Consider the following 72,089-nt stretch of genomic DNA (forward strand, 5'->3'; position numbering starts at 1 on the left):
GATGTAAATTCCAAAAGTAAAGTTTCATTATATGGTTCAAATCTTGTTGAAAAACAAAGGAGACCAAAAGCGTCCCCCTTTCCTTAACATCGGAAAGGGATTCCTCCGAAATTGCAGTCAAATCTTTTTGCACTACCAAATTTCCTTCTTCATCAGCTTTAGTCATACTAGTTGGTATATAATATATTTTATTAAAGGGAGAAATAGCTTGTTGAGGAATTTTGAGAATCTCCATTAGGTACTTTTTAAAATAGTCATGAGGATTTAAAGCTGGTGATTTTGGAAAGTTTAGTATCCGTAAATTTAGCCTCCTATTATGGTTCTCAAATTGTTCCAATTTAGAGTGAACATATATTTTATCTCTAACCAGAGTTGTTGTTATTTCCTTCAAATCTTTTACTTTGGTTTTAACACAAGTCATTTGTTCAATAGAGTCATTTTTAGTCTGTTCTATAATTCTTGACAAATTGTCCACTTTCCCCGAGAGACTAAGTACCTCTTGTGTGGAGTCAGTCATCTTGCTATCGAGCCTCTGCAGGGCCTACCAAATGGTTTCCAAAGTCACCGCCGGAGGAGACAAAAGCAATGATGAACTCGCTGAAGCTCCCAGAGTTGGCTGCTCGGCTGTCTTCCCCACGGGCGCTCCTCCCTCCAAGCTCAGGTCCAGATCTGCAACTTCCGCCCCTGGAATCCCTGCAGGGGCAACCTGTGCTGACGTCAGATGTGGCGGTGCGCTGGATATCGGAGGAGACAGCGATACTTCATGCCCTAAGAGGCTTGCCACTCCATCGTCCAAACCTGAAGCAGGGCCCTCTTCTCCTGATAACGGGGTTGCTAGTTGGCTCAGAAACCTTTCGAGGGTTTGCTGCTGTATCGGCATAGAGATTCTGAGTTGAGAGGGAGTCGTTCTCAGAACTCCCTTTCTTTTAGTATAAGGAATTATGAGGAAAAAACAATTCTGGTGTTAAAAACTGCAAAGGAATTGGCCAGCTCCATGGGAGAGGTAAGAGAAGCCAGCGTTAGTGTGCAGCCATCTTGGATTCATCGCCTTTTTCCTCTTCTAAAATATTATTACATACTGACTTGGACATCCCTATTTTGTTATCTTTTTTTTTATAAGAACATTCTACTGTTTAATTAGGACAATACTTTCCAGCTTTTCTTTAAATTTTACTACAAATGTCTGCTCAACAGACATTTCTCAGGCAATTAAAGGGCAATTGTATAACTAGACATCAACAGTTATATGTATGTCCCTTGCATGCGTAAATGTCCAAAATCCTAGCACTTAAGTGTACACTTATCCAAGAAAGTACCAGCTGTATGCTTAAGTGCTCTTTTATAATGAGGCATCTGAGGCTTACTGGCCTATAGTGTTCACATGCAAAGGGGTATGTACATGGATGGATCATAGATAGGAAATGGGTGAGACCACACTTATGCACATAACTTACAAAATAAACTGAGGTCTGTATTCTGTAAATCGCAGAGATTTGTTAGGCGCCAGTGAACACCCTACCTTCACCTGAGCTAAGTGAAAAATGCAGTTTGACATTTTAAACTGATTTTCAAGGCACTGGAATTGCACCTCCACAGGCACTATATGGCACCTAATGCCACTGTAGGCATGGTTAACATCAGAAGTGGCACTAGGCACTGGTAGGTGCCTCCAGAAGCGCAATTCACATCAAAGGTAGGCACCAGAAATGTAGGCCTCGAAAACCCCGGCCTACATTTCCAGTGCCTACATTTGCCAGAGGCATGATTCTCTAAACGGCACTGTCGAGTGATTAACATGTGATTGGCGGCCACTTTTAAGGCAGCTGCCAACTACAGCGCCCTAGCTGCTATAGCCTTTCCTCACAGGAGAGTCATCTCATCCATTTTATCATTTTTGTTGCTTTTCTCTGTACTTTTTCTAAATCCACTATTACTAATAGCAGTAGCAGCCACCTAGAATCCTATACAAATGCATTACAAGGAGCTCATTAGAATTACAACAAGCACTCCATGGAATGCACAGAAAAAAGCACCCACCTTTTAGCATGCAAACTTCTCCGGCAGGTCTGGAACTGTTGATAGCATGAGGGTGCCTTCTAGTAGGATCAGTTTGCTTGAATTTAGGAGGCGTTTGAATCTGAAAGTCTGCAAGAGTGACCATGTACATGTTTTGCGTGCATGTGTGTCCTGCGCCTAACAGTTGTGTCCAAAATGATCATTTTTCTTTGATTTCCAAACTATCCAGAGCAAAAAGGTTCAACTACAACTGGAAGGCTTTTTGTTTTTTGCCTTTGGTGCTGCTTGCCTCTTTGGAGCTCCAGTGATCACTTCAGCCCTGCACTCTACTGGGTCTGTGCACGAGAGCTGTGTGCAGACACCAAGCAAGTTCCTTCCCCTTTTACCTCTGATACTGAACACAGTGTTCATAGAATTTGCATGCTGTTTGTGTTAAGCATCGCCTGGTAAGTTCAAATTGCTTCCAGAATTCTGTGCATCTGCCACTGAGTTCCAGAGGCAGAGGGGCAGCGGGTTGGAGTAGGGGAAAGAGTAGGCACACCCAGAAACAGTACAGGCAGCAGAAGAAACATTATGTCTGCTATCATTTTCCCTCATCTTTATGTTCCAATTTTCAATGGGTACCACCACAGAACAATCTTTGTTGACAAAAGCAAAGACCTGTATCAGTCTACTATAAGTAAGATCCCTGAGCATAAGAATATAAGAAAAGTGAGATCGAGTTAGGTCAAAATCTATCAGGCCCAACATCCTTACATTACATTACAGTACATTTATAGACCGCAAAACCTTCCAGAACGATGTGGTTTACATAAGCAAGAGACTGAACAAATCAGCGAATTACTAAATTTGTGACTTAATCATTAATTTTCCAAAAATCATACAAACAAATATGTTTTCAATAGTTTTCGGAAGTGCAGATAGGAGCCTGAGGTAGCAAACAAGATACATAACTCGGAATCCTGACTGGCTGATTGGAATGCAATCGTTCAATGTAAACATTTCTTATATAGGCAGCCACACACTGAAGGAAATACAAACTTTGAAGTAATCCACAGTGGACGTTCTACTTTAAAGAGCCCAAATTGATCCAGCAAATAACTGGGAACTTGACCGTGTAAGGCTTTATAATATAAAGTCCCAAATTTAAATAATACCCTGGCCTCAAAAGGCAATCAATGCAGCTCTCTATAATAAGGAGTCATGTGATCCAACTTTTTTGAATCTCATGAAATCTTATCTCTATCAGTAGCTAGTCTGTGTATTAAGTATTCTAAGCCCATTTCTTACACTCATTTCTAGGACTGAGCAGTATCTTATGATTCTGCTCCTACTTCCAAGTAGTGTGCTATCACTACTGCTCTGGTTTCTGTGGAGTGACGATGTTCCTCAAATGACTTTATTAAGAATGTCAAAGTTCCAAAGACAAAATAAAATCATCCACAAAAAATAGGATCATCCACATAAAAATAAGGTAAACCACATAAACCTCGAGGACCTAGTCCGCTAAGGACACAGAACCCAACACGGTCTGCATTTCGACAAAAAGTCTTCTTCAGGGGCCCCTGAGGGTCCTATAATGGTGAATACGTGGAAAATGTGGAGCATGTCTCATCTACGGCTCTCCACGTTTTAGCTTTTCCACGTATTCACCATTATAGGACCCTCAGGGGCCCCTGAAGAAGACTTTTTGTTGAAATACAGACCGTGTTGGGTCCTGTGTCTTTAGCGGACTAGGTCCTCGAGGTTTATGTGGTTTACCTTATTTTTATGTGGATGATCCTATTTTTTGTGGATGATTTTGTTTTGCCTTTGGAACTTTGACATTCTTAATAAAGTCATTTGAGGAACATCGTTACTCCACAGTGTCTCTTTTTCTCCTGGATTTTCTTCTCTGTGGATACTTTGGGGTCAATTCTCTTTGGTTTTGGCTCTGGTTTCTGTGCCATATTGCAATCAAATGCAATCCTAGAGCACTCCAGAGCAGAGACTTCACTTTGGATTCCCCCACCTGCCTCCAGTAAAAGCTCTTCAGGCAGCACAACAAAGTCATGGGAACTAGCACTGTCTGTCCCTGCAGCCCAAGCCCCTCCCACCCAGTAGTGCAGGTCTTCCAGTGCCATCAATGTAAATGATATTTTTAACTTATACACATTAAATTTGAGGAGTGAGGAGTGACCTAGTGGTAGAGCTGCTGCCTCAGCACCCTGAGGTTGTGGGATCAAATCCCAGTGCTGTTCCATGTGACCTTGGGCAAATCACTTCAGTTACAAAGTAAGTACCTGTATATATGCAAACCACCTTGAATGTGTAACCACAAAAAAGCAGAGTACATGTCCCATTCCCTCAATTGGAAAAACAACAAAATATTATTATAAGATTAATTGGGTAGAAATAATTTGCACTGTATCTTCAAATAAACTTTCTTCTACAGTATATAGATACATATCATGAATAAGGCTGGAGTCTACATTAATCAAAGAAAACTGTAGAGTCATTAAGATCCCAAGGCCTACATTCAACTAAATGCAAATATTTGGGTTACATTCTTTTATGGATTTAGATTCTCAAAACATGATTTTAAATCAAAATATTAAATAGGGACTATCTAGTGCTTTAATATAACTTAAAGAAACATGTTGCACAGTAATAATTATCAAAATTAGTCTATGGAATAGTCTGAGGTGAAGACATAAATGCTAATCACTTTTTTTTAATGCCTATGAGCAACTGTTTGGAGGGGTCTTTAGATACACCAATCACATCAATACCAGAGAAACATTTCACTACCAGCAGTTTTAACTGCTTCTCATTGTACAGTATATAAAAACAGAAACATTACAAATCCCACTCCACAATGCCTTTCAGTGTTCCAGACTCTAAATTACAGGCTTCTATTGTTTGGGAGGATTATTTCTTTACCTTTTCTGGCTTCAAAGTAGTAAGGTTTTTGCTCACTTTTCTATTGAATCACCCTTGATCAGATTAACTTTGTTTAGGATTCCAATAGAAACAAAAGACTAAAGGATATATTTTTAAACACTTGCATGAATACTTTTGTTCATTTTTAAATTCCTGCTTTGAGTTGTTGAGCTATTATACAGATAACTACTTTGTAGTTGAAAGATGAATAAAGGAATTAATATAAACTCCTTTTGTAAAAACTGCCAACATGTTTGAGCTAATTATTAAAATAATTTGGAACACTACCATTCAATACAGACTTCAATGTATCACACTATGTACAATTCTGAATGGACTATTTCCTTGTACATACACATAAACTGAAGTCTCTTTTGTCAAATGGTTATGTGGAAAGGATTTGGTGAACTTACTATATTTTAAATTCTGCAGTCACACCAATATCAGAGGACTTAGGGTTGCCATATGACTCCAGGAAAAGAAGGATAAATTGAAACATCCGAGTTTTACTTCCATTGTTTTCAATGGAAGTAAAACCCAGATGTCTCAATCTGGGCTCCTTTTTCTTGAGCCAAATGGTAACCCTACTCAAAGGAACCTTTCACCATTTCTTCTATTTGTAAACTATAAATTATTTAACTTCCTCACCACTATCACCACCCTTGTTCTTGAAGGGATCTCAATGACTAGGAGCAAATAGCAAAATCAGGACTTGTCATGAATCTTTAGATGAGAGAGAGAAGTATACCCCCTCAGGGCTCAAGATGGTACTACTCTGTTAGAATAAATCCTCTGGATCTGTGACTGGTTTCCAAAAAATTAAAGAAAGAAAAGAATAAAAAAGTTGTACTGGAATTGATTTTGGCAGTGATGCATTTTATCTTTTTATCTAATACACAGTGTATCAGCATTTAAAAAATTTCTGCTCACTGCTCTGAGTTCTAAATCCTTCCTTCTTCTTGTCCTCTGAGAAGGTCTCCTCTTCTTCGATTCCTGGGCACCTATTACTTTCAGAGGTCCTTGACTTTCTTTGGATCCCTGTTCATCTTCTGTCATAGCAACAAGCTCCTTCTCTGTGTACAGAGTAATCTGTATTGTATTTGGCACCCCCCCCCAATCATTTTGAAATGTTGGTGCCTATGTGTTCCATTTATCTTTAATAAACTCTTGGATCTTTTTGTAGGCAAGTAGACATCTTACGTTATAGGTATAATTTTACATAATATATAGAACTCTATATAGGAAGTATGATTCTATATATAATTCTATACAGTAATTTGCAGTTTATAAACTGCCTAGGACTCTAATTTGCAAGGATTCAGCAGGATATAAGATTGCACATAACATCTTTGGAAGTCAATCACAAGAAAGGCTCAAAAATTGAGGCAGCAAACTATAGACCGGTGAGTCTCACATCAGTATTGAGCAAACTAATGGAAACCTTAATCAAACACCAATTAGACACAATCCTTGATGAGGAGAACCTACGGGATCCCCGTCAACATGGATTTACTAAGGGGAGATCTTGCCAATCCAACCTGATCAGCTTCTTTGACTGGGTGACGAGGAAGCTAGATGTTGGGGAGTCCCTGGACATCGTATACCTGGACTTTAGCAAAGCATTCGATAGTGTACCACACCGCAGGTTGCTAAGCAAAATGAGTTCTATAGGATTGGGCGAGACATTGACAAAATGGGTTGGGAACTGGCTTGGAGGTAGGCTTCAAAGGGTAATGGTAAACGGCACCCCCTCTGAAATGACGGAGGTGATCAGTGGAGTGCCCCAAGGCTCGGTCTTGGGCCCGATCCTGTTCAATATCTTCATAAGTGACTTGACAGAAGGGCTCCAAGGTAAAATAACATTATTCGCCGATGACGCCAAGCTAAGCAATGTAGTGGACAAAAGCACAACGGACAAAAACTCAATGCCCGACAACATGATGCACGATCTACTCCTACTGGAGCGCTGGTCTAGGACCTGGCAACTCAGTTTCAATGCCAAAAAATGCAAAGTTATGCACTTGGGTAGCCAAAATCCATGCAGGACTTATACCCTTAATGGTGAGATCCTAACAAGAACAGTAGCAAAGCGAGATTTAGGGGTGATCGTCAGTGAGGACATGAAGGCTGCCAATCAAGTGGTGAAAGCTTCATCTAAGGCAAGACAAATCATGGGTTGCTTACGCAGGGGTTTCGTCAGCCGTAAGCCGGAGGTCATTATGCCATTGTATAGATCCATGGTGAGGCCCCACCTGGAATACTGTGTGCAATTTTGGAGGCCGCATTATCGCAAGGACGTGCTGAGGATGGAGTCGGTCCAGAGAATGGCCACTCGGATGATCTCGGGACTCAAGGATCTCCCGTACGAGGAACGGTTAGAAAAATTACAGCTATACTCACTCGAGGAGCGCAGAGAGAGGGCAGACATGATCGAGACGTTCAAATATCTCACGGGCCGCGTCGAGACAGAGGAAGATGTCTTCTTTTTCAAGGGTCCCTCGGCAACAAGAGGGCATCCGTGGAAAATCAGAGGCGGGAAACTGCGAGGTGACACCAGGAAGTTCTTTTTTACTGAAAGGGTAGTTGATCGCTGGAATAGTCTTCCACTTCAGGTGATTGAGGCCAGCTGCGTGCCTGATTTTAAGGCCAAATGGGATCGACACGTGGGATCTATTCACAAGGTAAAGGTAGGGGAGGGTCATTAGGGTGGGCAGACTGGATGGGTCGTGGCCCTTATCTGCCGTCTATTTCTATGTTTCTATGTTTCTATGATTTTTAGTGCCCTCTTATTATTGGTCACCTTTCTGCTTCTCTTCTCCAACACAATTTCTCTTACACATCATTCCCTTTACATCTGTCCTCTAGGGATGTGCCACCCACCAAGGCATTCCTTGGCAGAAGGGATGCCCACTCCCTCCTGCCGCTGGCCCCATCATTCTCTGAACCCCACCAAACACTCCCCAACTCCACCCCTAATACTCCTGAATACCCCAACATCCCCTTGCCACTCTCTGACTCTACCCAGACAACTCCCTGCCACCCCTAAGATCCCCTGCCACGCCCTGAACCCCTCCTGAACACCCCCTTACCTTTATCTGATGACAAAGGAAAACAAAAGGAATTCCCACACCCTCCTGCCGGTAGGCCTGCCGCTGCAAAATGGTGGGCCTTTCCCTTCCTGGTGTATTCTGGGATGTACCTGGGAGGGGCCTAAGGCCCTGATTGGCTCAGATACCTAAGGTCCCTCCCATAGACAGTGGTAAGACGCCTACCTCCACCTGCAATTGGGATGCCATTTATAGAATTTGGCCTTTATGGTCTGTGTCCCACAAATGACAAGATAATTTGGATATGCCAGATTGGGCTTTGGCATCAAAGAAGTAGTTGAAACCTAAGGAAAGTGCTGGATGAACTTCTACGGTCTATGTCTCAGAAATGCCAAAGAAAGACAATGTAATCATGAATTAATAATGAGTGTGACTGTTGGGCAGACTGGATGGATCATTCAGGTCTTTATCTACCATCATTTACTATGTTACTGTTTTATTAGTAACTAGATCTCATTGCCTAACCATGAAAGACCAGGTGGACTCCTTGGTTAGAAAGGGTTTTTTCACTCTCTGGAAGCTTCGGTCCATTAGAGCATATTTTGATGTTTCATCATTTAGAATTCTGGTACAGTCCCTTATACTGAGTCAACTTGATTACTGTAATATTGCCTATTTGGCAATTTCCCAGAAGAATATGCGGCAGTCAGGCTAATTTGGGGGTTGAAGAAGTTCAATCATGTAACGCCTTCCTACCGACTTCTGCATTGGCTGCTGATGGAGGCACGTCTGAGGTTCAAGTTTGGATGTTTTTGCTTTAAGGTACTATTTGGATTAGCCCCTAAATATATAAACTGACCTTTTCTTTCACAACCAACAGACATAAGAGAAGCTCACACTTGAATTTTGTTTCCCCTCCGGTTAGAGGATGTAAATCTAAAAAACATCATCAACATCTTCTCGCACATCAGGCAGCATTAATTTTGGGGGAACAGATCTGGAACAATTTCTTATGCTTACTACTTATGGGGAATTTAGGAAACACCTAAAAACATATCTGTTCCTGAAGTACTTAGGTAGCTGATTTGTACAATCTTTTTCCACAATATCTGATCTCTAGAGCTGTTTATCACTAGCCCTTAACTTTGTTAATTCTACTCAATCTGTAGCATCTTTTAATCATTGTAAACTGCATAGAACTTCACGGTCCTGCGGTATATAAACTGTTATTATTATTATTGCATAAAATTATAGTCTATGGACGCATTAGCATTTAGTGCATGCTAATATTTAGCACCTTAGTAAAAGACCCCTTATGTTTTTTATGAATATGGTTTGATTTGAATTCTGTTCTTTTACAGTCATTTTACCTCTGACGCAGCCTTTGGTGAAACATGGCCACATGAGACATATTATTTAATTAAAGCTCTTCAGATTTTATGTTCATCTGCTCTGCTATTTGTTCTGCCATGTCCTGCATCGCAGATCACTCTTTTCTCTTATGTTCCCCTGTAAATTCCCCTGTTTAAGATATTCATAGCCTATTGCATCCTACATAATTTTACCCAGTGACAAATGCAGCCCCTGCCAGTGCCCAAACAGCAGCCATCAATATATACAGATGGCCCCCTGCACCCCAGGAGAGCTGATACTGGACCACACCAGCTGGGCCTTTGCACCCCACAAGATTTGAAACACACCTTTCCCCCTCCCCACCTATCCAATCTACACAAACCCCTCCTCCCCACTACAACCACACTAGAGACTGACATGGGAACAAATTTTTCCCCGTCCCCACGGGAACCCATTTTCCCATCCCAAGTTCTTTTCCTATCCCTGCCCCATTCCTATAAGCTCTGTCCTCATCTGCACAAGCCTCAAACACTTTAAAATCTTAAATGTTTGAGGCTTGTGCAGTTAAGGCAGAGCTTACAGGAATGGGACAAGCACAGCGACAAAATTCACAGGGATGGAGAAATTGAGTTTTTGTAGGGACGGGGACAAATTTGTTCCAGTGTCATTTTCTAAACCATACCATTACAAACATGTGGCTCAAAGCATACCCTTTCAGCATGACACAATTATCCACCCTTTCCCCTCCCATGTCCTCTCCTGTGTGCACCTTTCCCACCCCTTCTTCTGGCCCTAGCTGATGGCCCTGGCCTCTCAAGAGTGGATGCAGTGTCTTTACTCTCCCCTGTAGAGCCCTCGCTTTGGTCAGCCTTCTTCAGGCACCAGATGTTTGTGCAGCCCCTGAAAAGTCAAGGAATGACATCAGTCCTGGGGGTCCACAGCAGGTGCTCACCCAATTTAGCATAATATTCTGCCATTCTGACACTTGATGTGGTGGATGTCTTGCCACTCTGGCTGTTGCCATGAGCTGAGAAAGCTGTAGGCAACATTAGCTGACTTTTGCAATCCCCAGTGCCATGAGCTAAGGAAGTATAGGCTGTGTTGTCAGGGTAGAACTCAAAATAGTAATGATCATTCTTGTGCTTGATTATTGCAATGTTTTGTATCTGGGTTTACCACAATGTGTTCTTAAGGCCATGCAACTTGCTCACAATGCCACTGCCTGCCAGGTGACACATTACGGTTTGAGCACATTACGCCTGTTCTGAAAGACCTGCATTGGCTGTATTGAATTTAAGACACTATGTTTAATTGTTAAACTATTGAATGATGGTGGTCCTGAGTTGCTGCTGTCATTGGTGCACTTTTACATACCATCACAGAGTTTACATTCTAAGGATAAGCTTTGTCGTGATGTGCCCTCCTTGTCTCTAGTTAAACTTCTGAGCTACCGGAAAGTGTTGTTTTGTGTTCAGGGCCCTATTTGTTGGAACAAGCTTTCTATGTATCTTAGGCAAGCATTATCAGTATTACAGTTTAGAAAAAAGCTGAATTTTTTTTTTTATTATTTCTGCGTGCTTTATCAACCTATAGCAGTGAGTAATGAACCAGCGGTCAAGTCTCAGTCAAGTAAAAGCAATGGAGATGATGGTTATTTGTTTTGTTATTGTCTGTTTATTGTTGGTTGTATTGTTATATGTTTGTTTGTTGTATTGTACTATGTTGTTTTATTGAAATATGTGTTGTATGAGAAGGCTGTAATTTTTTATTTGGATATTTCATTGTACTCTGCATAAAATTTCAGGATATGCAAAAATATAAATTTTTAAAATAAATATAATATTCCCACAAGTCCCTGCATAGCTCTACCAATTCCCACCACCCTTTCAGGCTCCTCTTCTGCAGCTGCAGACCCTGACACAGGAGCTCCAGCTTTTCCTGGCATTGAGTTATGAAATGCTAGTTCTGATATGATGGCTTGTGAGCTTTGTCCACCATCTAGTGTCTATTGTGCTCAATTTCTATGTGGGCCGGTGTCAGGTCAAAAGCGCGCCGGGACAAAGACGCGCCCAGACAATTGAGCGCAGCGCGGAGGTGTGCGCCGCTCAAAATTACTGTTTTTAGGGGGGGAACCCCCCCACTTTACTTAATAGACATTGTGCCACATTGTAGGGGCGTTGTGGGGGGGGTTTGGGGGGTTGTAACCCCCCCACATTTTACTGAAAACTTCACTTTTTCCCTGTTTTTAGGGAAAAAGTTAAGTTTACAGTAAAATGTGGAGGGCTACAACCCCCCAAACCCCCCAAAACGCCGGTGCCATGTCTATTAAGTAAAGTGGGGGGGGTTCCCCAACAAAACCCCCCGTTGGAGCCCCTAAAAATAGTAATTTTGAGCGGTGCGCTCCTCCGCACTGCGCTCAATTGTCCAGGCGCGCCTTTGTCTTTCGCGCCGTTGTCTATAAACCATGTGGGCCACCCCTAGCACTGCACTCCTTTCTTATGGCTCCTGATCTGTACCAGAACTCTCTGGGGGAGGAATGGGTTAAACTATTAACTCTTCCTGTTTTTCCTCAGCAGGTGTCCCCTGACCAGTGTCCTACTGCTATGGAATTGTGCTAAGCTCCCTCCTTCATTCTTCTCTGCCACTCTATGTTGCCACATCTTCTGTATAGGGGGCTGTCCCTCTGCTTATGTGCTGGGACCCTCATCTCCAAGTTTGATTTAATGCCTGCAGGTCACTTGATTTACAAGAACCACATTTGGAGAGAATAAACAAATGATTCACACCTACCTGTTCCACTCCACTCAGTATTTTATAGACCTCTATCATATCTCCTCTGAGCTGTTTCTTCTCCAAGGTGAAGAGCCCTAGCCACCTTAAACTTTCCTCATAAGGAAGTCGGCCCATCCCCTGTCATTTGTGTTGCCTTTCTCTGTGCATTTTCTAATTCTGCTATAATATTTTTGAAATGTGGTGATCAGAATTGCACAAATATTCAAGGTGCATTTACACAATGGAATGATACAATATTCTCATTTTTTTTTCCATTCCTTTCCAATCTCCATCAAGAAAACTAAACGTTATTTAGTCCACAATAATATATAAGACCTTATTTTCAACCTATTATTAGTTTCATGGAATCTTCTCTTATTTTGGGATTGATAAAAGATTAAAGAGTAGTTCCATAATTACCGGTTCCATGCCACTCGTGATTTTATAAACTTTTATCATATCCACTCTCAGTTGTCTTTTCTCTAAGATAAACAGCCTAAATCTTTTTTTACCCTTTCTTCCTGAAGAAAATTTTCAATCCCCTTTATCATGTTTGTCACTCTTCTTGAAATGTTTCTAATTCCACTATATCCTTTTTGAGATGCTAAAGGTACAGTTGCAGCAGATACCTGTATAGAGGTAAGACAAATGTATTCCACTCTATCGTGCTGACAGGGTGTTTTCTGAAAAATTTCTCTAATCCATTCCACTAAGTTTCCTTGCTATACAATTGTACAAAAATTGCTTTGTTTCGGAATCTGGAGGAATAAAGTAAACCCTGCACTGTGTGAAGCTTCTCTCTTCTTTGTCCACCCTCATCATTTTGTGTGCATTATATAACTGTGTACATATTTTATCCCTGCACTAATATGAATAAGCTGTTTTGCATAGTTTAGCATTTCACTACTTCACTAGTGTGGTTTTTGTGTTCTCCTCAAAGCTAATTTGCACACATTGAAAGTGATATAAGCCAGGCTTTGCATGCTGAGTGCTTTTCTCATGTTAACACTTGCAAGGGCATTAGGGTGCTTCCCTGCATTGGCCTCCAAGTATGCAAAAACTTAATAGTCTTTATTCTGTGCATCACACGTCCAACATAATTTCTCTCAGTTTTCCAGCTCAAATACAATGTTGATCTGTTAAAAGAGGGAATTTGTTATGTTCCAATGCATTATTGCCCAAACTATAAACATCTTGCCCTCATGTGGGGAAAAGTACAGATGATTTAGCTTTGATGTATTTCAGAGTTTTGCCACACGTGAGATGAGAGGTTTAAAGAACAGGAGATAATAGCCCAAGACAATGAAGTTAAAGATTCACTGGTCCGCCCACCATTATCATCTGTCAATCCAGAGGCAGAGCTCTAGCATTAGAGTTGTCCTAGGTTCTCCATTGCCATAGAATATTTTGATTGATACTCACTCACATAGTACTGAATGGTGTTTAACAAGATAGTTATCTTCACTACTACAGCTCAAATCATGTAAGGAAAACAAAAAACAAAAGTACTTTCAGAAATTGTTCACAGGAAATGGAAGAGATGGCTGTATTCTGCTTATTGAACGGTTGTTACAATTCTTATATCCTGCACTTTTCTGCATCAGAAACAGAAAACAAATGTAGACTGTAAAGCACCAATGAATCTGCTTAGCTTTAAATACTCTTTTTTCATCTATAACTTCTGCACAACCATACTATAGTGTAATGAAGCACTTTGCAAGCTTTTCCATAGCTAACTTGACTCAAGCAAACATCTATGAGGATACTATGCTACCTGCTTTGTTACAAATAAATCAACTATATTTGTAGAATTAAAAGCATATAAAGCAAGCTAAGATTATTAAATGGTAAATGTATTTTAAAAACCAATATATATGGCTTTTTCTTATTAGAATCATATTAATAAGCTTTATATATGATCATTTTCAAAACAGGAAAATGTCTATACAGTCAAACCTTGGATTGCAAGTAACTTGGTTTGCAAGTGTTTTGCAAGACAAGCAAATCATCTTATTAAATTTTAACTTGATATACAAGCAATGTCTTGCAATACAAGTACATACAGTATACACACGTCACAAATGAGCCGATGGTTCTTCTCTCTGACGCTGCAGAAGTTTCATAACTGTTCTAAATGAGCGAGGTCTTGCAATACAAGTAAGCATAGTATTTTGTATTAAAGGTTTTGGGTTATGGAAAGAATCATCTGTTTCTATTATTTCCTATGGGGAAATTCGCTTTGATATACGAGTGCTTTGGATTACAAGCATGCTTCTGGAACAAATTATGCTCGCAAACCAAGGTTTGACTGTATTTTTATTTCTGTGATGAGGGAGGTTTCTTCTGTTCAATGAATCTTTGAGAGGTTTCAAGGTGCAGGGAGCTGCTTTGCCTCTGATGTCATGACAACGGGGAGGCTGTCATGCACACTATGTGGACTCCTCCCACTGCCAAGAGCAGAGAACTATTGACTCTTTTCAAAGATTAAAAAATAAATCAATAAATAAAATTCAACCTGAGAGCATTGTAGAGAGGAACAGAAAGAAGTTGGAATGAGAAGGGGAAGGGAGCAGTTTGGAGTAGGGAGAAACAGCCTCTCTCTCTCTGGTTAATAGTTTTGTGGGAGCTGGCAGAAAATTTCACTAAGCAGCTTACTACCTCTACCATATAGCTCTGGGGATCAGTGTCCCAGAACCGTGAATATACTGGTAAAGGGGGAATTTCTATTTGTCCTATTTACCCTCTTTTTACCTGATAGTATTATTCTGGCCTGCCTCCTGTGCACATAACCAGCCACAGGGAACCATAGGAGGCCAAGGGTTACATTTCAAAAATGGTCATTTCGTAGATATGTTTGTGCATAGTGAGCAATCATTTTGAACCATTAAAAATAAAAAGAGTCCAAAAGAAAATTGCACAAAACAAGCCATTGTGATGTAGGAGGGGGTCAGCATTTTTAGAACACTGGCCACACAGTCAGCCCAGCAAAGCAGTGACACACCCCAGGGGGCACTGCAGTGAACTTCACATAAAAAGTCCCAGGTACACATCTCACCATAACAGACAATTCTGAGGCTGAAGCATCAAGTGGACCCACAAACAAGAGGCAAAAGCAGACAGCAGATGACATACAACCTCCAGGATGCATGCAACAAAGTAACATAAACTTTGCCTTGTTGCCCATTCTTTCTTCAGGTCATACTCATTGTCACTGTGAGCCAAACTGATGGTACAGTTGCCTGAAATATCCATGAAAAATGTCCTTAATGCTGGAAACAGAACTAGTTTAAAAGACTGCAAAGCCTGTGGCCTTTGACATCCATAAAAATTTCCTTCATACACAAAACAGAACCAGTTTACAAAATTTCAATATAATATCCCCACAGAATCAAAAGAGGAGCTCAGCAGCCCCAACATATCATCTCTCACCCACAGAAAAAAAAAAAAACTAAACAGAAAGTGAGGCTTGACAGATCCATCACATCATCTCTCAACAGGAGGTAATAGGTTAGGACTGCCAAACCCCTCATTTTTCTGAGGCATGTCAGTTAGTGGCATCAACCTGAGCTGCTAATGCAGCACCATGAGCATGCTCAGTTCATGCATGAGAACTACACATGCTTGTCGTGCCTGTGTCAAGCTGCTGCTGACTACCATTTATTTCTGAAAGAGGACAGCAGACGGACTCCACATTCCATCAGCTAGTGGGGTTTTGTGATCCTTGCCAATCGAGATATTGTTGCCTCCTTCTGCCTCCCTGCCATTTTTGCTATACTGCTGGTGGAAATGCTCTATAATTTGATTCTATTTTCTTGTTATTCAACCCCTAGAGCACCAATATACATGCTACTGGGAAACTGAACAAGATGGAGTGTTACAAATTCCTACACAAACACCACATACTAGTAGAATTCTTCACCTCAGCTGCAGATACAGAAAATGACTCTTACCTGCTATAAAACAGAAAACTGCAAAAAACATGCAGACAAAACTGAAATGGAGAAAAAAATGATTAGAGATACCAGACTCTGCATGTTGAGTAACACCAGAAAAAGAGAAAGAAATGCTTATCCCCCTGTACAGTGCAAAATAAAGCTGACAGATGTAAATTCTCAACACCAACATAATTCAGTTACTAGACTGAAAATAAAATCATTTTTCCTACCTTTGTTGTCTGGTGATTTTATTATTTTGCTCTTCTCTGTCCAAGCTCTCAAGTCCATTTCCAGGCCTCCTTTCCATCTGCTATTTCTTTTCTCACCTCCTTTCTTCTTCAGTGCCAAACAGACACATGGTGGGGAAGTGATCGTTCACACTGAGATTTCTTCAAATTTTCTGTCTCCTACTAAAATCTATCTATCCTTCCCCATAAACACTCACCCTGGTAATCTAATTTTCTCCCTTCCCTCCAGCCCCTCCTTGCAGGCCTTGCCTCCAGTCCCCTTGCAGGTCCTAACACCTCTCTCTCCTCCCCCCCCCCCCCCCCCCCCCCCAACCAGGACCAGTACCTCTCTCTCTCCTCTTCCAGTCCAGCCCCACTCACAGATTCAGTACTTCTCCCTTCCCAGGGTCCAGCACCTCCAGGGCTTCCATTTCTCTTCTTCTCCCCAGCCACGGAGCCTGCACTTTAGTTTTTAGCAAGCTTCCCTCAGGTCTAGCAGTTCCACAGGCTGCAGAACATTTTAACTTTTATCGCCTCAATTGCTTCACACAGTGACAGGCCTGCTCTGGGGCCTTTCTTCTGCTAGGACATGGCAGAGAAAAGTACCTGGAGCAGGCCTGTCATTGTGTGAAGCAGCCAATAAAAGTTAAAACACACTGCAGCCCAGGGACCCTCTCATTCAGCTGCTGCTGCTTCTCCTCCCAGGTCAGCTTGAAGTAGGGCTTCTAGAATTGCTTCTTCTTGGATGGGCACTGATACATGCTTCTGTCCTTCCTCTGCTTAGCCTGAAACCCCTAGCCAAGTAATGCACCCATCTGCCTGCGGTTATTATGACTCTGCAGCCGGTGTCCTTTCTGTTCCTCGCTTAGCACATTTGGACAGCTAGCTTAGGAGGGGCTGAGAGGACAGCTCTTCATCCTGTTTCAGAATTTTTAGTCGCCCCCCCCTCCCCCAACTGTTCTTCTCCCACCTGTGCCCAAGAGCAGAATACGTGTGTTCTGGGCAGGGTTGAAAGCCACTGCTAAAAATTAATACTAATTATAAAAGTAGTTTGGTATTTTAGAGACAGTTAACAATTTACAGTATATGTCTATTACAAAAATAATATTCATAATCTAGATATAATTAAATTACTATATTGTATTCAATAGTTATCAAGTCAGTTTAGAAAAATTATATATTTAATGGAAATTTCATATAACAAAAGGCTTTAAATGTTTTATAATATGGTATTGTGCTCATGGAAATATTGTGATTTTCCTCCAAAGCCAAGTAGGATAAGAATATAAGCGCTGTCAAACTGGGACAAATGGAAGGTCGATCAAGTCCAATATCCTTTTTCCAATAGTGGCCAACCTAGGTCACAAGTACCTAGCAAAATCTTGAAGAGTAAAACAGATTTTATGCTGCTTGTTTTATCAATCTGTCTGTAATTCCCCCGCCTGAGCACTGTGTATCGATGTACCTTCTTGTCCAGTTTGTCTGTCTTGACTAGATTGTAAGCTCTTTTGAGAAGGGACTGTGTAATCATGTGACCGGGCCAAGCGGTTACATATTCACACCACCATAAATACACACACATTCCACATTCATTCCCTTAAAATTCCCCAACCAGGTCTTCCCGACCTCCTGGTCATCCTGAGGTCCTCCCTGGACTCCTTCTCTCTCCAGGCTTCTTGACCCTCCATTAGCCCTTCAGGTCTTCAGCAACATCTGGTCCATCTGCCAGTTGCCACCGTCCCAGCAGCCGATCCCTCCGCGGACCGCTCCTCAGTCCTTTCAACAATGCTCCCCAGATCCTTGGATTCTCTCAGCTTCTCCGTCAATTAGTTGTCTTATCTGGCACATATAGATCTCCCATCCCTTCAATCGTCTTCTCACTAACGCACCCACCAAGGACTCCTAGCTGCACAATCACCCAGTCATCTTATCTGGCACACACGCATTGAGGACTCGCCTGGATTCTTCTTCATTGGTTCCACCTCCAGTCATCAAGCCTAAGTCCCTCAACTCCAGACTGTACCAAGTCCCTGGTTACTTCTACAGCTCTTTCCCTGCTGCTGAATAGGTCCCCACAGACCTTCCCACCACCAGACTTTCTATGCTGCACCAGTACCCCTTTCTGTACTGGTCAGCCACACAGAGCCAGATCTCTCTCTGTCTCTGCCAGTGTATAGGTCCCTAAGGACCCTCCCACTACTGGACATCCATTCTCCACTACACCAGTCCCCTCTGTTATGACTGATCAGCCCGATAACTCTACTCCGCTGCACTGGGCCCCATGTCAGTGCTGGACAGCAGTGGCCTTCAGGGCTTACCAGGAGTTAGGCCAAAGCCAGCATTCCTCCTCCTGAGACTCACCAAACTCCCAAAGCAGGGTTGCCTGATGGCAAAAAATTTTCCAGCCAAACTCATGGCAAAAAGTAGCCCAAACAATTGGCACTGGAAACTCCTCTAATTTATCAAACAAATGTTTCATACAATTACAAAGAGGGGCATAATCAAAAGAAACGTCTAAGTCAGTTTTGGGCCTAAGTCACAAGTTGCCCAAAGTTGGACAAGGGAAAGGTCAATATTCGAAAAATATATCCAACATATTTTTTTTTGAAAATCATCTAACTCAAGAGTCTCAAAGTCCCTCCTCGAGGGCTGCAATCCAGTCGGGTTTTCAGGATTTCCCCAATGAATATGCATGAGATCTATTTGCATGCACTGCATTCAATGCATATTCATTGGGAAATCCTGAAAACCCAACTGGATTGCAGCCCTCGAGGAGCGACTTTGAGACCCCTGATCTAACTGTGCGTCCAGCCATCTGATTGTCCAGGCCATTAAGTCATCTATCTTTATACCCCATTTTCATCTAAAAATTTGTCCAAGTCAAAAATACCTAGAAAAAGACCTTTTGGACATGGGTCAGCAAAGTGACAGACTGGACACCTAAAGATTGCACCAGAGTTGTGGGGTACCTTAGAGGGCACTGCTATGAACTTCACAAAAAGGATACCACATACACATCTCACAACAACCTTATAGGTCATGGTGAGCCCCACAAAACAGCCCCCAGAACTGACTAGACCAACCTGTCTATCACTCCAATAGCCCTTATGGCTGCAGGTACCACTTAAATGGCAATACAAAAGGGTTTGGGGTTTGATTTGGGGGTGCACATGTTTCACCATGAATGCAGTGATTAGAGTGGCTTATGGGCCTGGGTCCTCCTCTCCATAGTTCACTAACCCACCCCCAAGACCACTTAAGCCACCTAGGCTTTCCTATGCCAGGCTGCCAGGTGCTGATGTTCTGGAGGCAGATAGTAAAGTTGTTATTACGATTTTTAGGGGGGGGGGGGTCAGTGATCACTGGGGCAGTGGGGGGGGGGTCTGTACTTTGTGTCTGCAGTGCTTATCTGGTCACTTTGGATACCTTCTCTGGACTTAGAGCTGGTTTTAGATGGCCTAATTCACAACATCCAAGTTCCATCTAGGCAGTGTTGTAAAACTTTCAGTTAGACATGACTATGTCTAGGATGGCCCACATCCCACCCAAATCCTGCCCTCAACACTCCTCCTGAAACGCCCCTTTTAGCTCTGGGCGTACTGCAGCACTGTGAAGGCCTAAGTCATTTTTAGATATGTCTAAAATCCGTTTTGATTATCGGCACTTGGACGACTTGTGTTACTGATCGTCCAAGTGCTGATATAAGCCGGTTTTTGGACATATTTCTGTTTCGATTATGAGCCCCAAAATGTTTATTTATACACTGCACATATCCATAACAGTCCATAATGGTGTACAAAATACCAAAACACAAATACAAAACATAAAAAAATGAATAATTTAATGTAATTAAGAAATGCTTCTTCAGCCTTCACATGCTAAGGAAAGTCAGACCCTATTTTCACCAAAAACACTTTGCAGTCCTAGTACAATCCATCATCCTCTCCAGATTGGATTATTGCAATTCTATCTACCTCAGCCTAACCAAGAAAAGCCTCCACAGACTTCAGCGGATTCAGAACGCCGCAGCTAAGCTTGTTTTTGCGAAAAGCAAATTTGATCACGTCTCACCACTCCTGTCTAAGCTCCATTGGCTCCCAGTAATCCCCAGGATCCACTTCAAATGTACGTGTCTGGCCTACAAGATCCTACATGGCATCCTTCCTGCCGATATCCCTCTATCCTGGAACTCCCCAACCCCTACTTCCTCCAGATCCTCCCAAATTTTTAAACTATCCTTCCCTTCCATAAAAGGTATTTCCCATGTAGGCAAACTTGGGTCATCCCTCCCCTTTAGAATTACTGAGATCTGGAATAACCTCACCTCCCCTCTCCGAACCTCAAGCAACTCTTCCACAAACACCTAAAAACCTGGCTATTCTCAAAACTGTAACACTTCCCCCCTCTTAGGCCTCTCACCTTCCCCCTTTACACCTAACTCTTTAATCTCTCCACTGTAGTTCCTCTCTCATCTTTCTTCCTGTAAACCGTGCCGAGCTCCGCATTCGTGGAGATGGTGCGGTATATAAACCCAAGGTTTAGTTTAGTTTAGTTTAGTAAAAGTCCTTCCCACAAATAAAAGCTCTTCAAACTTATGGACATAACGAGTCCAAAACAGCAGCAGATTTATGTGGTTTAAGGCGAGCTGGTTGATGTAGTGTATCTAGATTTCCAGAAAGTTTTTGACAATTCCTCAGGAGAGGCTCCTGAGAAAAATAAAGAGTTATGGGATAGGAGGCAATATTCAACTGTGGATTAAGAATTGGTTATTGGACAGAAAACAGAGGGTAGGGTTAAACTGCCATTTTTCTCAGTGGAGAAGGGTAAATAGTAGAGTATTGTAGGGATCTGTTCTGGAACTGGTGTTATTTAACTTATTTATAAATGATCTGGAAATTGGAATGATGAGTGAGGTGATTAAATTTGCAGAGGACACTAAACTGTTCAAAGTTGTTAAAATGCATGCTGTGGCCTCCAGAACAGCCCAGGATAGAGCTTGGAAGAAATCCTGATGGCCACAACAAACAGTACCTTAGCGTGTGACCCGGCCTGGAGTCACCCTGTAGGATTGGGTTTTCAGCAGTCATGAAATTTGTATCAAAACCATCAAAATAAAGTCCCAACAATTGGATATGGTAAATAAATAGCTTACTTTACTCAAGTCCTCAAAACAGGTAAGTAATGTCTTCCACAATATAGGCGTAACAGTCAGAATTCCATACAGCATTCAAGTAACAAAAACCAAAACGGCCAAAAAGGCAAAGAAAATAAAGCAGTCCAAATTAGCTCTCAATTTTCTCTTTCTGCTGCTTCTTTAAGTCTCAGAAATTTCTGAGACCTTAACTCACGGCAGCGCTTACTCTGCCGGCTGCAAAGCAGCTGTTTCACTTAGTCCAAACAAAACAGTTCAGCATTCAGTTCCCCTTAATTTTCAGTTCATTGTAGAGAAAAAGAAAGGTAGGAAAGCCTCTGGCCCTCAGTACATGGCAGCCAGGAACAAGAGAGAGTATCAGGCTTTGCAAAAATACAGACCTACAAATAGGCATTCAAATCCCCTCCCGGATGGAAGCAAAGCCTCTCCCCACTCTCTCAAAGCTTTCTCACAAAAACAGCATTCAAAAAGGAAAAACAGCACACAAACAGTTCTCAAAACACATTCACTGTTTGTGGCTCACAGACAAGTTCACCTGCATTGGTTCAGGCCAATTATCCTCAAAGTCAGCACAAGCCTCCTGACAGTCCATAGATTCTTCATACAGGTGAGCTGAATCCTCTGTCGGTTCTACTTCAGACCACTCCATAGGTTGGGGCCAGTCGCCCCTGTTTGGCTCAGTAGGATCCCTAGGGAGACAAAGCTTCAGCTTCCTCCCTAACCGGCTTGCTGATCTGAATGACACTGCTGGCTTATCTACCTTAGGGGCGTGCCCTGGTCTAGGTGAGTCAGCAGAAGCCCAGGGCCCTCTAGAGCTCTCCCGGTGGTGACTTACACACAATTCCCCCATTTCATCTTCAGCTAAGTATGGCTCCTCCTGGTGGACAGTGACATTATCCCTTAACATACCCTCTTGGGAGATCCTGGAATCTTCCTTCCGGGGTTTTATTTTTACCTTATCTTTTAACTTAGCTGGGACCTTGACAGGGAGACTACCTGGCTGGTCACAATGCGGATTGTGAAAAACTGCAGGAAAATCTTAGGAAATTTGAAGACTGGGCGTCCATATAGTAGATGAAATTTAATGGGGACAAATGCAAAGTGATGCACATTGGGAGGAATAATCCAAATCATAGTTACCAGATATTAGGGTCCACCTGGGGGGGTCAGCACTCAAGAAAAAGATCTAGGTGTCATCGTAGACAATACGCTGAAACCTTACACCCAATGTGCGGCGACAGCCAAGAAAGCAAACAAGATGCTAGGAATTATTAGAAAAGGAATGGTAAATAAGACTAGGAATGTTATAATGCCTCTGTATCACTCAATGGTATGACCTCACCTTGAGTATTGCATTCAGTTATGGTCTCCTTATCTTAAAAAAGATATAGCAGCACTAGAAAAGGTTCAAAGAAAAGCGGCCAAGATAATAATGGGGATGGAACTCCTCTCATATGAAGAAAGACTAAAGAGGTTAGGGCTCTTCAACCTGAAAAAGAGATGGCTGAGGGGAGATATGATTGAAGTCTAAAAAATCCTGAGTGGATAAGTCGATCAATTTTTTACTGCATCAAGATATACGAAGACGACTCAAAAGGGTCCAGAGAAGAGCAACTAAAATGGTAAAGGGGCTGGAGGAGTGAGAGATTAGAGAAACTGGGCCTCTTCTCCCTTGAAAAGAGGAGACTGAGAGGGGACATGATAGAAACATTCAAGATACTGAAGGGAATAGACTTAATAGATAAAGACAGGTTGTTCACCTTCTCCAAGGTAGGGAAAACGAGAGGGCACTCTCTAAAGTTAAAAGGGGATAGATTCCGTACAAACATAAAGAAGTTCTTCTTCACCCAGAGAGTGGTGGAAAACTGGAACGCTTTTCTGGAGTCTGTTATAGGGGAAAACACCCTTCAGGGATTTAAGACAAAGTTGGATGGGTTCCTGTTGAACCGGAATATATACAGGTAGGGCTGGTCTCAGGGCACTGGTCTTTGGTCTGGGGGCCATCACGGAAGCGGACTTCTGGGCACGATGGGCAAATTATTATGTTCTTAAAACAAATAGGAGGAAATATTTTTCCACTTAGAGAATAGTTAAGTTCTGAAACGCATTGCCAGGAAGTCCTTGATTGGCTATTGTTTTGACCAATCAGGGACTTCCTTAGACTCAGCCTAAGGAAGTCCCTGATTGGCTCAGGCTCCCCCAGGCCCCTCCCAAGGTGGGAGCCTGAGCTGATCAGGGCCTTAGGCTCCTCCCCGTGTATCACATGATGCAACGGGGCGGGGCCTAAGGCCTCAGAGTCTTCACGGGAGTCATTGGAGCAGGAGTGGTTGAGCATCCCTCCTGCTCTGTTAAAGGTACAGGGAGGGGTGATGGAAAGGGGGCTTGGAATGGGTAGGGGGAGTCTGGGGAGTGGCAGGATGGAGTTGGCATCTCTCCTGCAGTTTGTTTATTGGTGGGTCAGTGGGTGGGCTGGGCCCGGCCAGGGAGGGATGTGGGCTGGGCCCGGCCAGACCAGGAGGGTAATATGGCAGGAGGGAGTTGGCAACCTTCCTGCCTTTTGTAGGGCAATTGTGCGGAGGGGCATTGCAACTTTTTTTTAACTTTTTTGTCTGGCAGGGAGCCTATGGGGAGGGCAGTGTCAGGTGGTTACAGGAGGGAGTGGGTCGCTGTGGGGGGAGGGGGGGAGGGGCCCTCAGCCATTTTTTGACAGGCCTGCCTGTCTTTTTTTTATGGTGCTGTGCCATGGAAAGAAAATGAATAAAAAAGACAGGCAGGCCTGTCAAAAAGCCTGCAGACCTGACGGTAACTCAGTTACCGACAGGTCTGCAGCAGTCAGGTTTGTCAGTAGTAAAACCCGACTCAAAATAGCCAAGCAATTGTTAGTGAATCAATCGCTTGGATATTTTGCACGGGGTTTACTAATTTGCATGGAAGGATCGGGATCGGATCGCTATAGGCCTTAGTGAATAGTGCAGGAGGGAAATTTGGTCACAATGGGCTCGCAAACCGATCGGTACACAATCGGTTTGCTTAGTGAATGTAGCCCTTAGACGCTGTCAATTAGACCTGTTTGAGTTGCATCTAAGTTCCACAAAGGTGTGCAAACTGATAAGAAGACCACTAGAGGATTAAAGGAATGACCCCCCCCCCCTTACTCCCCTCTCATCACCCAAAGAGTGAAAAAACCCATAGGCTTCCCATCAACTGATAGCAGCAGAGGAATCCGCATCAGCTGAGCTGATTTCGAGGATTCCTGGCAGCTCAGCTTATGGGGATTCCCCCTGCCAAGATCAGCTGAGCCACGAAGCCCAATACCTCACCCCCTGACATCTCTGCACTAGAGAATGACATGGGGGAAAAATTTGTCCCCATCCCAATGACCACCGTCCCTGTCACTGCCCCGTCCCCATGACCACTGTCCCCACCCCGTCCCTGTGACTATTATCCCCGCAGCATCCATACAAGCCTCAGTACTGCAATATTTAGCTTATTCCTTCCTTATAAATCAAAATTCTGGCTGCTGAACTAGAGAAAGAGATGTTCAGCTGGCAGGGCTTTGTTTATACATTTTTATAAACACAACTAATATTCTACTTTATCCTAAAGCAAAAATAAATAAATAAATAGAAAATATTTTTTCGACCTTTGTTGTCTGGTTTCTGCTTCCCTCATCTTCTCATTCAATTCCTTCCATACACTGTCTGTCTTCTCTCTACGTCTTCCATTTGCTCTGTTACTGTGCCTCTCCCTTCATCCCCCCCCCAATTGGTCTGGAACCCATATTCTTCCCTCTGCTCCCCCATAGTCTGGCATCTCTGTCTTTTTCCCTTCCAGCATCTTCTTCCCACTCTCTCTTCCCCATTCCCTTTAGCGTCTTCTCCCCACTCTCTGTTCTCCATTTCCCTTCAGCATCTTCTCCCCACTCTCTGTTCCCCATTTCACTTCAGCGTCTTCTCCCCACTCTCTGTTCCCCATTTCCCTTCAGCGTCTTCTCCCAATCTCTCTTTCCCATTTCCCTTCAGCGTCTTCTCTCCATTCTCTCTTCCCCATTTTCCTTCAACATCTTTTCACCCATTTCCCTTCAACGTCTTCTGCCCACTCTGTCTTCCCCATTTCCTTTCAGCGTCTTCTCCCCACTATCTGTTCCCCATTTCCGTTCAGCATCTGTTCCTTTCCTCCACCACCCTTCCCTCTCGCCACCTGACTGCCCTTTAGCACACCTTGTGCGGCCCCCTCCCTCCCTCCTACCTACCCAAATCTATCTCCCTCTTTCCCCTTTACCTTCACAACGCGTTTTGAGTAACTTCTTCAAAGCCGTCGGAGCCTGCCAGCAGTAGCGTGCATGTGTGAGCGGAAGCTTCTCTTCTGACGCAACCAGAACTGTAATGTTGTAATTGGTAGATTCCCCTCCAAGGATCTGGCAGACTGTATTTCTATTAGCTAATTATTTGTTAATAGAGAAGCCCTAATTACTTTTGAAGCCTTCTAATTAGATCAGACCAGGGGTGGGAGGGAGGGAATTAAAGTCTAAAACTGCCTTTTAGATGTGCTTTATACTGATATTATAGCAATTTTAAAATAACCCCTTTAAATGCTACCCTATGAACTAACAGATACCTTCTATGCTAAGAGAAAGCTATTCCTTAAATTTCCTTGTTAAGTAAGCAGAATATTTAAAATAAAGTTCCTGTAAGTCTTCCACTCCCGAAGTTTGCAAGCAAAATCTTACCAGTGTAGATCTCTCTGGCTCTAGAAGTCCTCTCACAGTGCCTCTTCAATCTGGACCTCTCGCTCTGTCATCCATCATCTATCCCCTTTTCTTCTCCTCTCCCAGTCTGGTGTCTATGTCTCTTTCTCTCTCTCTCTTTATCTGTTTCTTTTTTTTCTCTACACTAAATCAATGTGGACACAGATGTAATAAATCACTATATCATTTCAAAAAACGTACTGTCTTAAGTATGGTTTGGACCATTCACACAAACATAACGGAGACTTGATAAATTATAATATACATGGTGGAGAAAACCAGACCTCGATATCTTGGTTCAAGGATGCACAAAAAGTTCATTTTTGTGTGGTCATTTTGAAGATTTTGTTCCGCTTGCCAGTGGTGTTACATGGATGAGAAATTAAAGTATTCCCCTGAGGTAGCTCAATTAAAGCAGCAAAATAGGTGGATTCCTGTCGGGAGAATGTTTGGTTGGCTGATCCCAGAGTTTTTAAAGAAGATTGGACATGCTTCTGAAAGATAAGTGAATGGGGTTTTCACTCTTTCTGGGTTTTTACTTATATGAACTGATCAAGTTGTGTCAGCAGCATTTTTGACTTCTCGCTGTACCTATATACTTTTGTTTACCATTGCATTTTCAAATTTATTGTTGTGGACTGTTCTAACACAAGTCTTTAGATGGAAGAGTAAAGGAAGAGACAAGAAATATCTGTGTGCAATATTTATGTTATGTGGAGCTTTTTTACAGACCTGTGATGAGATGGGTTCTAAAAGATGTTTTGTGCATCCTTGGTGTGAATGGTCCCAACCATACTTAAGACAGTACATTTTTTCAAATGATATAGTGTCTTTTTTTTTTCTCTACCACCTCTCTCCAGCAGAACTTCTTGCTCTCATCCATACCCCCTTCCAGCACACATTTTCCTCTTAACCTCACCCCCCCCCTAAATCCAGCATACTTCTCTCTCTCTGAAACCACCCTCCCAGTTCCAGAAAACCTTTCCCTCTCACTCTCCCAGTTCCAGGAGCACCCCCCCCCCAGTTGTGAAGCACCGCTCCCTTCACTCCAACCCATCAACTTTCCCTTTTTATCCCCATCCTTATGATCTATCAACACTTGCTTGATCACTGCCTGCAACAACAGCACAGCAATTGAAATAGACAGCTTTGGGCCTTTTCTAGGCCACACCCTATCTCTGCAGATACAGGAAGTTGCAGAGCACAACATAGCAAAGGCCCCAAAGCTGCCTCTTGTAATCCTTGTGCTGCTGCTACCAGCAGTGATTGAAGACAGACTGTAGGGTCATGAAATGGTTAACTGTTGTTTAAAATATTGCTCTGGCCTACAAAGCTGAAAACAGTGTACAATCTACTGACCTCATCTGCCTAAAATGTATGTCCCTACCTTACCACATTGTAAGCTAAATAGATAAGAGTTTGAGCCATGATGTACCCTGCCCTTCTGTACATGTAACATTTAGACCTGTAAGATTTAGATAAGCAGAGAAATGAGCTAGTTTCCTATAGGACTATAAGTTGTATCCCTGAACCTATCATAAGTGCTGGCTTAGGACCAATAATAATTGTAGAAAGTTATAGAAGTAACAAATGAAAATTGTAGTTTTTGCATATATTAAGTTTGCATATGTTTAGTGAAAAGGGCATAAAAGTCCATGCATTTCCTGATTTTAACACTCTAGTACAGTGTTCTTCAACCTTTTTACACCTAAGGACCGGCGGTAAAAAAAAAATTATTTTGTGGACCGGCAAACTACTAGGACTGAAATTTAAAAACTCAGTTTCCTCCCCGTCTCCGCGAGCTCAGTCCTCGCAAACCATCTGATCTTATCCGCACAAGCCTCAGTTATGATTGTATACTGAATGTATTTTATTAAAGTATAAAAAGAAACAATATTCTGTACAATTGTCATTTTATAAATACAAATAATACAGAGCAAGGATCAATAAAACCCAGGTCTCCCCTCCCCTTCACATTTATCCCCTCTACTATCAAGAAAACCGAATAAGACAAATTATTACAGAATGCTACACAGAAATAACATGCTAACAGAATACCGCAGTCACACATAGCAGGAATAGGGTTAGGGGAGTGCAACTAGGGCAACTGCCCCCCTGGTCAGAGAGCCCTAAGCCACTGCCTGGACTTTGCAGTCCACAGTTATGTCTAACACCAGCTCTAGCAGGATATATATTTCAAATCTGATATATTCTAATCACAAAATAGAAATAAAATTATTTGTTTCTACCTTTTGTTGTCTCTGGTTTCTGCTTTCATCTTCTTTTCACTCTCTTCCTTCCAGCGTCTGCCCTCTCTGTCTCTTCAATCCAGCATCTGCCCCTTCCATTTACTGTCTGACCTCTCCCCCTTCTATATGGTATTTGTCTTCTTTCTATGCCCCCCACCCCTTTCCATCCAGCCTATGACCCTCTCTCCTTTTTACACGATTCATTCCATCTTCACTGCTCTCTTCATTTTTATCTCTCCTACACCAAATCTAGCATCTTTGTCCCTCTCAATTTCTCTGCTGAACCCCCTTCCCATCTCATTCCTGTCTCTCCCCTCCCCCTCCCCTAATCTCCCTGCAAGCTGTTTCCTTCCTTTTTTCTTCTCCCTTCCCTCCTCCCCCTGTCCAGCAGTAACTCTCATCCCTTTCCTTTCCCTCCTCCCCTCTCAGCAGCATCTCTCCTTCTCCCTCCCTCCAGGTCCAGTAGCAGCTGTCCCTTTTTCCCCCTTGCCCAGCAGCTTCCCAGACTCCTTTCCCTCCTCCCCTCCCAGCAGCATCTCTCCTTCTCCCTCTCCAGGTCCAGTAACAGCTGTCCCTTTTTTTTTCACCATGCCCAGCAGCTTTCTCCCCTCCCAGCAACTCTCCTTACTTGCCAGCGCTGCAATTCAGTAAGGCAGCCTCGGGTTCTTTGTTGGGTCGCACCGCCTCTGAGGAAAGCGGAAGTTGCATCATCAGAGGCGGCCCGACTCAGCAAAAGCTCTAAGGCTTCCTTCCTGAATTGCTGTGCTTGTAACAGATCTCATGCGTATTCATTTGGGAAATCCTGAAAACCCGATTGGATTCCGGTCTTCGAGACTGGAGTTGCCCATGTCTGCTCTAGAATGAGGATAAAGGCACAGGTCATAAACTCAAAGGTAATCTAAGGAAATATATATTTACTGAAAGATAAGTGGATGCATGGAATGGCCTCTCAATGAAGGTAGTGGAGACAGGACTGCATCTGAATTCAGGAAAATACTAAGAAGCACAGATCACTAAAGCAGAGGACAGGATTGTAGAGCTTAGCATTTGGAATGGATGGAAAGACTGGAGACACCATATTGTCTTTATCTGCTGTCATTTACTCTGTTTCTATATCAAGTGCACAATTTTATTAATAGTCAGTATGGCAAAACATTGCTTTATTTGCAGAAATGTTCTTTCAAATTTGCTTTCCTATGTCTTATACTAGAATGTCAGGTTTCATTTTATTAAAAATTATGTGAAACCTTGCAGAAAAATAAACATAATTATACTTTCAGATGGCTGTAAGCTGTATACATATGCACATAAACAGAAATGTTTCTCTGAAGCTATTAGTTCCTGTATAATTTGAGATGAGTTGCAGGTTCTCAGAAGGAAACAGTGTACTTTGAAAATATACTGTATAGTTTACAGCGGTCAAAACAGAGCAGGGTTGAAGAAATAGGCAGAGAATGTGTAGCCAGGGTTGTTTTATATGTCTTGGTTCCCTTTAATAGCATTAGGAGTTTAAACCATAAAGACCTAATCTGGAGAGTAGAAGTTCTTGCTCTCTGCTTTGATCTTCTTCCTCTTGGCTGTTTAAAGCTGACAGTTTGGTTGAATGGCATTCGCTGCTTTCATTTGTAAGACACAAGCTTCCTAGTGTTCCAGGGCTAGCAGCTACACCTGTACTGCAGGAATTTACATTGCATTGCTCCAGGATGGCATTGATTTGGGGTGGGTGAAATACAAACACAAACTAATTAAAAACTGCATAATGGAGCCCTACAGGAACAAGGCAGGAAAACAAATAAATACAACTGCAGCTGGCACAGCAATTGTACCTTTGCCCTCAAGCAACATTCTGCTTACATAAAATTATGAACCTTAAAAATCTCACAGAATTGTAGCTGATCATATTGGAAGCATGATAGAAGTTCTTATCTTTAATCAAAGAAATGATAGATACAGAAAAGAAATCCTGTCTTTTAACATACTCTTCAATTTTATTGACAAAGTTCCAGAGGTACACAGAAGATGCACACACACACACACAAACTTTATCTGTATATTTGTCTACATCAGATCATTTATCTCCATTACTTTCATTTTATGAAAATGAATTTATGAATATTAGAAAAGCTAATTAGACAGCAAGATGAAAATTAAAATATAATAGCCTTTGACAGTTATACTCCAACCTCAAGCCTGCATTTTTAAACCCACTGCCAACTTCATCTGATGATATTGCTGTTTTATATCTTATTTTAATTCTAAAAAACAGGGCCTGCTAAATACATTCTTTAGGAAAACATTCTGATTTTGCCTGTTATTCAACTATATTCTTTCTTCCACACATGTGCATCTCCAAAATCCTAACCCTCCACTGATAGTTACCTTACCAAACACCATTAGAGTTGAAGAATAAATAAATAAAATCTCTTCATTACTTTCTATCCAGATTTGTAATAAAGTGACTTTATTTTGTCTTTGTTTTCAGTTTTATTTTAGATGACTTTTTCTGGTTGCTTTTAACAAAAGAGTGTATTCACCTTAGGGGTTAGAACAGAAACCTCTAGAGAAACCTTTCCATTCCACTACAAAGAAGGAGAAGGTGCAAAAAAGCTAAGAAAGATATATGCATCCCATGTAATTGACAGAGCCGTCGGTGCGGCAAAGTTTATGCTGGAAAAAAAAGAAGGTGCTAAGTAATAATGATGGTTTAACAAGGCTCATAAATCAGGGCTTTTGAAGAGTGCATATGGGAGGCTGGAGGAACACGAGGCTGTCAAAGTGGCCAACAGAAGCTCCGAGTTGTGCAGGGTGGGAGTCGCGAGATGGTATCGGGCTCAGTTGCTATTAAGGTGGTGGCACTGACTCACCTCTGCCGCTTCCTCTCCTGCCCAGCTCATCCTCAGGCTGTCATTCTTTCTGTCTCTTCCCAGTTCCTCCATCGCGCCTGAGCCAGGTCTAGTCCTCGGCCCAGGCCTCAGCACAATTGCTTCCTTTGTTGGGCATGAGTTTTGTGTTTGTTTAGTATTTGGAAGGAAGACAGGCGAATAAGGAGAGAAGAATGGAGGCCCAAGAGAAAGAAACTAACTCACTCACGGGAGTGAAAGTGATCTTGAAAAAAAGAGTGACCGGGATATGAGAGAGGCATCTAAGGAAAAAAAAAATAAAATATATATATATATATATATTGTCATCCATAATATACTCCCAAGCTAAATCAAAAAATAACACACTTAATGAAAACTCAGTCAACTGATCCAAATAGGTGGCAGTAAATGCATAAATACAATCTAGGCAGCATATATTCAATGAATGAATTCAATTTTGCATGAAATTATCATCGAAATAGATATATTTGGTGCTTAAGCCAGTAGAATTGAGATTTGACAAACTGTTGTTCGCCAGCCGACGTTCTTAACCTTCGAGCATTCTCCACAGGAAAACAGAAATAAATTGAAAGGCGCAATAAACCAAACATTTAATTCATTACCACGCTAGAACAAGAAGTACACTGGAGAAGATATTGCAAGTTCGGGGTGTTTTTTTATTTTTATTAACCAGAAATCTATGAGCATCACACTGTAAATAAGAATTGTCTCCTCCTGGCACTTAGAAAGGTTAGTTTAGCAAATGATCCCTATGGGATGCGCAATACTGCTAAGTGTTAAGATGATCATTTTAAACAATACTTTTATGTATAAATCGCAATCATAAACCGTAGGGAAAGAAAATCGCTAAACTAACCAACTCCATTATGAAATCGTGCTGTAGTAAGTATTGCCTAGTCCTCTTTCAACATTTCTGTCATCTTTATTTCGAGATATTTTCAGCGGCTTATCACTGCCATCTCCAGCCCTGCACATTTCAGGCAGGTTTTATCACAATTGTCAGCTCCTCTTTGCTGATGTGTTCGAGCGATTACCATCGGTGCCCTCAGATATTTGATGCAGATTCCCAGCACTGCAGTATCCCCTCTTAGGACATCTGGAGCAGATCAAAATCACTGACTTCATTTCTTGTAGTCAGTGTTAAAGCTTCTCACATCCTCTCTCCAAACAGACCTTTTGCCCATTTCAGAGGGGTAAGCCTTTAGTTAAAATTCAGCCAAGCAGCGACCCCTATGCTTGGATTTGCATTTCTTATCGGACCCCCAATCGAAACCTATGTCTTATGAATAAAAAGAAAACCTCTTGGCAGGGGATGCATTGCCTTGAGAAACTGTAGGAATCATTGTCTTATGCAAATGTATTGTGAGCAGAGGCTTAGCACTCTGAAGTTTATCTGTTCAGTCATCTCTGAATTAAAGCAGCTTAGTCATTTAGATCAATTTATTTTAAACACAGAGCAGTTTATTTTAAACAATTACACGATGTGCAATCTCATTACACTTTATCTGCTATCCATTTCTCTTTTTGCTTTTTTTTTTTTTTTTACTGTATACACGGATCTCTTTTGAAAAAAAAAAAAAAGTTATTATCCTGGCCTCAGTCTGCATGTGTCCTCATAATGCATATATGACTGAAAACTCTGGTGTTTGAAGTGCTTAGCTGGGGAATTTTGCGACTGAAATTTTGGAGGGTAAAAGTGAAGAGGGCAAGCAGTCTGCTTAAAAACTGCTCCTACAAATACGAGGGGCCGCTGAAAAGTTCTCAGCCCAACCAAGAAGAGTAAGATGTGGAGCCATGAGACTTCCAAGCTATTCCACACTTTTCTTGACACTTTTCGTTTCGTTTCATATCATTGAAACGAAAGTGTCAAGAAAAGTGTGGAATAACTTGAAGTTTCATGGCTCCACATCATTTTCTTCTTGGTTGGGCTGAGAACTTTTCAGCGGCCTCTCGTACTTAATTTAGAAATTGGGTAAAAAAAAAAATAAAAGTTTCTTTCTGTACTTAAATAAAAATGGATAAATTAGTGTCGTTGCTATTTTGTAACAAGAATAGTTGAAGCCATTACTGTTTATCAGCTCATTTTTATTCTTAAAACTTCCATATTTTGAACACGTTGACTCTTTTTCTAAAATCTCCAGTTTTTAGGCTCAAGACTTTTGGACTGAGAATTTTCTGAAAGTTAAAAAAAAAAAAAAGGTATTTTATTTTGTTCTTTATCGCTTTGACTCTTCTATGGACAAATACATTTGGAAAGCTATACAGTAGTAATAAACTAAATTTCATGCTAAGAACGTTACAAAGTTAGTTATGATATTATCATCCAGAATAGCTTGCACAGAGGAAGAGGCTGGGAAGGAGGACTGCTCCACGATAAAACTGGCAATTTTGAACCAATAAGAAAGATTTTAGGAAACTGATTTATTCAACCTATCTGAAATTCCGAATTGTGACAAATTTAACAGATGAACATGTACAGCACCGTTTCATATCCTTTTATTTTTGCTGCATCCCTTTTTGAAGTTTTGGACTATTGGGTGGAGGGTGGCATCTTCTTAAACAGTAGGAAGCGCACCAGGTACAGGTGATTATGGTTGTAGGATTAATTGAGGAAGCATTAAGAATACAAGCATTTCACATGTCTTAAGCTGTAAAGGTTCTCATTCCAACAATATCTAAAACCTTAGGAAGATTTGAACAATCAATGGATTTATCCCACCTTTATTTACCTGCAACCTTGAAATGTGGCCCTATGCTTTGCAAAACAGTTGTGATTTTCTAGGATGGGTTATTCCGTCAATCTTCCAACTTTTTGGTCTTTGGTACTATTGCAGAGCACTGCAAGTGATGTTTTTATCGTTTGAAGCTGACCCAGGAGAAAAGAAGGATAGAGTACCCGTCCCCCGTCCCCCCATAATCCAGATTGAAACAGTAAGGTTTAATGCCAAAATAAAGCAAAACTATGATAATCGATAGGATTTTAGAAAAAGACTGAACAAAAATAAATCAACACTTCTGATCTTATTATCTTATTATCGTATTCCATTATTATCTTATTATCGTATTCCATTAAGTGTAGTAAATGTTTCTTTTATTTTAAGGTTAGACCATGTAATACAAGGGAACATACTATTTGCGGTAATATATTTTTGCTATGGCAATAACTTTAAAATAAGAGACATAAGGCAACATAAAAAGGAACACATTTAAAACTGTCCCCTTTATGATATAACTTTGTAATGACTCCTTTGCCCTTATTAAGAGAACAGAACCAATTGTATTTATGGCATATATGAGGTGCACAATGCCTTTGTGATGTTGACATAAATTTGTAAGGGAGGTTACCGGTGTTTCAAGTAATTAAATGTTCTTATTTGTAAATAAGGCATAACTTCGAATGCTTCTATGTATTTTCTATTTCAGGACAAATGCGGACCTGAAACAAATCCTGCAAGTGTTTAATAGTGTCCATAAATATAACTGTAAAAAGATTAAAGGGATCTGTAGCTGAAGCGAACATATGTCTGAAACTGGTCTTAGTACCAGTATTGACTAATGTTCATAAAAATCCCCTTTGTAAATAATTTAAATAAACCATGGCGTTTATCCTTTAAGCACTTGTTTTGGCTTCAGCCTTAAAGACATAGGGAGAGGGTGCTGAAAAATTCTCAGCCCAGCCCACCAACTTCCTAAATTCTGAGCGTTATTTTGCCACTGTAGCTGTAAAGAGTTATCTTATTTTTAAGTGCCAATTTGCAGAAACGAAATTCAATGTTTTGACATTGTTTCAGATCATTAATTGAACCATATCCTCACCATGGGCTTCGCAGTTGGGCTGAGAACTTTTCAGCACCCCCTCCGCCTTTATAAGAGGTTAGTGAAACTCAAGTTATACTCTAGAAAACAAGAGATTGGTGATTGCTGTATAAAATCAAGTAGAATGCTCTGGGACAAATCTCAGACATTTCATTTTATGTATTTGATGCTGTATACTTTTGATCTTCAGCACTGAGTATAAGCAACTGACTTCTAAGTTATAGATTACTTGCTTGGATATTGGAGTAATGCAACAGAAAAGAAAAGGTAACCAAGGTTCATTTACAACAAGAGCTCCTCCCCTATCCCCAAGTGGGTACAGCAGATAAAGTCTGTTTGAAAAAGATCTCTAAAATATGACAGTCAACAACTATATAGCACAGCAAGTTGCTGTCCTAAGCAATGAAAAGATTCCACTACCATGCCTCCCACATTCAAAAGGAAAATCAGAAACCCTCTTACCAAAAAAAAAAAAAAATAAGTAAATAAATAAAAAGGGAGACAAACATTTTAGTTAGCAACTTTTCCATGTCATTTAATATGTCTCTCATTTTATCACACTTTTAATCATTACAATGTTTGGACAGGCAATGCACCTAAATCATTTGAGGTTTTAAAACAACAACTAGTGTATTATTATTTTTATAAATAAATTGCAGTGGATTAGCACTCTCAGTTCTATAGTTACTGAATGCAAATGTTCCCTGATACTTTATAAAATGAATAATTGGGAAGTTTTCTTCAGAGAAGAAGGAACAAAAGTAAAGAAAAATAGACCGAATTCCTTTGCTGACTTTTTTTTCTCGTTTTACATTTCTACGTGGCATGCTGTTGTTGGAAGGCGCTTTGCTGGAATCTTTAGTTGCTCTAGAAAGGGAGTCAGTGCAAAAAGGTGGAAAACAGCATCACAGTTGTTTTTGTTAAAAAGGGACACACAAAAGTGTTGCAAACAGCAAACCCCCAATGTTGGACAGCTGTAAAATCGTGTAGACAGGTTGTTATACAGTAGTGGGGGCTTCTCTGTAAGGAACCCATTGCTAAACATTAAATACACAATCCAGCAAATGCAGGCAGAGAGGCAGAGAGAAAATTCCCAGCTTCCCTCCCTCCCTCCCTCCCTCACACAGGCACACAGAGACACTTGGGCTCAGTTACAGAGAAAAGCAGCCCAACCAATGCTCGCACCCTGGGCTTCCAAGGGGAGGAGCTTCAAGCTCAAGTGGATGCCAATCAAAACATCAACTTCAAATTGTATCTGAAAGATCAGCACAGGACCTAAGGGCAGACACATCAGTTGGAGCTCAATTGTTGATCAGATCACATCTAAGGGATTTAGGAGCACAGAAGACCCACGATTTGAGGAAAAGAAACCCTATTGAATCCACACACAACCTCCTTTCCCGTATCTTTTCTCTCTCGTTCTAGATTACCAATAGACCTTATTGGGGTTCAAAAAAAGAAAGAGAGAGTGAGAGATCTGGTCAAACTTGACTTTTTTTTTTTTTTTTTTAAGTTAGCATTAATACTTCGGTGGGTAGTTTAAGAGCAACATTTTGATTATTTGCCAGTTTGGGGGTTTCTTTCTCTTTTTCCCCCCCCCTCCCTCCTACCCCCCTCTGGTTGCTTTGCCGCTGCCGCGCTGGAGAGATGTCCTTCCCGCAGCTGGGTTACCCGCAGTACCTGAGCGCCGGCCAAGCGGTGTACAGCAGCGAGAGGCCCGGAGTGTTGGCTGCGGCCGCGGCAGCCGCGGCGGCGGCGGCAGCCTCGGGCTCGGGCCGGCCGGGGGGAAGCGAACTGGGAAGCGGCTCGGCGGCTGCCGTCACCTCGGTGCTGGGCATGTACGCCAGTCCCTACAACGCCCCCAACTACAGCGCCTTCCTGCCCTACGCCACCGACATCGCGCTCTTCTCGCAGATGGTAAGTCTCCAGCTTCTTTCGGCAGCCTCCGAGGGGACCCCCCCCGCCCCCCCCCTTTTCTTCTGGGCCTGTCTGGCAGCGAATCGAATCTGCCCCTGACACGAAGAAGAAAGAGAAAGAAAAGAGCCCCAGAAACCTAGACAAGGCCAGATGTTAACGTCTCTCTCGCTTGTCTTCCGATGAAGTTCAATTCAATCGCTTGCATGATGGGCCAAGGCGGAAGAATTACAAAAAAAAAAAGTAGAAGGGCATTCCTTACACCCCATATCCCTAAAATAAATAAATATAAATATGCAGAAAGAAGGGGGAGGGGGGGACAACATACTGAAATGCAAAAAAAAAACCCCACTGGTGTGAATGCCAACTTTTCCTGGGCAATTCCGATCCCTGCAGGACGAGATCTTCCGTTTTAAGAAAATGCAAAAGATCATAAATAGGGCTGGCTACTTCGATTTCGGCTGTTTTCAGTCTTCTTTTTGTCCCTCTGTCAGACCTCAAAACTTTTGAGTCTTTCAAAAACGAGGCGATGGTCTGAGGTTTTCCTTCTGCGCTGCCTGTAGCGAAAGTAGAATACAGTAGTTTCCTTGTTGTTAGCCTAGTTCCTCAGTTATTTCAATTCTGCTTCTTCATTTTCTTGCATTCGATGAACTCTCTGCTTTTCAGCACCTCAAAACTTTTCGGGTTTTTCTGTGAAACTTGAAAACCCTTTCAGTCTGTGGCAAGAAAATCAAGAATCTGAAAGCTCTCTGGTTTGTTTTCACATATACTCAGGAGATTTTTTTTGGTTGCAGGCAATAAATTAACTTCAAGCTGTGAGTTTGTTCTACTTTGACCTTTATATTTTACAGACATGTTGTATATGTCAGGTAAACAGGTCACTAACATTACCAGGTTCTGCATACTGTAATTATTGTATTGCGGTGATTTGTTTTTTCTTTGAGAATTTTAAATGCACTGCAGACTTTAACGGTAGAACAGGCCGCAGACACAACATATGTATAACTATATTTATAATACAGAAATAACTTTTTGTGGTGAAATGAGACTATATGGCTACCCAGATATAATTATTTTGATGCACCAAGAGACACACTTCTCCCATTTAAAGTTTAGTCATTTATTATTTTTAGTTGTAGTCAACTTAGATTCACATATTTCTAGAAATCAGTAACGATATATCAGGTGAACTGAAGCGTAGTTTTATTCCCGATAAGAGCAAATGATCACAATGCAAATTTGCTGGACATTAGATGGACCAAATTTGTTTTTTCTGCCGTCATCTACTGTGTTGCTATGTTTCTATGTAATTTTCAACAAAGATTATAAATCCCGTAGCATAATTTCATAATCATCAGAACATAGTGAACAAAGTATACAGGACAAATTTGTTCTAAAAATACTAAATCATTTAAAGACTAGATTTCCAACTTTAGGCGACAGTAAGTTACATATATACTGCAAATCTCAAATTGATTACAATTCTCATTATTGTTATTATTATTATTATTGTAGCATAACTTGTAGCTATTTACTGAAAAATATGTGACAGTGTTGTAAGTGAAAATGATGTTTAGCAAACTGAATTCTGTAATATATAAGCAGACTCGTAATATCCCCAGTGATGGTTTGTTGAGAAAGAATTTGAGCTTTTAACTTTCTTGGAACTTTTTTGTAGTATTTATTGATATTTATGTATTTTCACTGATATTGGAAAGTGAGTAACAAATCCTGATTATGACGGACTGATAATTTTGCAGTACTAATGAGGCCTAGTTATTTTTTGTATAAAGAAAAATGAAATGTTATTTACCAAAACATCTGATGAGATCCTGTTGTATTTTAGCACTGATGATAAAAAATACATTTCAATTGCTCATAAACTATCGCTATGTAAACGACTGTTAACAATTCATGTGCTCTTTTCAGATCACAATAAATCTCTCTCTCTCTCTGCTATTTTGTTCTATTTGAAGCAAACTGTTTTAATGTTCATGATCGCTCTAAGGTTGGAACTCATTGGGTTCTTTATTATCTTCCCCCCCTCCCCCTCATTAAAATAGAAAATATGGTCGGGTTAGCATATCACCCTGTAATCGTTGTGGGTTTTTCGGAACCCTTCTGTTTTTGTTTAAATCAACAAAATTAGGACTTTGAGAAACCTTGTAGAATGCAATATATCATGTACAACTGTGCATCATAGTTACTGGTGAATAGAAACAACACTGTATGAGAGCCTAGAGAACTGAAAAAAAACAAACAAACGTCTGCAATTAAATTATACATTTTAAATCTTTATTAGAGAACTCATTCTACATTTTCACCTGTTTCAGGGTTCTCAGTATGAACTGAAGGATAATCCTGGTGTCCATCCTGCTACTTTTGCTGCTCATACTGCTCCTGGATATTATCCTTACAGTCAGTTTCAGTATGGAGATCCAGGTCGGCCTAAGAATGCCACTAGAGAGAGCACCAGTACTTTGAAGGCCTGGCTAAATGAACACAGGAAGAACCCTTATCCAACCAAAGGTGAGAAGATCATGCTGGCCATCATCACCAAGATGACCCTGACCCAGGTATCCACCTGGTTTGCCAACGCTAGGAGGAGGCTCAAGAAAGAGAACAAAGTAACTTGGGGTTCAAGGAGCAAGGAGGACGACAACCTCTTTGGTAGTGACAATGAATGTGATCCTGAAAAGAATGAAGACGAGGAAGAAATTGATCTGGAAAGCATAGACATTGATAAAATCGATGAAAATGATGGGGAACAAAGTAATGAAGAAGAGGATGAAAAAATAGAGCGCATAAAAAGAAATGAAAAGGAAAGCTTGGAGAAGGAAAATGACTTATTATCGGGATCTGAAGGACATAAACCCAAAGATTCTTTCTCTCTGGTAAAAGATTCCCATGAGGGCAGTAAATCAAGAATTTTAAGCAATGGTGTGCAGATTGGTTTACAGATGCCAAATCACAACAAGCCCAAGATCTGGTCGTTGGCAGAAACAGCAACCAGTCCTGATGGAACAGTCCTGAAGTCTTCTCCTCCTCCATCCCAACTGAATCCACCTTCTCAGATGCAGCACCCAGCCTTCCTTCCTAGTCATGGACTTTACACGTGCCAGATTGGCAAGTTTCATAATTGGACAAATGGGACATTCTTTACTCAGAGTTCCCTCTTAAATGTGAGGTCCTTATTGGGAGTAAATCACCACCATGCAGCTCATCATTCCCCCCATCACCTTCAGGCCCAGCACCAATCTACATTAACAGCAACACTGGGAACACTCAGCAGCGAAAAACCCTCAGAGAAGACCAGCCCTAAGCCCACAGGTTAGCAAAACCCCTCACCCTACTGTAAGCACTGTTCAGCTGTTTAGAACTGAACTCCATTAATTAAGGACCAACTCCATTTTCTTACACACATCACTTTTTAAACAAAATACGTTAACCGTGTAATTTGACCTCAGATGAGAAATAATGTTTTAAAAACTAATTGCTAGATTTGTGTTGGATTATCAGTTATCTCTTCCCAAATAATTAAGATAATCTGCATGACTTTATTTGTGTATTTTTTTCAAGATTTCTTTCCTTTTCTTCTTTAGAAAGAGAAAATATATCAAGGCCTGACTCCCCGCCACAGCAGCTAAAATCACCTTTTCAGCCTGTTCATGACAAGTAAGTCCTTTCCTTCTCTCCCCAGGGGTTTTGTTAATATAGGAGAGAGCTATTGAATAATTATGATGATGATTCAGTGTTTTGGATAACTGTGATAGATGAAAGTTGTCTTAATAGCATGATTATCAAACCACTTTGATTCAAGTTTATATCTAAACACAAAATTCTAGAAAATCTTTAGAAAACAGGAGGCTGTATATACTCAAGTCTTAGAAAAGTATATTTTTTTTCTTTTTTTAAAATCTTGAATAACATTTATGTAAATCACAAAATGCCTAATTAAGTGATTTTTATTTTCCTACAGTGCTCTGTCTCAGCAAGAAGGGGCACCACGCATTTTAACCGCTCTTCCATCTGCCTGATTATTTACATGGTTCTCACCAAATTATTTTATAGACTTTTACAAAAGAACAAAAACTTGGAAATTTTTTTTTTTTTTTTGCAATAATGTGGTGCAAATCTATAAAACTGATCTCATAAATATGTAGACGGATCCCTTCTCCACTGAGCCATGTCAGATTGTGTTATTAACCATTTCTTGAATTATTTGGTACACATTTTCCATGTATTTGTGTTGTCCCCTTCTGTATATAGAGTGATTTCAAATCTGTAAATAGTGCGGCAACAAAACTTGTCTAAATCATATATATTTTTGTCTAATAAAATGAAATTATGAGTTATTCCTATACATGATTATATTTATTATTATTATTATTATTACCATAAGTGATTTAAACACATAATAATGATAATTATTATTATTATTATTATTTAACAACATCAGAAGACAAGGATCACAGTCTTAAAACTATATAAACATTGTTTTTTAGTCATAATAACTCAAAGTATAGTTGATAAAAACAACATCTTTAGATTATTTCTTTTTTAAGATAAAGGGATGACTACCTTGGATGACTCCATTTGAAGTGATTAAACTGGTGATATTTTTGACATTTATATAGGTGCAAATGCTTTATTTTGCTTCTTTCCACTCTATCGGCATTTACGGTGCTAGTTTTGAAAGTGGACGAGCAGGTTTTCTTTATTCTACGCCCTCACCCTTCCAGAGATAGGTAATTACAATTTCAAAACTAATTTAAACTCGCCTGAGTCGTCCAGACAATTGTTGATTCGGGAGTTGAAGTAGAAAGGAGGAGGGGATGGTGGAGCTTTGGAAATGGGATTGAAATAAAGCCTATTTATGTGAAACGTTTTACTTTAAAATAAACATGAAGGAAATGTAGGCAATAATGATAAAGAACGTGATAAGAAATGGTACGAAAAAAAGACTCCTTCCTTTCTCTCCCCTGAAATGATTTTGAATCTCTTGCAACTAAAAAAAATGCCTAGCGACAAGAAGCTAAAAGTTAGATGCTCTTTAGACCATTAATCTTCCAAGGACAATCCGTTAAAAAAGTGTAATATTTTCAGTGTTTCCTTCCTTTTTATTCCTAAATGAGAGCACGGAATGAGCATTGAGGTGCTAATAAGATACCAGATGGCTCATGATGGTTGAATATGGAAAGAAGCAGCTGGGAAAGTCATTAAGAAATAATGGCGGGGACGCCCTATCCAAACAAAACCAGCCCCCTAAACCAGCACTTGTCAGAAACAAAAAGATTTTCAAATAAAATATTAATATAATCCCCATCAAGGTTCAGAGTATCGATTTGGCAATTTCTACAAAGAAAAGGAAGCATTAGTTTTTAGGCTGGTTGGTTTTTTGTGTTTTTTTTTTTTTTGTTTGTTTTGCTGCCCTTTTTATGACAGACTTTTCTGCTAAATAAATATGTGTATGTGTGTGTGTGTGTGTGTGGGGGGGGGGGGGTCCTTATCGTAGGTGTTTTCATTTGTTTTCAGTAGTAAAGTATTATTTTAACTATTTTATTGGTTATCGGCCTGATTATGTTAATTGGAACTTAGTGCTAATTATTTCTACCTTTCTTACAGGAGGGATAGAGTTTAAATATAGTTAAATATCTAAACACATGGTAGAGTGGGTACAGAATTAACATGGTTTATGGATGATTAAAAAAAAAGTGAAGCTGTCAGTATATTTCTATAAATGGTAAAGTTTTTTAGAACGCAAATAAGGAAGGCCAGTAGGTAGGGTGACCAATCCCTGTATGACACATGCTGCACAGAAACTTCCAGAGACTTTCAACAACTGTCAAATTTGAGGAAAAGAAAGTTTATGCTTTTAAAAAACTAGAATAGGTTTGGCTGTGAGGTTAGGTAAATAAGATGTATCTAATTGAGTTGAAAGAAGCAACAATGAAATTGGGGTGAGTATGGAGACAGGGACTATATATATGTATGTGTGCGCGTGTGTGTGCCTCTGTGTGGAATAACGAAAAGTGTACTTGAATGCTTAAAAGCAATGAGTGCCTTGAGTGTTAGCGTGGCAGTCTCTGTTGCTGTTGTTGATCCAGCTGCAGAGGTTGGAGAAGAGACCTTTTGTGAAGTATTACAGCGCCCTCTATATCTATAATCCATTTTGGTTTCCATTCTGCCATTTCTTCTAAGGTTTCTTAAGACATGTTTCTCTTTAACTTTTTAGAAATGGTCAACGAACGTGCTGTAGTCATTTCTCCATAGAGCTAAACTACATATGTTTAATTATTCCTAAGTCTTCAATATGCATTGGAATTTATAGTTTCATTTTTTTTCCTGTTTTCCTTTGCTGTAAAGATACAGAGGGCTCCTTTTACGAAGCTGCGCTAGCGGTTTTAGCACGTGCTAGGTGCTAACACCACCGTTGAGCTGGCGTTAGCTTTAATGCGTAGCGCGGGGAGCAGCGCGTGCTAAAAACACTAGCGCACCTTAATAAAAGGAGCCCAGAATGTTTTGGTAAAAATATCAAAGCAATTTCTTTAAATTTGTATTCAGCTGTTTCATTTGCTAACGGATTGTAGCAATGCTTAGAGCCTTCCTCTGTGTTATTCTGCATTTTCATATTTTCTGACATGCTGAAGTCCTGTGTTGTTGTTTTTTTTATGTTGTTGTTGTTTTAGAGCTTTGTAGAGCTTTATTTTAGCCAGTAATCTGCAGGTTCTAAATTTAACCCTTTGCCTCTATCAGCTTGCAATATATTTCCAAACAATTGGAAAAGTATCCCTCTTTGGGAAAATGCAGTCATATACATATTTAAAAAAGAAAAATCAGGTGAATGCACATTGTCTTCTAAGAGTAAAGAACAGATTCTAGATAAATTGTTATTGTTGCTAGTAGTCATTATCTGAAAATAGCTTACTTGAGATTTTCTAAATGAACGCTTTCCTTTCCTTGAAAAACTGGTAAAGTGCCTACATAAATCTGAATTGTAAATTTTATGTACACATAATATGGATAAACATATTTTGTTGTTCAATATGTCAAATCTACTGTATATTCCCATCTACTAGGTTTCTTCCAGTTAGGTTTTGTATGTTTTTAGAAAGTAACCTGGCTAGCTTTGTGGTTGTAATTTTTTATTATTAGAATGCAAACCGAAAGATGGGCTTCTTACCTTGATTTTGCGGTGCAGCAAATCTTTTAAAATAAAAAAAAAAATGCATAAATAAATATGTCCTAAATTATACCATGACATATTTGTTGAAATAGCAGGTATATGGTATTTCCTTCTTGAGCTAAGATTCAGCTAATTTCATGTTATAATGATGGCCCCAAGAGAAGAAATTTGAAAGTTACCAATTGAATAGCACATACCTTAATTCAATCATTGCATATTAGAAGCAATTTTATATTACAATATATTTTATACATATTCGTTATATACATTGCATATTATCCAAGGGTCTAAATAAATTATAATTTCTCCAGTTCTCTGACATTCATGCCTGCTTTTATTGTGGCACCCATCCACAGTGAAAGAGGTGCTGATATATTTACTAAAAGCACCTATAGTTTTTTGTACACATTTTATAGGACAATAAATGAGTGTACATATCTATTTTTATGGATCCTCCTTCAAACCAGAGGTAACCGTTTTGGATGTGCCTCCTCTACCCTTCCCCCCTCCATGCATGTTTCTGAAGGAGCATTGTAATACGTAATTTTTAAACGCTAGAATACATTTCTGATTACAACATTTCAGCTGGTGTTTACATAGTCACATTAGCAAAATAGTTTCTTGTATATTTAATTTACAGACACCGGTACAAACTGTGCTGCAATCTATAAAATGTTCTGAGCTCTTCCAGACTAAATATCCATGCAGGACAGTAAACAAAACAAGCAACATAAAGCATCTGCTGTAAGGATATACATCAGAAAACAATCCTTATATTTTCCAAATAAAACCTAATTTTTTTGCCTGCTGATTTTCTTTAGTTAATAGGATTTTTTCTTGTATTTGTTCTAAATGTAAAACAAAATTCTACTAATGCTAAAACAAACTTTTCCGCGTACTTGAAATATATATATTCGTGAACAGCAGGACTGAATTAATTTCACATATTTAGTTCTCTGAATTAAGCTCCATTTGATATTTTTATTTTTGAATGTTCAATTATTATTTTACATCTATATTAATTAGCTTATTATAAAAAGGAAGTTAAACCAAAACCTACTTTAATTTTCTGTTAGGGAAAGGGGAAAACAGGTCTCATCCAAGCTTTTGCTATTTGGGAAATGTTCATTCCTGGCTTGCTCATAAGCATCAATCAGTTTATTCAATAGCACAATTATCTCTTTAGCTGTATGACACAAATTCATATTCATATCTCTTTTAGTGACAACACTGATGAATATAATGTGCACCATGACTTGTGTGTGTGTGTCTGAGAGAGAGAGAGAGAGATTCACTTTCTCTTTTTATTGCAGGACAGTTTACACCTTAACAGACCTTATTAAAGTAGCCCATAGTCAGTTATTTAGCATAACAGCCCCTCATTACCACAGCCAGGCCCAGCTAAGAAACAAAAGAGGAAGGACTGGTATCTGGTGTGCAGGTCAAATAAGTTCTTAACCATACAACTGGAAATTATATTTACAGTATTCAGTAAAACAGAAATGTAATTTAGTATATAGATCAAGTGGTTAAATAGGCCAGGAAAAAGAGTGAAGATTAATTCATACCTTTTCTGCAGATTCCAGCAGTATTTTATTTTTCTGCTGAAGGAATACAAAAGAAAACAAATGTGTACCAGATCAGAGAAACTCGGATGGCAGGAGGGATGCCCAATACCTCCTGCCGCCACTCCCAAACACCCACCCGACACTGTCTGTGGCAGGAGATATTCCCGATCCTTCCCGCAGCCACCCCGAACACCCACCTGACACTATCTATGGTAGGAGAGATGCCCAATCCCTCCTGCTGCCACCCCGAACCACCATTCGAAGTCCCCTGGCAGGCGGGATATCCACTCCCTCCTGCCAGAACCCTCAAAACATCCCCCCCACACATACACACACCTGTGATAGACAGGAGGGAAGGAAGAATGCCACTCCCTCCTGCCAGCAGGCCCCCCCAACCCATGACATCATCCACCCCAAACCTGAACCCCCCACCTTGGCACCCCAAAACCCATCTCAACACCCCCCCAGTACCTTCTATAGGTTTTCCGGCTGGAGGAATGCCTCTTCACAATGGCGGGTCTTTCCCTTAGTGCATTCTGGTATGCACCGGGGAGGGGCCTAAGGCCCTGATTGACCCAGGCATCTGGGCCAACCAGAGTCTTAGGTCACTCCTATGGAATGCACCAGGAAGGGGAAGGACTGCCATTGTGATGAGGTGGGCCTGTTGGCCAGAGGGTGTAGGCATCCCTCCAGGCAGCTGAACTACAGAAGGTACTGTGGGGGAGTCAGGTGGGATTTGGGGTACCAAGGTGGGGAGTTTGGGTCTTGAGGGGTGGTGTAATGGGTTTGGGGGGTCTTTTGGCAGGAAGAAGTGGGCATCCCTCCTGAATATCACAGGTGGGGTTTTTTGGAGGTTCAGGCAGGAGGAAGTGGGCATCCCTCCTGTCAAGGGACTTCAAGGGGGGTTCGGGGATGGCAGTGGGAGGGATTGGGCCTCCCTCCTGCCATGGACAGTGTTGGAGGGGGGAGGTTTGAGGTGGTGACAGGAGGGAATGAGCATCCATTCTGCCAGCCAACTTACGGTGGGGTTCAGGAGTTCCCTGCTGTGACCATTCAGCTGATCATGGCAGGGAAATTTTCTTGTGGCAATCAGCTTAGCAGCCAATCGTGGCCCTATGGAGATACCTAGGGCTGAAACCATGCCCACGCCCAGCCTTGGGTGAACTTAAATGTCCCTAGGCACCTCCCTGCACCCACGACAGCCGCCTATAGTGTAGGTGGCCTGCCTTGCGGGTTTTTTTTAGAAAACGTGTATCCCGAATGGCTGGTTTGCCAGCAGTAGGATGCCTACCACTGCCTACAATCAGGACGCTGTTTTTAGAATTTGCTCCAAAATGTTATTTAGTAGTGCTATTCATATTTTAGAGATGCTTAAATCGTTATTCAGCCATCTATATTGCAGGCAAGTCTAAATCCAGATTTTAGGACGACAAGATATATATGTCTGAAAACTCAAACATATGCATACAACAAAGGGATGTGGTCTGAGCAAGTTTTGGTCAGGACTAGGGTGGTGTGAAAGTTTGTCCATGCATTTTCCATTTCAGAAGGGGAATGCACATTTATGTCTGCTGACATGAATATCAGTATTTACACCTGCTCCTGGGAATGTGTACATTTTAGAAAGTTTCTTGTTTAGCATATCACTCCATTAGAGGGAATAAAGCTGATCACCCCCCAATGTTTTTTGTTCTTCCTTCCACCTTCCAAAAGCAATACTGGCAAGAGATATTGGACTTTGTGACAATGCTGGAAAAATACACATGTATGTTTCTAAAATGGTTGAAATAAACATGTATGTCCTGGCAGATACATGCTTATGTTGACATGTTCATCCCACTGATATTTTGTGTTTCTTAAATGAATGCTTCCATGGCACAAAACTGACTCATACATCCATTCCTGTGTGTATTTTAGAACAGATTCTAAGGCTGCAGATCCTGTTACAAAATATAATTAGAACTTGAGATGTCCTGATCTGAGTTCCAATTTGTACATCTAGTCTAAAATGCCACACTAGTGCTAAAAGTGTCTCCATGTCTTTCCCTTGGTATTTGTGAAGGCAGTCTCATGAAGGTGAATTTGAAAACTGAATATTTGCAAGTTGCTTTCTTTACCCCTGCCTTCCCTTCCTCCCTAACATATTCACAGGCTGTTTGTTTTCCCTGTAGGAGATTATAAGTGTACTAGTCGTTAAGCCCGTTACATTAACGGGTGCTAGAATATATGTCTGTCTGTCTTTTTCTTTCTGTCTCTCTCCCCTCCATTTCCCTGTGTAGCGCTGTCTCTGCTTTCTTCCTCATTCTGCACTCTCCAGCTGTAACATTACTGCCTCGCTTTTTCTCCCTGCAAGCATCTCTGCTCTTTATCATTCCCAGTCTCTTTGCTCTTTTTCTCTTCTTGCAGGGGTCTCTGCTCTCCTTTATCTATATGCTCCTGATTCCTGCAAACCTCTACGTTCTCCTGTTTTCTCTGTATGCTCCTGATCCTGTGTTTCCCTGTAGGTGTCTCTTCCTTTTTTTTTTTTAATTTTTATTCCTTCTTCAGTCTCAGTTCTTCTTTATCTGAACATTCCCTTCCTCAGTCTCTCCAACTGCAGCTCTCTTGCCCTCTAAGCCCCTGCTATGCATGTCACTCCTGATCCCCTTTCACTGACCCTTGTGACTGCATCATTTTTATTATGCCAGCTGGGTTTCCATAGGTACAAAAAATCTCCCCCACCCGCAAAAAAGATGTTAACAGAATAGGAGGGAAGAGACAACTGGAACTAACCCCTTAATAAGTGAGTAAATGAAGTCCAATGTTATAGTGAAGGAAAGCCCTCAGTCACACAGCTAACCTGGGGAAAAGTAAGAAAACCCCAAGGGTACAGCTGTTTTCTTACTTTTCCCCAGGTTAACTGTGTGACTGAGGGCTTTCCTTCACTATAACATTGGACTTCATTTAATCACTTATTAAGACGGTTAGTTCCAGTTGTCTCTTCCCTCCTATTCTGTTAACATCTTTTTTTGGGGTGGGGGAGATTTTTTGTACCTTTTGAGATTTTTTTCTCCTCCAGTCTAAGGGTTCTACTTGACTCGAGCGGGGTTTCCATGGAAACCCTGCTCGCTAATGCCCCGAACTTGTGCTTACTGTGATTGTGGTCTCCTTGCTCCGCCTTTTCGTTATCAACTGGGAGCCTGGATTCTGAGGTGAGAAGCAAGAGGAATTGTTGATTACTCTTAATTTCTGCCATGTTTTGTGCTCCCTTTGACGATGGCCCTATTGTTACTGTGTGCATCTTCGGGGTGGTGGGGGCGGTGACCGCCCGCGATCCCTCTCGACTTGCAGAGGTGGTGAGGGCGCTGATCGGCCGCGCATGCACACTCTCAAGCCTCTCTGAAGGCCGGCTCCCACGAAAATCCAAAGCCGCGGTGGCAGTCTCTCTCAAGAGGCGCACCAGCGTCGGAAGCCTTGTCTCCGACGCTGGTGCAGCTCCCGAGAAAAGACGCCGCCGCAGCCCCAAACAGAAAAACAACATCTCCATGGGAGCCAGCGCTTCGGCGAGTGGTAGGTGCTGGAAAGTAAGACTGGGGACTCGCGCATGCGCACTCATGCGGCCACGGAACTACTGATCATGGAAGCACGCAAATAGGAGTGCGCATGCGCGAGTTAGCCTTTTATTATATAGGATGTGCCTTTGCAGCCTTACACTTTTTGTCATTCTAAGGAGGGTTAATTCCACCCAACTATTTTACCTCCAGTGGGAGGGGTCTTATTCAACCTGGTCCAATCTGAGCCTCATGCCCTTCCCTGGTGCATCACAAAATGCACTGGGGAGGGGAAGGCCCATTTTAAATGATGCAGGCAGGCCGGCTGGGAGGAGGGAGTCCACCCTCTGTGCATCTATATGGAGATAAGGGGGAGGGGGATCTGAGATGGGGGAGGGGTGTTCTATGGCAGGGGAGGTCACTTGCCAGAGGGGAAAGTTGGCATCTTTCCTGCTGCAGGAGGTGCACACAGCTGAGCGGCGGCAGGTGTTTCGTAGTAGCGGGGAGAGTAGGCATCTCTCCTGCTGCAGGGGGTGCAAGTGGCTGAGCAGTAGCAAGGGGAGAGTGGGAATCTCTCCCACTGTGGGGGGTGTACGCGGCTGAACTGTGGCAGATGTTTCTTGGCAGCTGGGAGAGTGGGTATCTCTCCCGTTGTATTGTTGGGGGTTTTTAAACTCATTTTTTCTGCGCATGTGCCCATCGCTATCACCAGCAATGGGCACATGCAAATTTAGCGAATCTTCTCTGCTGTCCACCGACCTCATTTGCATGCGTGATTTTTTTGAGAATGGCTCGCTTTTTTCAATTTGCTATCAAAACAGCTGCGTTAGCAGATCTTCACTTTTTAATGCGTTTTTTTGAGAATCCTGGCTTACATGGCTTAGAAAATTTTCCTCTAATTGAATAATCAGAACTAAGCAAATACTCCTAGCACATTTATAATATTATAAATGTGCAACCAGGAAGTGACATGAAGTGACAGAAGGAGAAGTGAGGCTGGGTAGGGTTACCAGATTTTCCATAACGAAAATCCGGACCCATGACTACATCCCCCCTGTCCCACCCTGTTCCACTCAAGTCACGCCCTGTTCCACCCCAAGCCCCACCCCCTCAACCTGTTCGCTTGTCGGGAGGGCATCTGCGCATACACTTGTGTGAAGCGATGACATCACACGCATGTGCACATGCGCGTGATGTCACTGCATTGCATCTGCACATGCGCAGATGCCATCCCGACTTTGCTGCTAGCTGAAAAGCTTTTCAAAACACGGAAAAGTGCCGGGTTTTGAAAAGCCCTCCGGACCCCGGGACACGTCCTCGAAAAGGAGGACATATCTGGGGAAATCAAGATGTCTTGTAACCCTAAAGATGGGTGGTCAGAAGAGTCAGTTATTGCTCTACTCCCCCATCTACCTCCTCCTGGCAGCTGTAATTTTAAATCTTTGGTCAGCCGTTGCGAAGCGTTAATGAGCCCGGAACCCTTCATTCTGTAGTGTCCCACCTACATGGGAACAGGAAGTCACTGCAGAATGAAAACGTCCAGGGCAGCATTGCTTAACAATGTGCGGCTGCTGTCCAAAGATTTAAAATTACAGCAACTAGGGAAGGTAGGTGGTGGAGACAGGAGCTGGAGGGAAAAGTCATGTCACAGGATCCTGCTGGGGCTAGGGTAGAGCTTTTGCCTCCCCCCCAAACACAAAAGCATTCTGCTGCAAATGCTGACATACCCACCAGGATGGGACAGTTTGCCCCCCACCCCCTTAACTATACCACTGTTTGATTTTAGTTATGATGCCAAAACTGGTCCAAAATCCTTTTTCTGCTCAATTTCAGTTTTGGCCAAAAGGATATCACCATGGTTTTGGTTTCGGCCCAAACTGTGCGTTTTCGGTGGAAACTGAAAATTTGTGCTTTGTCCTGTTTGCCTCCCCCTCCCCTCCAAACAGAAGTTGTTTTTACCCCCTGCACACATGTAGTTGCCCTCCTTGGGCCTATCATACAAGGGGCCGCTGAAAAGTTCTCAATCCAACCAAAAAGAGAATGATGCGGAGCTTTGAAACTTATAAGTTATTCCACACTTTTCATTTCAATACAAAAGCACATTGAATGCCAAAAATTCAGAGACAAGAACTGCAGTCTGACAGTATTTTAATAGAAATGGCCATGTAAACATCCATGCAGAGTAAAGGACCAGCCTAGTGGTCAGTGCAGTGGACTGTAAACCAGGGCATCCAGATATCCAGATTTATATTCCCCTACAGCTCTTTTTTTTCTTTTTAAATTCTTTATTCATTTTATAACTTACATCAAGTACAATATTGATATTAACATTGTAACATATATAATTCACTTGAGCTCTTTTATTTTAAATGCTGAGGTCTCCAGGAACAGGGGAAATACTTGACTTCAGATTTGCAGGCGTTATAAATATTTAGGTATACATCAGATTCTGGAGGACTCACAATTACAGAGTGATGCAGGAACAAAGATTTATCTCTGACCCCTCACCATCCCCACATTTTCATCCCCATCCCTCACTGTCCCTGCAGTGAAGTGCATTTTTCATCTCTATCCCCACATTTTTAATCCCTGTCCCCTCACCGACCTCAGTCTTAATTTTCTTTCCCACATTTTCCCACTTAAAGCAGACAGATGATTTTATGAAAGCATTGCAAATAAATATTTTAAGCCAACCCCTCACCAAATACAGAACAAGGAGTTACAAATTAAAAACAAAATAAGTAGACAACTGGGCAAGTCACTTAATCCTCCATAGCCCCAGGTACGTTAGATAGATTGTGAGCCCACCAGGACAGATAGGGAAAATGCTTGAGTACCTGATTGTAAAACCGCTTAGATAACCTAATAAAACTTGAAACTTGGCCTACCTAATATATTTGACACCCGGGGCCAATCTTTTTTTAACACTTCTCTCCACTGTAAAAAAAAATTATATTTAGTAATCATGAGTCACAGAACAAGGATGTACCTAGGAAAAGGCAGCATCTAGCGCTCACTGCAGTGTTATAGAGCATCTGTATATTCATTGCAAAACTAAACAAGCCAGATTAATACAGATTGATCCTGCACAGTCAATGCTAACAGAAAGCCATCTCTTTTTCTTACAAACAGAACATAGATATATCCTCACCCAGTATGGAATAAGTAACCCAAACTAAAAATAGAAATATGTAAGACAGATTAAACTGAACCACCAAGAAGCCAGACTCTACATGCGATGTAACACCACAGAAACAGTTATATGTTCCCTAATAGTGTGAAAAATACAGTATAAAGATAACAGATGTAAATTTGAAAATCTAAAAAAAAATACCAATCATCACTTTACAAATTAACAAATACTGCAGAAATAAAACAAAAAATGGAAAAATAAGAAAACACAATTTTTTGGACTAATGCATTTTTCAATTAGCTTTCAGAGGCCAAAACCTCTTTCTTCAGGTCAGTACAGTATACTTCTGTTACAGTATCTTTTCCTGACCTGAGGAAACATAGTAAGATAGTAAATGACAGCAGATAAAGACCTGAATGGTCCATCCAGTCTGCCCAAACATACATGCTCCATAAATTAATTTAATTTAAATGACCCTTTTTCTTAGATATTTCTGGGTCAGAAACCCAGAGCCCTGCCCAGTAGTGTGCTTAGGTTCTATCTACTGGAGTCTCCATCAAAGCTCACTCTAGCCCATCTTAACCATCCCAGCCATCAAAGCCCTCCCCAGCCCGTCCTCAACTGAATGTCCATATAAGGGACACATACCGTGCAAGTCTGCCCAGTACTGGTCTTAGGTTCTTCAATGTATACCCATTATTTTCTGATTAGAGATCCTCTGTGTTCATCCCACACTTGTTTGATCTCTATCACCATTTTCTTCTCCACCACCTCCCTCGGGAGCACATTCCACGCATCAACCAACCTCTCTGTAAAGAAAAATTTCCTAACATTACTGTTCAGGAAAGACAGGGTAGGAAGAAAAGGAGGAGGAGTAGCATTATATGTTAAAGAACACAATTGCAGATCTGCAGGGCAAGGAAGAGACACTGTGGATCAATTTGGAAAGATGGAAACGTGAATATATTTACATTGGTGTGATATACAGGCCTCCTTCACAGACGGAAGAAGTAGATAGAGATTTAATAGTAGATATTCAGAATATATCTAAAAAAGGGGAAGTCTTGCTAATAGGTGATTTTAACATGCCGGATGTTGATTGGGTTATCCCTATTGCAGAGTCTTCCAGAAGTAGGGAGATTCTGGATTCTCTACAAGGAGAACTGTCCTAGCAGTTGGTAATTAAACCCACATAGGATGGGGTCATACTGGACTTAGTGCTTACAAATGGGGAAAGTGTTTCTGATGTTACAGTGGGTGATCATCTGGCATCCAGTGATAACTGCATGGTACGGTTTAATATTAAGATGGGTATAGAGAGGGCTCATTCAAAAGCAAAGGTTGTAGATTTTAAAAAACTAACTTTGTTCAGTTGGGGGTTTACGTCAAAGAATTATTGTCTGGATGGGAACGTCTGGAAGGAGTGGAAATGTAGTGGGTAAAACTGAAAGGAGCGGTGGTAAGGGCGACAAACCTTTTTGTGAGGCAAGTAAGTAAAAGGAAAAGGAAAAGAAGGCTACTTTGGCTCTCAAAAGTAGTAGCTGAGAAGGTAAGGAATAAGAAATAGCTTTCATAAACTACAAAAGATCGCAGAAAGAGGAAGACAGGCAAAAATATCTGGAAAAGTTAAGAGAGGTTGGTCTTGTAGTCAGGAAAGCAAAGATGCAAATGGAAGAAAAAAATAGCTGACACGGTAAAACAGGGAGACAAAACTTTTTAGATATATCAGTAGACCCTGATCGATTTTCAGAGGGTTGTGTTCATCAGGAGCTAGCTAAAATAAAGGTAGACAAAGCAATGGGGCTGGATGGTGTACATCCTAGGGTGCTGAAGGAACTTAGGGAAGTTCTGATAGCTCTGCTGACTGACCTTTTCAATGAGTCTCTAGAGTCAGGTGTGGTATCGGAGGACTGGTGAAGGGCGAATGTGGCCTCTCTCCACAAAAGTAGAAGTAAGGAAGAAGTAGGGAATTACAGGCCAGTGAGTCTGACTTCTGTGGTAAGCAAATTAATGTCTAGGATGAAGGAAGAAATGGCAAATACGAGTAAGAAAATGGATATGGTTACCAACAGAATGGATCAGATGGAGATCAGAAAGTAGAACAAGAGCAGCAGCAATGTAAAGTGGATCATGTGGTCCTAAAAGTAATGGAAAAGAGGATGATAGACTTTGAGAACAGGTCAAGAAGACATAATATAAGAATCCTGGGTTTAAAGGAGGGGCAGAAGGAAGAAATATGATATCTTTTTTGGAGGAAGTAATTCCAAAAATACTTCCCCTCAGTTTAAAAGTGCCACTTGAAATAGAGAGGGCACGGGTAGGAGACCTCATGATCAGGCAAGACCTAGGACAGTAATTTTATGCCTACTGTGCTTCCAGCACGTTTTGGAGATTTTAAAGGTGGCAAAAGAAACAAAAAATATATCTTATAAGGATTCAAAACTTATGTTCATCCCAGACTTTGCAAGAGAGACAGTACTGCTTCATAAGCAATTCCTTCAACTGAGGCAACCATTAAGGGAGCTTGGGGCAAAGTATGGTCTTTATTACCCTGCTCTGTTGAGGGTTACATACAAGGACAAATTTTACCAGTTTGAAGACCTTGAAAGACTGAAGGGGTTTTTGTCTAATCAAGAAACACCAATGAATTGAATGATCAATCCTGTCAGTGGAAACTGTGTTTTTATTTTTATATTTATCTTATGTGGTTCTCTGAATTTAAGAGAATTAAAGAAGAGTTTTAATGTTTTTGGTTCTAATTTATTTTTAATATTTGGAAATGAACATCTCAACTGAATTTAAACTGTAATGGAACTATGTGAACAGTTTTTTTTCCATTCAAATAAACAAGAAAGGATTCTATACTTGAATAGAAAGTGCAGCTCATTATATTAATCATATGCAGATTTATACCTGATGTCAGAGGAGGTTAGTGATGATGGGAGAGGTGGGCGGAGCAATTGGTGCGGCCTTCAACTGTCTTCATTCTATTCAGGGACCTGTGATTCCATGAACCCATTTGTTTAGGCCTCTGCTGCCTGCCGATTACTCACAGTTTGATGGGCCCATGGTTGCTACCTTTGATGGAGATCCCGGTGGACATGGGAGGGTAAGTGCAGCTTGACTTGGGGAGTCAGGGGTGGGGCTATCATTGCGGATATGCCCTGGAGGTAAGCCTTTCTTTTACCACTGCCGCTTCCATCCGCTCCGTTGCTGTTAGACTTCTGCCCAGCTGAGCGCTTCCTTCCGCCTATTCAATGCCTCTGAGGAAATCTCTTTAGAAACAATTTGGGATGCTTTGAAAGCTACCGTGAGGGCAAATTATCTCCTATTCGGCGCATGTTAGGAAACAACTTAAATTGGAATTCTCTAATTTGGAAAAAAATATTAAGGACTTAGAATCACAATTGGCCTTGAAATGGGAACAAAACACTATGCAGGCCCTTTTAAAAGCTAAGTACAGATATAATGAGATTTCCTCTCAAATGGCTAGGAAAGAATTGTTTTCTCAACAGGCTCTGTATTATGGAAACTCAAATAAAGCGGGGAAAATATTAGCTAATTACCTAAAAGCTAAAAAAAGAAAATTAAAAATTGTGGCTATCACAGATGAGAATGGGGAAACTCATTTTCAAATTGGAATTATTTTAAAACAATTTTTAAAATATTATAAAGCTTTATATTCTTCTGAGCTTTATTCAAATAAAGAACTTGAGGGTTTAGAGTTCTTGAAGTTAATTAAGGGACCTAAAATTCCTGAGCATTAAAAGGAACTCTTGAGGTGCCTATATCAATGAAAGAACTACAAGCTGCGTTGAAGTCCCTTAGAGTTGGATCCGCTCCAGGTGGTGATGGTTTCAGAGTAGAGTTTTACAAATCATTTCAAATGACCTTATTACTTCATTTATTAAATTTATATCAGGATCAACTGATTAAAGGTTGTATTAAAGGTACTATGGCAGAATGTTTAACTATAGTTTTACCAAAGCCAAATAAAGATCCCACGTTGGTTTCAAATTATAAGCCTATTTCTTTGATTAATGTAGATGGAAAACTTTTGGCTAAGTTATTGGCTTTGCGCTTGGCCAAGGCTCTCCCTTATATTATTGGTATGCACCAAATGGGTTTTGTTGCTCAGAGACATTCACCCAACAACACCAGACTGGCTTTTCACAAAAACTATGGGAGATCTGGCCTTCTCGGTATCCTTGGATGAAGAGAAGGCCTTTGATCGTTTGGAATGGACTTTCATGTATCAAGCAATGGATTGGTTTGGTAATGGTTCTGGTTTTATACAAATGATTCAAACCTTGTATAGTTCTCCTTATGCAAGATTATACATTAATAATTTTTCTGAACGTTTTTGTCTTAAAAGGGGAGTTAGACAAGAATGTCTGTTATCTCCTTTGCTTTTCGATATTGTATTGGAACCCTTGTTATTGGCTATTCAGCAGGCAAAGGAGATACAGGGTATTCCTTATACAGGTTGAGAATACAAGGTCTCCGCTTATGCAGATGACATATTGCTTCATTTGAGGAATCCTGAAATCACCATTCTGCATTTACTAGATCTGATTGATAGATTCAGAAAATTTTCTGGTTACAAAATAAACTGGAACAAATCAGAGGTTCTTCCACTAAATGTATACTGTACAAAAGGATTATTTAATACATTCCCCTTTCTTTGGAAGGAAAAGGGTATAAAATATTTAGGTATTTGGATAAAAAGTACCCTGGAAGAAACTATAAAAGTAAATGAAAAATCTTTATTGCTGAAGGTCACAGAAATGTGTGAGCATTGGAACCCATTACATCTGTCTTAGTGGGGGAGAGTCCAAACAGTTAAGATGATGATTCTGCCTGTGGTTTGTTACCAAGTGGGAATGTTACCGTTGTTTTTTCAGGGGTCCTTTTATAAGAAATTAAATAGTTTTCTGACAAAATTTATTTGGATGGGGAAAGCAGCAAGAATTGCCATGGTATCTCTACAAAAACCAATTGCGGAGGATGGGGTAAATTTTCCCAACTTTATAGGTACCATCAAGCCTATATTATGCATCAGGGTATGTACTGGATCCTCCCTGAGCTCATGGAAAATCTCCCAGACTGGTTATGGTTGGAATGGCAACTCATATCACCATTGAGGTTAAGTCATGTGTTAAGCATTAAGATGCCTAGATTATATAAGGATAATAGAATCCTAGTAGATACATGGAAAACCTTAAAATGTGTGAATAATTTAACATCTATTTCGGTTCATAAATCAACTCATCAGACCCTATGGCTGAACTCCAAGATTCAAATTGGCGGATTTAAGGTCATCTGGAAGTATTGGATGAATGCGGGTATACGTACTTTGGATGATGTTATTTCAGATGGTAAGCTGCTTGATTTTTCACAATTGCAACACAAATTTGGTCTTAATAAATCACAAAATTATAGATGGTTGCAGTTGAAGCAGACCATTCAGGTTGAGTTCCCTGAATGGAAAAATCTCAGTAATCAGTATAGTTTGCCATTCTTATGTTTTCAGGTGGACTTTCTGGGACATCAGGCTGCTCAGTGGTACAAATTAATATCTGGATTTTTAAATAAGAAACCAAAAACTGGTCTTCGGGACATTTGGAGCATTGAGATCAAGCATCAAATTAATGCATCTCAATGGCCACGTATTTGGGCTTGGAGGATGAGATGTACAGTGTCTGCATCTATGAGACAAACTTTTGGACCCCGGTTCATTTACAGAAGTTAGATAGCTCTAAATCTAATAGATTCTGGCACTGTCATCTTGAAGATAGGACATTAGATCATTTGTTATTCTATTGTCTATTAATACTTGCTTTATGGAAATCAATATGGGGGTCAAATAAATAGCTTGTTAGATAATCCGGTGGCATTATCCTATGACACCGTATTGTTTGGCATGTCAATGAGGGCTAAAAGCCAAATATCCTCTAATAATAATAAGCTTCTACTAATTATGACAGGGGTTTCCATCAACAGATTACGAACAATTTGAAAAATTGGAATAGGCTGAATTATAGCTTTTGGTGAAACTCTTTGTGTCATATATTTAAAATGGAAAGGATAATTGCCATGCAGCAGGGAAATTTTTAAGAAATTTCAGGTTATTTGGGAGCCATTAACAAGATACTGTAAAGATTGAAATTACTGCATAGAATAAATATTAATTTTTTTCCCTTTTGTTCACACACGTCCATGGTGGGGCGAGGGGTGGAAATATTTTATGATTTCTTTTGCTTATGAATAATTGTTGGGTATAAGGGAGGGGGGATATTTAATGCAAGTTATAATTTGATGATATATTAAGTGATGTTAAAGTACAAAATGATTGTATTATATGTTACACTTATTGTGAGTTTTAAAAATGAATAAAGATAAAAAAAAAAAAATTAATAGGAACACTTTAAAAACAGAGAATGTTTAGTTTCTGGAATCCTGTGGATTACAGGACCGGAGGCAACATGGATTCATTAGAAGTAGGTTTTGGCAAACAAATCTGATCAATTTCTTTGACTGGGTTACCAGAGAATTGGATAGAGGATGTGGTGTACTTAGATTTTAGCAAAGCCTTTGACAGTGTTCCACATAGATGTCTAATAAATAAACTGAGTGCCCTCGGGATTAGTCCCAAAGTGACAGGCTGGGTCAAGAACTGGTTGAGTGGAAGGCGACAGAGGGTAGTGATCAATAGAGATCGCTCTGAGGAAAGGGATGTTACCAGTGGTGTGCCTCAAGGTTCTGTTCTTGGGCCTGTTCTTTTTAATATTTTTATAGACAATATTGCTGAAGGGTTGGCAGGTAAGCTTTGCCTCTTTGCGGATGATACCAAAATCAGGAATAGAGTAGACACGCTGGAATAATGGTCTGAAATTTGACAGCTAAATTTCAATGCTAAGAAATGCAAGGTCATGCATTTGGGCTGCAAAAACATGAGGGAACGGTACAGATTAGGGAGTGAAGAGCTTATGTGCATGACAAAAGAGTTGGACTTGGGTGTAATTGTATGTGATGATCTTAAGGTGGCCAAACAGGTTGAAAAGGTGACAGCAAAAACTAGAAGGATGCTAGTTGCATAGGGAGAGGTATGGCTAGTATAAGACTTTGGTAAGACCTCAATTAGAATATTGTGTACAATTCTAGAGGATTTACCTTCAAAAAGATATAAAAAGGATGGAGTCGGTCCAGAAGAAGGCTACTAAAATGGTATGTGGTCTTCATCATAAGGCATATGGGGACAGACTTAAAAATCTCGATCTGTATACTTTGGAGGAAAGGCGGGAGAGGGGAGATATGATAGAGATGTTTAAATACCTACGTAATGTAAATGTGCATGAGTTGAGGCTCTAATTTGAAAGGAAACTCTGCAATGAGAGGGCATAGGATGAAGTTAAGAGGTGATAGGCTCCGGAGTAATCTAAGGAAATACTTTTTTACAGAAAGGGTGGTAGATGCATGGAACAGTCTCCCAAAAGAGGTGGTGGAGACAGAGACTGTGTCTGAATTCAAAAGGGCCTAGGATAGGCATGTGGGATTTGTCGGAGAGAGAAAGAGATAATGGTTACTGCACATGAGCAAACTAGATGGGCCATTTGGCCTTTATCTGCCATCATGTTTTTATGTTTCTATGAGTCTACCATCCCTCAACCTCAAATTATGCCCTCTGACTTTACAATTTTCCTTTATCTGGAATATATTTTGTTTTACGTTAATACCTTTCAAGTATTTGACCATCTGAATCATTGGTCTCCAAAAGTTAGTAAAAAAAGTATTCAATTTAGTCAAATAAATAGATTATCTTATTTCCATTTTCTATTTATAAATGTTTATCGATCTTTCTGTCTCTTCCCTCATGCTCTAGCATCTCTCTATTTTCCTTTCCTTTCCTTCCCTCCTTCACACCCCACTCCATTGTCTGGCATCTCTGTTTCTCTTTTTTCCCCCATGCCCTGACATCTCTCTCTTCTCCTTCCCTTCCATCTTTCCCTCTCCCTCCATGCTATGGCGCCTCCACTCTTTCTTTTCTCTCCCTTCCTGAAGGTCTCCATCTCTGTCTCCTTTCATTCCCTCCCGCTGGCATCTCTCTCCTCTCCTACCCTTCCATTTCTCCCCCCCCTCCATGCTCTGGCATCTCCTTTCTTCTCCTTCCTTTCCCTCCCTCCCTTCCCCATTGTCTGGCACCACTCTCTCCTCTCCTCTCCTCTCTTTTATGTTCCTTCTCCCTCTCCCCAATTGGATGGTTTTCTTCCTTACTCCTCCCTCCCTCCAATTGTGTTCACAGTGCAGCATTTCTCTACCCCCGGTGGGTACCGCTCTCTCTCATCATCATCGGAAGCCTTCACAAGTTGTTGCTTTGCCAGCATCGGCCCTTCCTCTCTATGAAGGCAGGACCCGGCACAGAGGAAGGCCTGACATCAGTAGAACAGTGAGTTGTAAAGGCAGAGGCTGCTTATGCCACTGCCAGAATGGAAAGTTCCTGGACCAGATGCCAACCATTCCCCTTTATAAACCACTGGTAGACAAAAATTGAAACAGGAACCCTCCAGTGTTACTCTGCAAGTAACACAGGAGATAAACAGAAATGCATTTCTTTTTCTGTTAAACATAATATAAACTCCCAAAAAACTAGAACCCACTGAGAATGTCCAAAGGAGACCAAAATATATTCTTTCAAAAACTGTATATAAGAAATAAAGAAGGACACATAGCAAAGAATACAACACTATCACAATGAAAAATAAATAAATGTGAAAGAGAGACCTCAGTTATCAACCCCTAACTCAGAGTTGACACAAATTAAACCCAAAGTGGGTAATATTTGTGAAACATCCCCGGAGCTCTCTTATATGTAATTACATGAATAAATAAGAACATAAGAATAGCCTTTACTGGGTCAGTCCAATGATCCATAAAGCCCAGTAGCCCATTCTCATGGTAGACAATCCAAGTCACAAGTTCCTGGCCAAAACCCAAGCAGTAGCAATATTCCATACTACCAATCCAGGGCAAGCAGTGGCTTCCCCCATATCTTTCTCAATAACAGACCATGGACTTTTCTTCCAGGAACTTATCCAAACCTTTCTTAAAACCAGCTACACTATCTGCTCTTACCATAACCTCTGGCAATATTTTCCAGAGCTTAACTATTCTCTGAGTGAAAAAAATTTCCTCCTATTGGTTTTAAAAGTACTTCCCTGTAACTTCATCGAATTTCCCCTAGTCTTTGTAATTTTTGACAGAGTGAAAAATCGATCCACTTGTACCCATTCTACTCCACTCAGGATTTTGTAGACTTCAATCATATCTCCCCTCAGTCATCTCTTTTCCAAGCTGAAGAGCCCTAACTGTTTTAGTCTTTCCTCATACGAGAGTATTTCCATCCCCAATAATTAAAGCCACTGCTGTCCGTCCTTAAATCAATTATATATGAGCGTCCAAGATCAAATGCCTAGAAACTGTTCTTAATAACTGCAAAGCTGGAACCAAAATCAAAAAGGAACACAGTTCTTATCTTGTATATAAATATGACATAAAGGCATGCTTAATTTCAGTTCAATGGGGCTCCGTTTCGGGTGGATAAAACCCCTCTTCCTCAGGAACCACAGCACTGCTAAAATTCCAATGTAGATCACCAGCAGGAAATGGCAAGATGAAAATGACGCTGAAAGAGTGAGAGACATACCCAAAGCTATATAAAGACATCTGCAATACACATTTCCCAAAGCTAACGTACTGTATTTCAGTCAATATGTTTTAAGAAAAAATGCTTTTTTAAATCTTTGTTGTCTGGAGATTTATTCTTTCATCAAGTTGTTTCTCTTTTTTTATGCTTTCCTGCCTTCTGCATTTCTTCCTCTTTCTTTTCTCCACTTCCATGTGCAACATGTCTCCCCCTCTCTCTCTCTCTGTCTCTCTGTTCACTATCTCTCTCTCTCTCATTCCCTTCCTTGATGCAAAGGGAGTGGGAAAAGAGAGAGGGATGAATCCAAGGTGTATTTCTCCCACCCCATCTACTTCCAAGTCCAACATTTCTCACTCTCTTATTCTATGGTCCATGTACAGCATCTTTTGCTCCCCTCCCCCCAACTAGCCCCATACCCATTTCTCCTTCTATCAACCCTCTTCAGCACCATGCTGCATTTCATCCTCTCTTCCCTGTACCACCATGTCCAACATTCCTCCCTCTTGCATCCCTTTCCATCTCTCCAATACCTCTCCATCTCTCCTTACCTCTCCACCACAACATCCAACATTTCTCATTCCCTCTTCCTCACCATAATCATGTTCAACAATTCTCCCTTTATTCCTTTCCCCATGTGCACCATCTATTGTTCCCTCCCTTTCCACACACCTATGTCCAACCATCCTCCCTTTCTCTTCCCTCCCCATTTGCAACATCTCTCTTTTCCTCCCTTCCCACCTCCACCCTGTATAGCATCTCTCTTTCCCTCTCTTCCCACCTCCACCCCACACAGCATCTTTTCTCCTCTGCCTTCCCAACACCTCCAACCCATAAAGCATCTGCTTTCCTTGCCTTCCCTCCCCCTTAGGCAATGCAGCATCTATCCTTCCCTGTCTTTCCAACCTTACCCACCCCCCAGCCTCTGCAGCATTTGTCCTTCCCTGCCTTCCCAAACTCCCCAGGCCATGCAGCATCTGTCCTTCCATGCCTTCCCAACCCCTCTCTATTCCATTCCTTCACTCCCTTGCCCCACTAGCCACACTTCTTCACAAGCCACTGCCAGCAGTTCCTACATGCTGCTGGCATCTGACCCAGAAGTCTTCCCAGTGATGCATTTGCATTTTGTGTCAGAGGGAAGGCTTTCAGTTCAGCCACAAGCAGTGTGTAGGAAATGCTTCTGGCAACCTGTTTCCCCCCAGCCTCCCCATTACTGTGGAAATGCCTCAGGAATGGTTCCCATTTTCGTGGCACTACCGCAGAATGATCTACCGTTCGCATGGCATTCCCGAGGAATTAGCAAAAGTGTTTTCTATTACTATGTTAATGGTTCACATAGCACTCTCTAATCACAATTTAAAGGGGGGTGGGGAAGAGTTGAAAAGGGAACTGAACCTGTGTCCTGCGGTTTAAAGTCCATGAGGCTACTTTTCTGAAGGCCCATAATATCTGATGCTGCATAAAGCCTGGTATTCCTTTCCAATTTCACTTTCAGGGAAGAGGGCATGGGACAGCAAACATTGGTGGATTCATCATGAGGGGTCATGGCTTAATCTCTCCAGTGGTCAACTGCTCAATTTGCCACACCCATGCTCCTGATGCGCACAGCGAGCCTATTGGATCGTGCCAAAACTCTGGCCTGGCATGTTTCCTTGAACCAGGAGACCCTTCAGGATTTAGGTGCTTAGGCAACAACCTAGGATGGACATTACAGGTAAGTCACTTTATGTTCATTTAGCAAAAAATACACATAGTCAGAATGGCCACTGGCCAAGTTTAGGTTATCACACTTGCTAGGATTTTGTTGCACTAGGAAATGCCCATATAGTGGATTCATATAATTTCTTCAACAAAAGAAAAGGCAAAACAAAGCTTGCAATCTTCAGTCTTAGAGGGTCCCTGAGAACAAGTGTTAACCAGACATTGTTTTCCCTTTATTGCTTCTGGGAACCGCTGCCAATCGCGTCCTAATATAATTTCAAAGGGTGCCTTGGGTACAATGGTCAGGGAGATTCTGTACACTCTATCATTGTACATTATGAGGGTTGGTCGTACTGGATACTGTTTACTATCGCCATAAATACATTTAATTCTAAACTTGTTTCTGTCCCCCATTTCTCCTTCCTTTGGGAATACATTCTCCTAGAACTAATGGACCATCATAGACTGGTCAGCCCCTGAGTCCAATAATGCTTCCAATTCACACACCCCTACAGACACTGGAAGAAAATACCCCCCTTTTGTTTGGGTTGCTTCTTTGGAGACATTGCAAGCTACCTTTGCTTTCCTCCTTTCTTTACACTCCTTCTGTTGATGCCCCCTTCTCCCACACTTGAAACATTGGATAGGGGCAGAAGGTAGGGATTTTTTTTGGTTGGAACTCGAGGTACTAGGATTGTGTGTGTAAGGGTGGGTGTCCTACCTGCTGGTTTAACTATTTCAATGGGGCTTTGGACATCTAAGTCTGCCTCTGCTACTGTCAAGACCTGACTAAGATCCTGACAGTCTTGCCTACGCATCCGGCTCTTTACATTAAGGGGCATAACTTCTAGAAATTGTTCACGCACGATCTCCATGAACAGTGCTCTGGGGTCTGATATGAAAGGGTGCAACCACCTCTCTGCTACTTTAATGAGGCATTGTAAGAGTGCTTTATGCCTCTCTCTATCTTGTAACTGTGTACCAGGGGTGCCCACACTTTTTGGGCTTGTGAGATACTTTTAAAATGTCCAAGTCAAAATGATCTACCAACAATAAAATAAAAAAAAAAACCCACAAAGCACACTATACGCAAAGAAAATGTGAATTATTTATATTCCGGGGTTTTTTCAAAGAGGTTAAGGCAGATGACTCTATACAATGTCACCTCAATAACAACTATACAAAAATAGACAAATATACCCCCTTCCTTTTTACTAAACCACAATAACAGTTTTTAGCGCAGGGACCTGCGCTGCTCTCAACACTCATAGGCTCCCTGCACTAAAAACCACTATTGCGGTTTAGTAAAAGGAGACCATAGTGCAAAATATAGACAGCAGATATAAATTCTCAAAATGGACACATTTTGATCACTAGACTGAAAATAAAATCACTTTTCCTACCTTTGTTGTCTGGTGATTTCTTGAGTCTCTGGTTGCACTTTCTTCTTCTGACTGTGCATCCAATATATCTTCCCTTCTTTAAGCATGCTGTATGCTTCCAGACTTCATTCCCTCTGCCAACTTTTTCTTCCTCTCTTCTTGCCCCCTTCCTCTTTCTTTCTTTCTCCCTGCCCCCTTCTGTCTTTCTGTCTGTCTTTCTGTTTCCCTTCCCCCTTTCGTTCTGTCTGTCTTTCTCTCTCCATGCCCCCTTTCTTTCTTTCTGTCTCCCTGTCCCCCCTTTCTTTCTTTCTGTCTCCCTGCTCCCCATTCTTTCTTTCTCCCTGCCCTCTCTCAAGCCACTGCTGCCGCCATTGGTGAACAGGCCTCCAAACCACCGCTGCCCAAGCTCTCCCTGCTTCCCGACACAGAAGCGTCTGGCCGACCAGCATTCCTCTCCCCGACTTCAATTCTGATGTTAGAGAGGAAGTTCAGGGCCAGCCTGGCAGCAATTGACTGGCCCGGAACTTCCTCTCCATCGTCAGAATTGACATCGGGTGGGAAAGGTTGGTTGGCTCAGCACTTCTGCATCGGGAAGCAGGTAGAATGTGAAGGCAATGTGATAGACTCGCGTTGCCTTCGCGATCTACTGGTCGATTGTGATCGACCTTTTGGGCACCCCTGCTGTTTACTATGGAAGGTCTGTCTATAATGTTCCCTAGTATATCCTAGAAAATCGAGAATGTGAGCTTTAATAGCAGGATAGTTATTGGCCTGTTCAGGGTTTATAGTTTGAAAGGCCGCTAGGGATTTGCCAGCCAGACAAGTTAGGAGACGGACAGCCCACTACTCTGGAGGCCAGCCTGCTGCTGTGGCTATCCTTTCAAAGGAACTCAAAAAGTCATCTGGGGCGTCGTCTGGTGTAATTCTGCTAAGATTTAACATATTTAAAGAGTTCTGTCCTACCGTTGGTTGAGTAGGAATGACACCTAGTACTCGAGTGATAGCAGATCCTCTCATTACAGGTTATAACAATTGTGTCATGACTTTAGTCTGCTCCTCCATGGCTTTCATGAAATCACCATGGTGACGTTCAGATGCCTCCTGGCTAGCTTGCCATAGTCTTTGGCTAGTTTCCAGTGCTTTCTTCAGCTCCTCACTCTGTCGCTGATGCTGTCCAGCTACCACTGCCAACCTTGAAGGCCCTATCCCGATCCTGTAGAAAGAATCAAAATACAAGATCCAAATGCAGTATCTTACTAGTCAATGACCCCAGCACCACCCTCACCAGACCCTCTGTCTAGTGAGCTTACCGCGGCGCTGGTGAGTCTACACCAGCAAACTCCTTACAGATTTCACTCCCCTTCTTCTGAGACCACCAGGTCTCCGTCTGATTCCTCTGGAACTTCTGATGCCATCTGGATAGTAGCTTCTCTCCTAGATCAGTCTCCTGAGTCGCACCGCTGTGGTTTCCTCCACTGTCAACCCAGCTGCTCCTTTGCAGGATCCAGAAAAGCCGTCCTTTAAGGAAGCTGTAGGTAATTCAAGTAGGTTTCAATGGCTTAGTCCAAACAAAACTTATCATGTGCATAAAGGTCCATTCTACATGATTAAAGGCCTTCTCTGCATTTAAGGACAAAGAAAAGGCCAGATTTTCCATGTCCTTTGTTAAATTTAACATGTGAAAAGCCAATCTGGTGTTATTTGAAAAATGTCTCTGAGCAATGAAACCCGTTTGGTGAATACCAATAATATAAGGAAGAGCCTTGGCCAAGCACAACACCAATAACTTAGCCAGAAGTTTTCCATCTACATTAATCAAACAAATAGGCCTGTAATTTGAAATCAAAATAGGGTCTTTATTTGGCTTCATCAAAACTATAGTTAAAGATTCTGCCATAGTACCTGTAATATAGCCTTTAGTCAGTTGAGCTTGATATAAATTTAAAAGATGATGTAATAGGGTAATTTGGAATCATTTATGAAACTCTACAGTGAAATCATCACCACCTGGAGTGGATCCAACTCTAAGGGACTTCAAAACTGCTTTTAATTCTTTCAGTGATATAGGCACCTCAAGCTTTCCTTGACGTTTAAGGTGGTCATATGTGGAACATTATTACATATTAAGCCCCCTATGGATCGATATAAATGCTGTCTTTTCCTAATTATGACTGGAATAGCCATGCAGATAGTAACTCAAAATTGGAAGAATTACGATCACTTAAATTTTCCTTTCTAGTAGGCAAATCTGTGCTCCAGCTATAGGCATTAAAAAATGAATGCCAATAGTATGGGGCACAGTATTTTATTTAAACTATAGTAGGTCTTTGATTATGAGTCAATTTTTGTTTACTTTCATAAACATCCAGGGAAGGGGGGAAAGGGCTATTTCTGTCCTAATTTGACCTATGAGCATTTACACCTGGGGTGGGTGGGAGGAGGATGGGAGGATATTAATAATCTGAATAGGGAAATGTATTAGGAAAATCTATGTTTCAGTTCTATTGATTAATCATTGGGTGGGTGGAGGGGGTATAAAATGGTTGGTCGTGTATATTTGTAAGTTGAATGTGCTTTTATTGACTTATTATATGTTATATATTTGTGTTTTACACTATTGACATTTAGAAAATAAATAAAGAATTTTAAAAAAACTAAAAACTTATCACGTGCAAAAAATTCCTCCAGGAACACAGCAAGTCCAAAACTGAATAATCCAGGAAGAAAACCACACACACAAAAATAATCTTCCACCTTGCAATGCACTTCTTCACCTGAAGGGGATGCAAGATCTCATTCCTGACACCATTAATGTCACACCCGTGCTCCTGATGTGTGCAGCGAGCCAATTGGGTCGTGACAAAACTCTGGCCTGCTGTGTCTCTATCCTAGAGCCCTTCAGGATTTAGATTCTTAGGCAATAGCCTAGGATGGACATTACACTTAATGTTCATTCAGTAAAAAATACACAGTCAGAATGACAATTCATGCAGATTTATTCAGGTCACTAGCCAAGTTTAGGTTATCACACTTGCTAGGATTTTGTTGCACTAGGAAATGCCCATATAGTGGATTCATATAATTTCTTCAACAAAAGAAAAGGCAAAACAAAGCTTGTAATCCTGCTAAGAAATGGCTTTAATGCAGTGTACTGACTCTGAACCTTAATAGAAAGGTACATACAGTCCTCTTCACCAGAGCAGTCTCTAATAAAGGTCTAGGCTTGTTATTCCACCAATTAAGGAACATATGGTCAGTTCATGCACTTGGCAAAGTAATGAAAAGAAAACCATAAAGCAAGAAAACATAGCTGCATTGAAGGAAATCAAACTGCATTACTTTTTACCATATATTTTGCTCCTGTTGTGCTGTGCTGTGAAACAGGGCTGAGGTTTCTCAATTCAATTCCATCTCCTCAGGAAAAGTTTCATCTCCTACCATATCTTCTTGAATGTCCATGGCTTCAAACTTACTGCTCACAGGCTCCAACTGGCTGGTTTGGGAGAATCTTACTCTCTCCCTGTTTCTTCCCCTGTGTCTCTCTTGACTGCCTTCCTTTAAGCTGTGGAAAGCCACACCCCCTGAGCTTGGCTGAGGGAATGGTTTTCCACTCTCCAGCTTGCTGCATGTGTCTGTCTTCAACTTTCTTTGATGACTTCTGTCTTAAAGGGACAGGCTGATAGTAAAGCAGCAATCTCCAGCCAGGGTAAAGCTTTCTTGCTTATTTTTCTCCTGCCATTCTCCTATTGATTAAACCTCATTATTCATGTGGTAGTCAGCTAATTCTGCATCCTGGGTTTTAACCTGATCTGCTCTCTTGCACCGCAGTTTGGTGAATTTCTTAACCTTCTTCGGGACAAATCCTAAGAGAGCAGTGGATTTGTCACATATTAGAACACTTTTTTGTATTCTGGACATGATTGAAGCAGATCTAAATAAAAACGTCCATCTTATCAGACTTGGACATTTCTTCCCACTCGATTATTGCTGTTGGACATCCTAGTTTTGGGCCTTTCCTAGTCTCACCCTAAACACAACCACAACACACCCCTTGCTATTTAAACAAACTGCAGTGTATGGCATCCAAATTCTGCCATTTCAAAAGCACAATTTGGAAATTTTGAGCAAATTGATTTTTTTTTTAACATTTTCATATGTCCATGTGCTTTGAAAATGAGCTTCATAGTAACCAATTCACAACTTAAATGAAAGACAGGTCAGGCAAGAAAAATACAGCACTTCTGTAAGAATGAGATAAGACAGGTAGATGCAGTTTTATAATCTTTACATGTGAAGAGGCATTTTAGATATGATATCTAAATACAAATTTAGACATTTTGTGGAACACACACAAACTTGTACCAAACACACCCATTTTAAAAACTGTAAAACATCTTTTTTATTATTATTATTATTATTATTATAATTTAATGGATGGGTTTGTGTTCTTTTTAAACCATTTTTGGTACAAACAAACCCACATTCAAAATAAAAATGCACAGAAACCAACCATTGGGATGTAGGAGGTGACAGCATTCTTTGCAGTCTGGCCAGTTCCCCCAGATTGCAGCTCACTGCACTAATCATTATGCTATTCCTCCACTCACACATACATGAACCTTTGTGCATGCATGTTGTGATAAGCGTGGGCAAAGGTGGAACCAGGTACCTCTCCCAAGCCAGGCTATAGGAATGCTGGGAGGGATGGACCCCAATGGCTACAAAGGCAGTATGTGATACCCTTGTGGAGAAGAGAGAGAACAGACCAGGTGCAAGAGATGCCCAAGGGTGAAGGGGAGACCCTTGTGGGGGGGGGGGGGAGGAGGGAGAGTAGAGTTAGAGAAGGATAGTTCCTGGGAACCCAAGGGCATGGAATAGGCATGCCCAGACAACTATGAAGAAGATCAAAAAATGGATCAGATCTAAAAGGAGGATTCCTAAACTTCCCTTTTGCCTTAGGGTGATGGTGTTGGTGGAGGAGACAAACCCATGCAATAAAATACTCTGTCCCAAGGGGGTAGTGTTACGAATCACTCTGAGGGAGGGAGGAAGAGCGAGAGAAGGAATCATTAGAGGTATTTATTTCACAAGAAAACAAAGTTGAAAAAAATCTGCATATGATTTGTATAAGAGATTAAATCCTAGGCAAAAACAAAGTAAGACTTTACAAAAAGGGGGGGAGCTGAAAGTGAGGAGCTCCCTTAATCTTGGGGTATGTCTTCCTCACCCAAGTAAGTAGAATGAACCTGGATAAGAACTAATTTTTGTTTTGTTTTTAACACCTCACCAAAAGTGTACAGTGATGCCTTGTTGAGGACTAGAGAAGTTGTTGGGACCTAAAGACAGTTTTTCAAGCTGTTTTAAGCCTTGAAGGGGAAGATCTCTCCAACAAGGAGACTACCGTTTCCAGAGGGAGGGCTCTCACTATGAACCTTTACTGAAGATAAGGCAACGATCCAGATGGCAGAGACAAAAGCAGCTACGTGTGAAAAAGTATATGCTCTTAAGAAAAGTGTGTCCTCTTTATAAGTGCACATTCTGATGTGCATTATGTAAGCAAGTGTGCCATCAGGAAAGAACAAAGTTTCAAGTTTAAAGTTTATTGACTTTTAATATACCGACCATCAACAAGTATCTGGCCGGTTTACAATAAAAATTTTAAAAAAAGGAAGATAAATATATATAAAAAAAATTAAGAAGATTATGCTCTCTTTGCATTTTCCCAAGATTCTATATGTAGCATGTACTCAAGATGCGTGCACATGTTAATTGAGTAATAAACCCCCAACTATAAGTAATTAGTGCATACTGCTAATTATTAATGTTAATTGTCACTTGTTAATATTTGCACGCGCATCTGGCTGTGTGCTATTCTATTAAGCAATACACTTAATTATACTAGATTCTAACTCAAAAGGTGGCATTACCATGGGCATGTCAAGTTTATTTTAAAATTTGATATGATGTGGAGGGTTGATGTTTGGCCCTTTGTGGACAAATTCAAGGAAAGGACCTCACATTGCACATAGAATTATAAAATGTGGTCCCAGTACACCTAAGTTAGTCACCTGCAATTACACCAGGTTTCAGTAGATATAAGCTTGGAGTATAAAGAAGCATGGGACTTGGCACTAAATGAAAGGGTGCATGCCCTTTATAAAAATGCACTTAGGCACAGATTCTATAAACAGTACTTGAATTTAGGCGCCTATATCAGCATGCCTAGCCAATCTAGGCACCTAACTTAATTATTCAATTATAATAATAATAATAACTTTATTCTTTTATACCGCCACAGTCGAATGACTTCTAGGCGGTTCACATTGAAGAAGGCTGGACAATCAGCGAATTACAGAGTGCAAGAAGTGAGCGTACAGCTTATTACATTAAATAGCAGTGGCCCGAGCACTGAGCCCTGCGGGACACCACTCGTGACTTTCCTCCAGTCTGAGTAGTGTCCCTTCACCCCTAACAGAGGGTAGGGGTGAAGGGACACTACTCAGACTGGAGGAAAGTCACGAGTGGTGTCCCGCAGGGCTCAGTGCTCGGGCCACTGCTATTTAATATATTCATAAATGATCTAGAAACAGGAACAAAGAGTGAGATAATAAAATTTGCGGATGACACCAAACTATTTAGTGGAGCTCGGACAAAGGAAGACTGTGAAAAATTGCAAAGGGACTTGGACAAATTGGGAGAATGGGCAGAGAGATGGCAGATGAAGTTCAATGTTGAGAAATGTAAAGTATTGCATGTGGGAATCAGAAACCCGAGACACAGCTATACAATGGGAGGGATGTTATTGAATGAGAGTACCCAAGAAAGGGACTTGGGGGTAATGGTGGACATGACAATGA

At 41.1% G+C, this 72,089-nt stretch overlaps 1 protein-coding gene across 1 annotated transcript; it reads left to right on the top strand.

Moving 5' to 3' along the window:
* The first annotated feature begins 36,393 nt into the window (after window positions 1–36,393).
* Window positions 36,394–41,393, top strand: IRX1 (iroquois homeobox 1). Its single transcript, XM_033929786.1, has 4 exons — window positions 36,394–37,035; window positions 39,366–40,362; window positions 40,635–40,707; window positions 41,012–41,393. Exons 1-4 carry the CDS (start codon window positions 36,766–36,768, stop codon window positions 41,067–41,069), a joined length of 1,398 nt encoding a protein of 465 aa, XP_033785677.1. The 5' UTR covers window positions 36,394–36,765; the 3' UTR covers window positions 41,070–41,393.
* The last annotated feature ends 30,696 nt before the right edge of the window (window positions 41,394–72,089 follow it).

Source organism: Geotrypetes seraphini, chromosome 2 (assembly GCF_902459505.1).
Source record: "Geotrypetes seraphini chromosome 2, aGeoSer1.1, whole genome shotgun sequence".
In the NCBI taxonomy this organism is placed as follows: domain Eukaryota; kingdom Metazoa; phylum Chordata; class Amphibia; order Gymnophiona; family Dermophiidae; genus Geotrypetes; species Geotrypetes seraphini.

Coding starts and splice junctions, on each gene's coding strand:
- IRX1 (XM_033929786.1), top strand. CDS start 36,766: ATGTCCTTCCCGCAGCTGGGTTACCCGCAGTACCTGAGCGCCGGCCAA. Junction 37,036..39,365: donor TCGCGCTCTTCTCGCAGATG/GTAAGTCTCCAG, acceptor CACCTGTTTCAG/GGTTCTCAGTATGAACTGAA. Junction 40,363..40,634: donor GACCAGCCCTAAGCCCACAG/GTTAGCAAAACC, acceptor TTTCTTCTTTAG/AAAGAGAAAATATATCAAGG.